Below are 72089 nucleotides of genomic sequence, written 5' to 3'. Positions count from 1 at the left end.
ATATGAAGGAACTAATTATATTCTCAACTATCATTAGGGGTCTCCAGTCTATAATTTTCTTGTAAATTATTCCAAGTATTGTCCACCTACTGGAGTTAGGATTCATACAGGAGATTTTCAAACTGTTATGGTATGAGCGGAGTTGGACCCGCGTGCAGGGAAGCAAGCAAAAACTGGGCAATGGGCAAAACTGATGATTTTTTATATTTTTTTAAAATAAATTACTGACATAAACTGGCGTACAAAAAACTGAAAACTTAAATACCAAAATCAAATATAACTAAAATAAAACCTAACTACAAGAAGGAATTGGGGGGGAGGGGGGGTCTTTGTGGGTCACGGGAGAACATGCAAACTCTTCACAGGAAGGTTGGAAACTGGGATTGAACCCTCGATCTCAGAACAACAAGGACAACGTGCTAACCACACTAAAGGAATAAATAATTCATTCATTCATCTCCCATACCGCCCATCCTCAAAAGGGTTGGGGGGGGGGGGGGGGCTGCAAGAGCCTAACCCAGCTGTCGTCAGGCAAAAGGCAGACTACACCTTAAACTGGTCGCCAATCAGTCGTAGGGCACACATAGAGACAAACAACCATCTGCAGTCCCAATCCTACAGTCACCAGCAGGAATCGAGCTTGTGCCAGCCTGCAACAAAGTCAGGCGAGTGAACCTCTACACCACGAGGTGGCTAAATGAGTAATTGTTCATCTGTAATCAGGTTACTATTTAAAAATAACTGTGGCAAAACAAAGGGCAGAAAGACAAAGGGCTACCTCGCTTCTGTTAGTCTGCCCCAGAGCAGCTGTGAATGCAATAGCAGTTTATTGCCACCTAGTGTGGAGTCAATTAATAACACAGAATAATCTGCCTTTCAGTGTCCTGAAATGTGCAAATAAACCCAATGCAGAGGTGGCCACGACCGGTCCTCAAGAGCCCTTATCCATCTGTTTTACATAGCTCCCTCCTCTATCACACCTGAATCCAATGATCAACTCATCAGCATGCTGTCCAGAAGCTTCATACCAATCCTGATTATTTGATTCAGGTGGGTTGGTGGCGGGAGACATGAAAAACAGACTGGATCGGTGGTCCCGAGACCGGACTTGGCCACCCATGTTCTAATGCATGAAATCCTCTCATTTCATTTTCTGTACTGCTTTATCCTCATTATGGTCGCGGGGGAGCCTATCCCAGCTGTCTCCGGGCCAGAGATGGGGGACACCCTGAATCGGTGGCCAGCCAATCGCAGGGCACAAGGAGATTGACAATCATGCACACTCACACCCATACCTAGGGCCAATCAGCCTACCATGCATGTCTGTAAAATGTGGGAGGAAATCGAATCAAATCCAGTGATATTACGCAAACTCCACACAGATGGACATCAGCCGAATATGAACCCAGGACCCCAGAGCTGTGAAGCCGGCACGCTAACCGCTCACACCACTGGTAGACCCTGATGCATTATAGTCACAATAATTATGATAGTTCTTCATCTTGTAAAATAGGCTCCTTGGAAATAAAAGTGAATTAAAGCTTTATATGTATGTATGTATGTGGAACACATCAGAGAGAGAGAGAGAGAGAGAGAGAGAGAGAGAGAGAGAAAGAGAGAGAGAGAGAGAGAGAGAGAGAGAGAGAGAGAGAGAGAGAGAGAGAGAGAGAGAGAGAGAGAGAGAGAGAGAGAGGGAGACAGTGAAGGAGAGAGAGAGCGAGGGAGACAGTGAAGGAGAGAGAGAGTTAGTGTGAGAGAGGAAGGGCAGAAGGAGTGCGTGAGAGGGAGGTAGACCGACCTTCAACAGATGCTCGAGTGTGGCGGTGCTGAATAGTAACAGGAAGATTGAAGAGGAGTATACATACTACGGTGATTCCTCTCCCTTATACCGACACACTTCTTCAAACGCATGTCAAGCTTTTTTTTTTCTTTTCTTTTTTAAATGAGTCGTTTGGTTAATTTGAAATTAGTTTTCGGCGAATGTCCACAGCAATTGTTCTTCTCTTCTGCCGGGTGTCATTTTTGAAGGTAACTCATACTTGTCTCATTCTTTCACATCTGGTTCATTTTCTATATCATATTTTTAAACATATCTTTTCAAAACTGCTTTGTCTCCAAGGTGCACAAAAGGGAAGGAGGTGGAGGAGAGAGTGGGGACCACCTTGCAGACAGGCACAATACTGCTTTTGAGGGACACTTATACGAGAATGAAGAGATTAAGGGCAGGTTTTATAGGTGTGATCTTAAAAGAATACACGTGGATCCACAGTGTTGGAATTTATGTGGAGCAAAAACAACTGCAAGCTTTTTTGGCAAAAGTTCAAACAGACCTTCTCTGACTGTAAGGATATTATCATCATTTACTTTTAGCTGTGCATTGAAAATGTACACAAGCATTTAAGCTCACCTGCATCAAACTTCTATAAGATGCGTGGATGAAGCGGATTCTTTAGAATTGTTACTCATTCATTCATTTTTCTGCACCGCTTATCCTTCTCAGGATTGCGCCGTGCTGCAGCCCTTCCCAGTAAACTTGGGGCAAAAGGCAGACTACACCCTAGATTGGTCGCCAGTCAGAAATAGGGCACTCAAAGAGACAGAAACCATACGCTCACTACGTAATTGATCCTACTCTGCCCTCACCGAACCATTGATAGACTCACTGCAACATTAGTTGGCTAGAGTTATAATATATGTGCATATATATGTATATGTATATACTACACACTATGTCTTTTACATGACTTATTAGGAACTCTTTGCGAACATGGAGAACATTTCTGACCCCGATGTCTTTGTGCCGCCGCTATGCGACAACTCCGTTGACTTTTACACTCTGTCCTCCGGCAACCGCACCAACCTGAACTGCACCCCCCCAGCCGAGTTCTACTTCTATGCTGATCTCTATGTCATCTTGCCCATCATCTACTCGGTCATCTGCGCCGTGGGTCTAACTGGCAATACAGCTGTCATTTATGTGATCCTCAAAGCACCCAAGATGAAGACGGTTACCAACATGTTCATCCTCAACTTGGCCATTGCTGATGATTTGTTCACGTTGGTTCTGCCCATCAGCATTGCAGAGCACCTGCTACACTACTGGCCTTTTGGAGAGGTGTTGTGCAAAATCATCCTCAGCATCGATCACTACAATATCTTCTCCAGTATTTATTTTCTGACAGTGATGAGCGTCGACCGCTACCTGGTAGTCCTGGCCACGGTTAAGTCCAAGCGCATGCCGTACCGCACTTACCGAGCAGCCAAGATCATTTCTCTGTGTGTTTGGGTCCTCGTCATCCTCATTGTAACGCCTTTCAGCATTTTTGCCGGCGTCTTCACCGAGGACGACAGAAAAACCTGTGTACTCAGCTTTCCTGCACCGGAGAGCTTATGGTTCAAAGCCAGCCGCATCTACACTCTTATATTGGGCTTTGCCATCCCAGTGTCCACCATTTGTATCTTGTACACCATGATGCTTTACAAGCTGAGGAACATGCGCCTCAATAGCAACGCCAAAGCGCTCGACAAAGCCAAGAAGAAAGTCACCATCATGGTCTTCATTGTCTTGGCTGTTTGCTTGTTCTGCTGGACACCGTTCCACCTTAGCACCATTGTGGCACTGACCAACGACCTGAGGACCACACCCCTGCTCATTGGGATCTCCTACTTCATCACCAGCCTCAGTTACGCCAACTCCTGCCTCAATCCATTTCTCTATGCCTTTCTCGATGACAGTTTTAGGAAGGCCTTCAAGAAGATGCTGGAATGTAGGCCTGCCTGAACCGGCATTGGTGGCTAAGCTAAAAGTGAACCCATTATGGGGCATTCATTTAACTCGCTGGCTGCCATTTCATTGAATGATGAGCATCCGTTTAGATACATTTGGCTTCTGTCCTCTCAGTAGCACTCGACAAGTTAAATATTACAGAAAACAAACTACAGAATGTACTTTTTGAATTGGTTCATTTGTTTGTTATGTCCATTGTACAAATTAATGAATGTGTTTTGCATACAAAATACATTAAAACAATATAGTAATGTTAAAGAATAAAAATGTAAATATATATTTGAGACTGGGCATCCAAATGTGTACATTGTGTCATGGAGGCCACACAAGAATCGTTAATGTTGTCCCCTACATGTCCACATATTGAGACGCCAGGTCTTCATGGTGTTGATTGTTATTCATTTATCATTCTCAAAAAGTCACTTGACCAATAAAGAGTTAAATTGTGTGCATTTGTTTAAGCAACATACTAAACATTTGGGGTAAAAAAAAGAAGAACAGAAGAAAACAAACAAACACTTAATTCATCAGAAATTAACCAAGAAGTGACATAAACAAAACTACGAGAATGTAAAAAATATGAACTCTGTTTTAAGAATTTGTTGTTGCACATGTACATGATTGATTACACATTGATACATTTTCTCAACACTAGTTGTAAAACTGAACAGTTCAGAATTAAACCAATTGCCGTTTACAATGTCAAAGGTTTTTTTCTTTTTTCTCTCTCAAAATGCTGTTACATTACTCACATTATAGCTGAATTTGGTCCATAGTAAGGCACATATATATATATATATATATATATATATATATATATATATATATATATATATATATATATATATATATATATATATATATATATATATATATATATATATATATATATATATATATATATATATATATATATATATATATATATATATATATATATATATATATATATATATATATATATATATATATATATATATATATATATATATATATATATATATATATATATATATATATATATATATATATATATATATATATATATATATATATATATATATATATATATATATATATATATATATATATATATATATATATATATATATATATATATATATATATATATATATTCAGAGAGAGAGCAAGAGAGAGAGAGAGAGAGAAAGAGAGAGAGAGAGATAAAGAGAGAGGGAGATACATATATCTGTCGGAGAAAGACAGATCACACACCAAAACATGAGCATTATTGTTCCATTTATTACATTTTCTTAAAAAAGAATAGTTTTCAAAATGTTTATTTAAAAAATGCTTTTAATGTCACTTCATAAAATGAGCAGATATATTCCTGAAGGTCATTAAAATCTTTACCATCACGTTAGTCCTGATGCTGACACTTTCTGACATGATGTATTGAATATATGTGAAGTTTAACATGTGTTTATTTTGGCCTGAAGTGATAACTCATTCTTTGGACAAGTGGATGTACGGATATGTTATACTTTGTCGCCCCCTGACAGTCATATAAGAGCTTTACAACCATTTTACCTTTCCTTACCTGCAAGCCAAAAACTTTTTTTTTGTTATGAATCACATATGAACAATAGGCAAAATTAGTGCTAACTCAAATAAATATTGCAGATTTTATCCATTAAAAACAATTTAATTATGATCATTTAACATTGTATTGTATGTGTAGTTGATTTCAATTTTAACTCAATATATGCTTTACAAAACAAAATAATGATCTGGAACCTTTTATGCATCATAACCAATTACAGTCTTTTTTTCCAAACATTTGGTTGTATGTTTTAATTTATTATGGATTTTGCACTTATCAACATATTGCTCTGCCCATTACTCACATTTTTTTTTCATTTTAGTGTGCTAATGTGAATTTTGAGCCAACAGACACACATAAACACATCAAATATTAATAGAGTTCTTAAAAAAAAGTCTTCTTTTTTTTGCTTAAGATTCTGACATTCGTACTGTTTTTTTAGCAGTTCTGAGCAAGTCAGATAAAAAAAGTAAATTTTATCATTTATGTCTTTTGTATGTTATTAACCTGTATTGTAAACATCAAATGTAGCCAATGGTGTATGTAAGATGCTTTTTAAGAACAATTAAATCTGCCTTTGGTGTCACTGATTAGAATGAAATTTAAAATGTTTGAAGTGAAACATCCTTAAGACTTTTTTCATGCATACTAAACAATGAAAAAAAAGGGTTGACTCTGTCTTATCAAGACAAGTCTTATTTTCTAATTTAGCTCAAATGTTGTGAAATTAATCAAGGCTATACTAAATGTTTATTGCCACTATGAAGCCAATTCTTGTCAAAAACTTTAAAGACGTTCAGCAGCTTTTTCTTGCCTATGAATGTAACCTTTCATTTTCTGTGAAGACAAGCTATCATGGGTTCATTGCATGTGACAGCTTCATCTGTTGATTCATAACAATAAAAGATAATGTCTTTAGTCCTGCTGTAAACATATTAATTCTATGTTACATTGACAGACAGCATTGGTTCAAAAACGTAATTACTTACGTCCCTGCTCATCATATGATGAAAAAAAAAAATGGCGAGGCCGTACGTGGCCCGGGTTGATGTTTGGATCATTTCCAAGGTCAAGTCCATCAGGGCTGAGCTGAACAATTTCAGAATGATTTTCCGGCATTCTGGCAAAAGGTCGCAGGTTCAATCTTATTGACTTTCTGCTCCTTCCCTGTGTTATGATTGAAGCAGATAGGGAAAAAAGTGCTTGTTCTTCATTTTGCTGATATGTAATTATACCACGTGTTTGTATTCTGCAGATGTTATTGACTTATAAGAATGGAATGTATGATTTAACAGATGAAAATACGAGCAAAGCTGGATGTACAAGCTAATGGTGGGAATCTGCTCAAGGGACGTGAGAAAAATTTCATCTGGAGCATCATTTCTGACCCCCACCATTTCCATGTAAACGCACAATATATTGCACTTTGTTTTTGCATTTTAATGTAAAAAAAATACAATAAAAAAGTTTAAAATTGCTGTAAATTCCTGAATAATACCAAAAAGAGCATAGAATAAAAGTTCTGGAAAAAATATTACATTTGCTTTGTCTGCCAGTAAGTGTACCCGGAATCCTAAATATCCAATTTCGTGTGTCAGTCTGTTACCTGTAAGTTAATGTCCGAAGCAACCCAAACATCTAATAAAGAGATTATATCAACCATAATGGAGATTTTAGTTAGATTTTTTTTTGTTTGTTTTCTGGAGAAATTGTACAACTGGCCAATTATCTTTGCACTTATAGACTGTTATTGATTCTAATGTTTGAAATAATATAAGTATTGTTTTCTGTGGAAAATAACATCTTATATATATATATATATATATATATATATATATATATATATATATATATATATATATATATATATATATATATATATATATATATATATATATATATATATATATATATATATATATATATATATATATATATATATATATATATATATATATATATATATATATATATATATATATATATATATATATATATATATATATATATATATATATATATATATATATATATATATATATATATATATATATATATATATATATATATATATATATATATATATATATATATATATATATATATATATATATATATATATATATATATATATATATATATATATATATATATATATATATATATATATATATATATATATATATATATATATATATATATATATATATATATATATATATATATATATATATATATATATATATATATATATATATATATATATATATATATATATATATATATATATATATATATATATATATATATATATATATATATATATATATATATATATATATATATATATATATATATATATATATATATATATATATATATATATATATATATATATATATATATATATATATATATATATATATATATATATATATATATATATATATATATATATATATATATATATATATATATATATATATATATATATATATATATATATATATATATATATATATATATATATATATATATATATATATATATATATATATATATATATATATATATATATATATATATATATATATATATATATATATATATATATATATATATATATATATATATATATATATATATATATATATATATATATATATATATATATATATATATATATATATATATATATATATATATATATATATATATATATATATATATATATATATATATATATATATATATATATATATATATATATATATATATATATATATATATATATATATATATATATATTATATATATATATATATATATATATATATATATATATATATATATATATATATATATATATATATATATATATATATATATATATATATATATATATATATATATATTATATATACTTTCACCACTGAGGGACGCCAATGATTCAGTCTACCTTTACAAAGGCTGCTTTCAGAAGGAATTATGGGAGGGCTCATTTGTTTCATTTGTTGAGGATATATTTTGAGTCACATAGACCACATTTGTTCAACAAATGGTAATAGAGCCTGTCTAAAAAGGCTCCTCCAAACAAGGTCAAAATGTAGTTGACCTGTACTTGTGTATACTTGTATTGCATGAACGTGCAGGTGTGTGTAATTGCACTACAAACACTTGAACTCCTGTTTATTTGTACTACATTACAAATACTTGAACTCCTGTTTACTTGTACTACATTATTAACAATTGCCCAATAAAGAGGTAAACAAGATAAGTCAGTTAAAATGTGTTCCAATGTAAAATATAAAGACGTGACAACAATTACAAATTTCATTGATGATAACGGAATGAATGCCAATTGGATTTTGCTAAGCAAAGAGATATATTTGCTGAGTTTGATAATGAAAAATGGTCCATCTTAGTGATATCGCTTTAATTTCAACTTTCCATCTTACTTTATGTAAACACACCATGGCGTGTGTTCTTGCTCGTAAAACTACAACACATTTTTATACAATATTTATGATTTGTGAGATAATTATGAAGGGATGTTTGAGCATTTGTATAAATGTTCCAACAACAATTCAGGGTGCAGTTACGTTTCTGTGCCCTCTCTGCAACAGAGCGTCTGTCTGCGAGATGGAGCGATTAAACCCTTATCAGGTAAATGAGTTTGAACCATGCTTTGTTGATCTGGCTGAGCCAAAATGGCGTCTGACTGTCTCGTCTGGGTTTCCTCCACCTCCTCTTTGACACAAGTGACTTTCACAAATGAAAATAAGTAGGCATTAAAGCAGATCTTGTTAATGCTTCCTGCCACTTTACATCAATGCATGCCAAGGTCACATGGAAAAATGTAAATAAGAAGCAAAATAATGGACAGATGGCCACTGTGGACCCATATGTGTAGAAATAAAGAAATATATTAATATATATATATATATATATATATATATATATATATATATATATATATATATATATATATATATATATATATATATATATATATATATATATATATATATATATATATATATATATATATATATATATATATATATATATATATATATATATATATATATATATATATATATATATATATATATATATATATATATATATATATATATATATATATATATATATATATATATATATATAAAAGTCCTATGCTGACTGTCAACTATCAGTTTTTTGAGTTCTACATTATATTTTTCACATGCTGAAAGGGAAGAGCATGATTGAATTATCTTTATTGGAGGATGTGCACAAGCAGATGCTACAGAGCCCTGTGAGCTAGACTAATAGTCCTATTCACCTCCAATAAACTATGTGCTAATGTTGGAAGTTTCCATGACTACACATGGCTATTCTTTACTTTACTCGCATATTAGCCGTGTTTGTTACTCAAAAGAATGATGACTGAATCGAGGGTACGACTTATATGCGCATAAAATACGACATACACAAAACTGCAAGGTGACAAAGACGCCATAACGGAAGACAATGCAGTCAAGATATCATTTATTTCCGAATAGAGAAAAGATAAACATAAACTTCATTTATTTTTATGTCTATAAATGAAATTCAAGAAAAAAACATATGTTGTACAAATCGTGAAATAACTCACTTGTGCCTGTCACTGCTCGCTCAGGGCGCCGCCATTTTTCCATAGTGCCAATTCGTGCCATAGTGCCCAACGTGCTCTGACTGGCCAGGTGCGAGTAGCCTAGATACATGTTTTCATATTGTCTACCATGTCAGCACATCCCAAGAGTTGCTGAGGCTGATCAAAGGTTTTGAGGTCGATCGTAAAATATCATCCATGATACTTGCGTAATGTGTATCCCATGTTATCATTGCACCCAGAGACTTGCTGAACACTATACCGCTATGGACACACTTCCAGGTTGTGCTTGCATTACTTCCTACCTACCCTTCCTTCTACCCTCTCAGTTTTCGGACACATAATGGAAATGATTGTACTTTTGTGATTGTAAAAAAAAAAAAAATCCACCTTGAATTTTTTTCTTGGTATATCTCATTTGAAAGTGACAACTATTGCAGTCACATTAATCATCGAAAAATTCGAGATATTTCGACATTAGAAGCAATCTGGTCACCACGACATCTAATTAGTTCCTGAGTTCAATAGATTACCAGACCTTGCCAAGGGATTATTGGAGGCATCTGAATGAATTTGCTCGTCATTGTAACAATCATTTCACTAAGCAGTGGCATAATCACAAGGTTTGCACATGGATTACGTGACTATGGGATTTTCTTGTGGCGATTTGAAAATTCATGAAATATTCTGTTTACAGACGGCGGCCCGTTGGGAAGTGGTTACCTTACATTTCCGAGATTGAGGGTTCGATCCCAGGTCCTTACTTTCCTACTCTCATTTTCTGAACCGCTTTATCCTCATTAGGGTCGTGGTCAATGTTCCCTCTATTTTTTTGTTGGTCTGGGCAGAAAGAAAACCTCCCTGAGCACACTGAGTACCAGTGTGAGCGACATCATCATTGCTCGCTATGGGCACACCAGTATTACACCTGCCATAAGCAGGTGCATGTCAATGTTCCCTCTATTTTTTTTATTATAAAACACGAAAAACATAAGAGTGGACAGAGCTACTGGCACTGACTGCCGCGTAAACGGCACAATCATGGGGAAAGGGGTTAATTTTTTTTTTTTTAGATTTTATTTACTGCGCTCCATATGATTGCTGCTGTGCAGAGAATATGAGAGTGGTGCGCAATTGCACACGCGCACATCTTAGAGGGAACATTGGTCGCGGTGGGTGCTGAAGCCTATCCCAGCTGACTCCGTACCAGAGTCGGGGGACACCCTGAATCAATCAGTCTATCATGCATGTTTTTGGAATGTGGGAGGGAACGAGAGTACCCGGAGGAAACCCACACAGGCCCGGGGAGAACATGCAAACACACAGATGGATATGACCTGGATTTGAACCCAGGACCCCAAAGAAGTGAGATTGACGTGGTAACCACTCGCGCCGCCGAGCTGCCCGGACTTTCCTGTGTAGAGTTTATATGCTCTTTCCAGGTTTATGTGGGTTTTCCCTGGGTACTCTGTTTTCCTCCGACATAAAAAACATGCATTCGAGGCTGGTTGAATACTTTAAATTTCCCATAGTTATGAATGTGACCGTTGTCTGTCCCTTTGTGGTGTGCAATTGGCTGGGATAGGTTCCAGCACCCCCGCAATCCTTGTGAGGATAAATGGGATATAAAATGAATGAATTATTTTTCTCTCCAAGCATACACTATTTTTGACCACTTGATACTAGGTATGGTATGGTTAGTAGCTGACTGGGCCAATCTGCTATCGAGGATCCTCCTTGTATTTGGTTGTGCAACTGTTTCTCAGCTAATACGATAGTTCCTATTTAATGCATTATGACAAAAATACTGATGGGGACAATATGGCTGAAAAGTTCCAAACAAGACAACACGTCACAACCTGCTCCAAATAATGTAACCTTGAGGTCTCTCATTGGGTAGCTTGTTATAAATTTACAGGTATCAACATTCAGACTTACAAGTCACTCAACTTTTTTCATTTTATACTGCACTTGTTAGCTTGTTCAAGGGCACCGATGGTGTTCAATGTTGAATTGTGGGTCAGTGTCCAGCCAGTTAGAGCATAATGTGTTCTGACAGGGGCAAAATTGAGTCTACTCCTGTTTTATTGCTCAATATTCCAAGCACTCATTCACCTACTAACAAAGAAACCGACAAGTGTGGTTTATATGTTTCAAAATGCAAATGTCGTGGTTACGTTTATCGTTACTGAGCGGAATTGTTGCAACCATTAAAATGCACGCCAACATAGGTCAAAATGCCCGTCAACACGAATTTTACTCATTGAATTGCAAAAGGTGTTCCAATTCAGGTCGGTCTACCTGTCTGGAGTTTGCATGTTCTCCGTGGGCCGGTTTCCTCCCACATTCCAAATAAATGCATGGTAGGCTGATTGGACACTCTAAATTGCCTCTAGGTATGGGTTTGAGTCTTAATGGTTGCTTGTCTCCTTGTGCCCTGCGATTGGCTGTCCACCAATTCAAGGTTTTCCCGGCCCCTGGCCCGAAGTCGGCTGGCATAGTTTCCAGAACCCCCCTGCTAGTGAGAATAAAGCAGTTCAGAAAATGAGATGAGATGAACTACAGCCCCCTTGCTCCTTCCATTAATTTCAATTTTTCAAATCATGTCACTTTTGATTGAAGTAGTGGGCGGCGGTAATGCCACTCTCAGAACCCATTTTAGAGTTGTGTTTGTTTGTGGTTGTGGGATTTTTTTGAGTTTCAACATGTATGACAACCTGATATTTGAAGCCGCCCGGCAAACAGAGATGAAAAGAGTTGAGCTGTGGCTTCTGCTATGGTATTGTGCTTGCTTCCAGACCCTCTTGGATGTGATGGGTATCCCTGCAGTCTGCAACAAAGAAGTAAAGGGGCTCGCCAGATTGACTGAATATAAATATAGTTTTTATATCAGTGTGCCTGTGGCAGACAATAATTAATTTTAGGAGTCTGATGTCATGATGAGTGGTCCTCCCGCACTCTCTTTGTGCAACATGAGCATACTTCACTGAGAGGGGTGCTGATGGTTCAAACAGTACTGCAGCTATCCTTAATGAAGCTGCTTGTTTGGCTAACCATTTAAAAATCTGATTAAAAACAAATAGACAAAACACTAACACTGGCAAAACAAGCTGTCATGAAAGCCTAATTTCATGCTTTTTTTTATTTTCATTAATTGAAATTTGTAAGGCTGATTAACTACTGTCTTTACTTTTGCCCAATCCAACAATTCATTCATTTTAATTTGAATGTACAGTACATTTAAGTTATTGTCTAACCAAACTTTAGAAATTAACCTATCTACAAGAACCATTTACCAATCCGATATGTCCATTTTCAGGGAGATAGTTGCTTAGTTACGTCTGCAGCTCATTTCTCTTTTTCCTGATTGATCATGTGGTTTCTAAGCTCAAAAGAATGTAGTTTTGCTACGTGTGGTCTATGAATATTTTAATTGGATTATTTTCAAAATCAAGCATGGGGAACTGCTCTCTTTCAGTGAGAAACACATCTAGCACTCAGGCACTATGACTTCAGTCACATTGACAAAGCGAGCCTATGCCACCTTGACAAATCATGATACGCACATTTGTACATTTGTTAATGTGAATTCTTCATATAGCATGAAAGAAACCTAAAATTGTACATCTGGATTTTAGATCCATGATTTCTCATTAGAATGTATAATGTCCCAAATTCTCTCATGAATAGTCTCTGTAAGGTTTTACTAAAACATTACACAGCAAACACACACCTGACATTTACTCAATGAATTGAAGCCATTACAAGGTGTCTGACTTGCTTTGCTAAATCAGGGCTCTTTTTGAAGCCAGTTTGGACATCAGTCCTTCTACATCTATGCTCACAAGACATTTTGTAGACAGCTATAGAATGTTATAGGGCAGTAGATTTATTTTTATATGGATCACAGTGGCTTGTGAAGATGGGAAAGGCAAGAAAAAAAATCAGTAGTGGCAAATGAAGAGGAAAATCATGAGAATGACTATTGGAAATGTGTGACAGGGTGAATGAAGCAGAGAGGGAGCAAGAGGAGAGCATGACTGAATGAGGTGGAAACGACAGTTGCAGCAAGAGGTGTGACGGGGATTGTTGGAGGAGGCTGTTTAAATTTAGGGTGAAAAACCGGATAAGAAAAAAAATCTCCAAATGAAGGCAAAGAGCGGATGCAAACGAATAGGTTTAGAGATGAGACCTGTGGGAAATAAATTGAAAAGACAGAGAAGGGGGGCTGGGAAGGGAAGGGCTTTAGTAGTAATAAGCTTTCCAAAATTCAAAGAATTAAAAAAAATATGGACGCAGTTAGGAACAATATTGATAATAAACAATATATGGCTGCCAGAAAGAGAGTCATATTACAAAATTGGAGAATAATATGCCAAGTTAAAATGTATCTAATGATAAAATCTGTATCATTAATCAACATTTTTGTAAACGTTATTATTTTATTGGATGGTTTGGGTGTGAACAGAGCAAGGTGTGTTTTTTTTTTTACCATGAACAGTATTTTAAATTCAACTCTCCATTTTTATGTGAGATAGTATAACACATGGCAGTAATGGTTCACACCTGTCAACAATGGAACTGCTTCCTTTTTAATTATTTATTTTATTATGTTTGGCAAAAATAGTCCATAGAGCTCCTGATGAGTTGAAAATCACAGTCGTTTTACACCCATTTGTGGCTGTAAAAACCTTTATAATAGTCAGTAAGTCCTTAAGAATAATGACAGAACGTTTAAATAAATAGGTGCAGAGATAAATTAAGCTGAGCATCTTGTCACACTGTGAAACATTACTGACATAATACAAAAAAAACTGTTATTGCACTAAATTAGAAGTATTTTCAGGAGGAAGAACAATAGACCCGTGAAAAAAAATCATCCAATACAGACAGGATTTCAAAGGAGTTTGGTCTTTGCTCTAATGAGACTGTGATAAAACAGGATCCAAGTTTGTGTGTGTGTGTCTTTTGTAGGGTTGGGAAAAGGCATTGTGCAGGAATAAGTAAAACAGTTAAATCAATAAATTAGAAAGAGGTTAGGAGGGCCACATCACACTTCTAAGATCAAAGGTTCAATTGCTTGTTGGATTCATGAAAGTGCCATTAAGTGTGGACCTACTGTGTTTCAATTTCTTCTTTTAGTACTTATTTTGTGTTGGTATTGCTGTTTTACTTTTATGCATCATTCTCCCACTTTCCCATAAAGGTTGTTTAGGCTCTTTATAAATTGTCATATGATCTTAACATGTTGTCAAAGACAAGCTTGTTTAAAATTACAACAGTCGGTTACGCTCGACAAAGTATTAATGCTCAACTCTCGTGTCATGCTTTATTAATCTCCCTGAATATTTTTACTTTCGTCTCTGTAGGCCGTGTTTAGAAAACAAATGTGAATTTGCATGCTGGCATCTTCTAATTGGGTCACCCTCTGGAGTGACAGCAGCATGGAGTGGATGAGGCTTTTCAGATAAACTAACACCGACAGTAAGGAAACTGATTCTAATCTGTGGATGACATCCAATCCACTGCATTATCGTTGAGAAAAAGAACAAGCACCCTTGTGCCATTCTTGCGGATTAATGTGACCTTAACTGCAGTGGGGAAACTTGATTTGGCATAAATGCCTCTTTGTCGCCTCTTATCATCCTCCAATGCTGAACTTAGCGCTTACTGTAGTATTCATTGAATTGATCTTCCATACAGCGCATCCTCGAAAGGGTTGCGGGGGTGCTGGATCCTATTACAGTTAACTTCAAGCGACAGGCAGATAACACCCAAGATTGGTCGCCAGTCAGCCATTGCGTACACAGAGGGACAAACGACCATACACACTCACAACAGCGGGAATCGAGCCCGCACCAAAATGTGTTGAGCGAACCTCTACATCACGAGACGGTCCCTTAATGTTGTGCTTAGTTCAAAATGTTCAATTCCAAATTATGATCTGAACTTGACAACTTTGAAAATTCCAGACAAAATTCTGAACTACTTTGGATAGAAAATGAACTTGACCAATTTAGATGAAGTCATGTTGATCATGATGTCTCCCTAGAAATGCACTAGTGGGATTTATTGGCTTGGCGCTGAGGCAGCCTTTAATTGGTTTATACAGCCCTTGTGATCCCTTTATCTTCGTGGATTAAATTCTCAATTGATGTACGCTTTACAGGGATGATTGGCACTGCATGCTGCACACAGGTTAACTAGTACTATTTTCTTATCTTGTCCTATCTTGTTACCTCTATCATAGTGATAGTAGTGTGCAGAGGAAATCAAACTTTTACCAAGAGTTGTTAATATTGTTTTCTAGTGATTTCAATGTTTTTTGTGTGTGTTTTATGTATTTATTTAGTTATATTTCCTACTTTTGAAAAATATGTTCCAGCAGGATAAGGGATTCATTGCTCCATACCTTTTCTCAGATAAGTGAGGCTGCTGCCTGGTTTTCAGCAATCGAAAGTATCATCATTCACATTTTAAGCAAGAAAAGAAAGAAAAAATATACAATAAACATAGGCCTACCTCCTCTGGTGTATATGTACAGTATGAGTGAGGTTTCACTTTTTTCAAGGAAAAAATATAATCACTCCAATCTGGTGAAATAGACTGGAATCACCCTGGAAAAATTAATTCCTAAAATAAACACCTGCATCAGAATTGAATTACCCATAAGTATATAATGGTTCAAAGGACATAATCACACTTTTGTGAGTTGTTGCAACAATCTGATTGAATTAATTTATAGCTGTATAATATGAGACATTAAAACTAATTAGAGGTTTCATTCATTGATGATAGGCCGCGTGTCCAGCAAAGCATCTGGTTAGATGGCTGCTAGATCATCAATAAATGCAACAATTTATATTTTGGACACATCTCTTAATCAATCAAGTGAAAAGACAGTTTGAAATGAAAAATTAATAATAATAAATACACATCATTGATCAAAACCTCATGTAATGGTGATGTCTTGACCTGAAAACTGTCCATTGGTGGATTCTTGTGAATAAATTTGCTTTACACAGATGTATTTTCACTGTTATGGCTAACTACAGGCTGTTGTTTATCATCCTGGAGCTGATTATTGCCATTCTGGTTAGTGTGCGCAACCCATTTAGGTGATTATTTTCCCTTTTTTTGCCACATCTCTAGTTGCGCTTTGTTTTAAGGCATTTATGTTCATTTTAGTTGAACAGCCTATAGCAGCGATGCCCAACTCTGGAAGGCCCCTATCCAGTCTGCTTTCCTGGTTTCCCTCCCCCAACACACCCAAATCAAATAATCAGGATCATTATCAGGCTTCTGTACAGCTTTTGATTCCAAGCGTGGTTGAGAAGGAAAGATATGGAAGTAGACTGTATAAGGAACCTCGAGAAAGGGAGTTGGGCATCCCTGGTCTTTAGTGTTTTGCACCTCTTTATGTTGTTTCCCTTTACAATAGACGCTTTAATTAAAGTATGATGTGCTTCTGAACAATGTGTTGAATGACCTATTTTTCTAAGGCTTTCAAGGAGTAAGGTATGTTTAAAAGATGTTTCAGTTGGCTTCATCCTTAAATAGGGGCCACCTGATTTAACACCTGCTTTTTAAATTTATCTATTTATTTGTCGGTTTTCTGAAAACCTGCTGCACATACTGCTAAATTGTTAAACGTGTAGTAATAAAAATAAATAAAAAATACAAATGTGGATATTTCTTGGACTGCAACTATTTTGAAAGCTACTGGATTTTGGGGATTTGGCCTACTACACCATTTTCCTTATGTAAATTCTTTTTGAAGTAACGAAGAACGTAATATTCTTTCACTTCCACCTCTCTGTGTAAATGTATGCAACTTCTGGATTTTACTGCTAATTTCCCTAAGAGCTGCTCTGTCACGTGACGGAACAGGCAGTAAATTGTCCTTCTGCGTCTTCCTGTTTTTTTTCTTCTATTTTTTATTTGCAGTATGTCAACCTGAATATTGTATGAGGGCAATTGAGAGTATACGCATACCGTGCGCGCATGCCCACACACACATACCCACCTAGAGACACACTAGTTGAATGACAAACAGCGAAGAGGTATGTGAGCTGCTCAGTAATTCATGTTGAGTGATGGGTAATCAGCTAATGATGCTGGGAAAGAAGTGCATTCATAGCGGGGGTTGACTGATGGATAAAAAGGACAAAAGGTGAACCTAAAAGTTAGAATTCTTCAAAGAGATTGGGTCTCAAAAGCACAAACAGTAAACAATTTGACACATGAATTCATTTATAACATAACTTATCCTTGTCAGGGTTGCATGTTTCTGGAGCAATGTGGTTATGACATCTTATCTCTCATCTCATTTTCTGAACCGCTTTACCCTCAGTAGGGTAGCCAAGGGGTGCTGGATGCTATCCCAGCTGACTCGAGGCGGATGACACACCCTGAATCGGTGGCCATTCAATCACAGGGCACAAGGAGACACACAACCATGCACACACACAACCATACTTAGGTGCAATTTACAGTGTCCAATCAGCCTACCATGCATGTGTTTGGAATGCGGATTACCCGGAGGAAACCCACGCAGGCCTGAGATAACAAGCAAACTCCACACAGGTGGACGATTTGAACCCAGGACCCCAGCCACGTGATTATGACATCACAACCAGAATTGATGATCATCTCGAGTTTTCTAGTTCTGCTCTAGCAAATCTACCCTTAGAGAGAATGACACTCACACAGCTAAAAAAGAAAAGAAAGCCATTGTTTGTCAAACAGTCACCGCAAACGCAAGCGGTGCAATACTTTTTCGTTTGAACATTAATTTATCCATTATCAGATGTCTAAGAAATATGTCATTTTCATATTTCTAATTCTATGGGCAAACCTATTTCATATCAATGTAATTTACACCAGCGCTTGTCTTTTCTTTTAACAAGAAGAAAAATATCTCAGCATTCATGTCCTCTTCTTGCTGAGTTACTCTATAATGGTAAATTTCTCCTTTTCTACCCTGTCCGCAACATTGTGTGTGATACATTTCTGCCTGGAAAGACAGAGTATTCACAGTCAGCTCTGACCTTTCCTGATGCTGAAAGAAGTGGCCACCAATCATTTCCTTCTGCTGTGGGCTTGATTCTTTCTCCTCTATAATTGTTCCTGAGTGCGTGCGGCAGGGAAGTAGAGTGGACTTCCACCCTTTCCGAATAATTTCCTCCGAGCAAACACATCAAATAATTTTTGAAGAGATGACAACACGATTTCAGAATAATTGTTATATGCCAAAGCCATAACTGAATCAATAATAACCCAAAACAAAACAGTGAGGAAGTTTTTAAAGTGTTGATCTGTCTTTTAAAGTGTCAGGATAAATTTAACTTGTAGTGTTACATTCAGCTACTAATACTCCATATTGTATTATATTGTTAGATATAGCTCTCGTTATGTGTGTTGTCATCTAACCACTATCCATGCATTTTGTTTTGGTTTCTGTTATTAGGTCTATGCGTCACTTTCGCAGACACTCTTTACTTTCGGAGTTGTGCCTTACTATTTATCTCCTTGTTCTTGACCGTAGTAAGTCTGGGGCGGGTGGCACTGGACGTGAACAGTAATGTTGTTGTTCTGAAAGGCTAGTAAGTCTGGCTGAAAAAATAAATATGTAAATTCATATGATCCAATTGCTCATTTAGCAGATCCTTTAGGGATGTTTTTATGAGGAATCAGTTGAACACTGAAAAAATATAATCAATCTTGCCCACCAATCTGTTCTAGAATCACATGTGTTGTCATTTATATGAGCATATAAGTGCACAGTTTGGATATTTTCATACTTTACAATCTCAACATAAAGTTTATGATTGTTTTCCATGTCCTCGCAGTGATTTTTTTTAATGGCTGTTAAATTTTTTTTAGATTTCTTTATAGGACTAGGTGTTAAATATCCCTAATGTTCAGCACATCAATTGACAGAGATTGGAGATAACGTCTTACATGGGGTGGGATTTGGCTAGGATCACGCGGTGCCACCTGCACGCCACATCATCAGTTGTTAGCCCCACACGTCATTGGGTGTTTCAGCCACTTATAACAAGACACCCTCTGCAGAGGTTGGCCCACCACAGGATGATCAGCCCCAGGTGTGTGGCGCAAGGTGGAACCACGCGGTCACACCCCAAATCCCTCCGAACCATAGCTCCCTTTCAGGCCTTCAAGATGGACAAGGTCTGTGTCGGTGGACTCATGTCCGTTGGTGGATCCGCGCTTGGTTGAGCTTCGTCTGGGGTTCTGATACCCTGTGGACTGTGGTGAGTGTCCCGCCACTGGGCTTCACTCGACTTATTTGTCCTACCTCTGAGGAAGTAGTGGTCAATGCGAGGCCCCTCGCTAAGCTCTTCCAGGCACTTTTTCCTGCCCTGGTGGATCTTGAGACCCCTCTCTGATGTAACCTTTTCCCGGCCACAGATGCAGCTTTGTATCTTGTGTCCTGCCAGTGCTGTTACTCCGTCAACTGTTGTGCTGATCATCTGATTCGTTGTCGTTTCCTTTGCAATGTTCGTTACCGTGTGGTCCGCTGATGAGTCATCTTCCGCCCCCGCTCTCGCAGACTCCAGGGGTGTTTTTCCTTTAGAAATCTTCAAAGCAATAATTGGGTGGATCCAAGACACTGTGTAGTGAAAGGCTCCTGCCAGCAAGGGTAGCTAACCCTTGCCAGCCCCGTTGGGGTCTATTCCCTCCTGCCAGCAGTCTCTTCAGGCCGTCACCAGGTCTTTCCCAGGTTGTCAGCTGCCCTTTCGCAGCGGCCACTGGTTTTGACACCAGACATCAGATTTCTTTATAGGACTAGGTGTTAAATATCCCTAATGTTCAGCACATCAATTGACAGAGATTGGAGATAACGTCTTACATGGGGTGGGATTTGGCTAGGATCACGCGGTGCCACCTGCACGCCACATCATCAGTTGTTAGCCCCACACGTCATTGGGTGTTTCAGCCACTTATAACAAGACACCCTCTGCAGAGGTTGGCCCACCACAGGATGATCAGCCCCAGGTGTGTGGCGCAAGGTGGAACCACGCGGTCACACCCCAAATCCCTCCGAACCATAGCTCCCTTTCAGGCCTTCAAGAAGAAAGTTAAATTGCATTCTTACACCAGCTTTCCTTGCTGAGTGGTTTCATTGTGATAATACTTGATTTTTAAAAGCTCACCTATCAGTCTGATTCAAGCTATTTCATCATTGGTTGGAATTAAAAGGAGAAAAAATGAAAGATTTAGAGCCCTGAATTTAGTATATGTAGTTCTTTTCAGCTGACTTGTAAGGCAAAATCCATCCATTCATATTCTGTCACTTAGAAACTGTTACAGGAGAATCTCAAGACATTCCGAGGTCAGCTGGGAGACATAGTCTCACCAGCTTTTTCTGCGTCGACCCTCGCACGTGCTCTTAATGGGACCTGCACCAGTACAGGACGTAATACGCCGAACCCATCCCAGATGACCGAGTTTCTCACCCTACTTCTGAGGGTGATCCCAGGCATCCTTAGAAAGAAACTCATTTTGTCCGCTTGTATTCGAGATCTTGGTCTTTAGGCTATGACTCGGAGCTCATGACAATAGGTGAGATAAGGAACGCAAATCTACCAGTAAAGAGAGAGCATCACCTTTTGGCTCAGCTCCTACTTTATCCAGATGGAGCGATATGGAGTGTGTATCACTGTAGATGCCGCACTAGTCAGCCTGCTGATCTACTCAATTATTACCTGTTAGGAGTAGCCTGTTATCGTTTTTCCCTTTGCCTTTTCTCTACTCTTGTTTGTCCCTGCAGCCTTGCTGTTGTGCTCACGCAGCTGCGGGTGATTCAAAACTAATCCCCGTTCTGTCTATTTAAACTCCATTGATTATAATGTCAATGTCGGATCGTCTGCGTAAATTCTCTTGTCATGTATCCACGTTACCTACCTCGTTCCTCGATTCCCTGTGTTTTCCCTGGTCCGGTTGGGTTATGAGTTTCGTTTCCTAAGTCTTTGTTATTTTGTAAGATCCCGCCTGAGTTATTAAAGTTTTGGTTATGAGCACTATTTTTCTCATCCTCACCTACTTCCCTGTAATTGGGTCCTAATTTCTTGTACCTCGCCTCAACGTTTCCCTGTGGACGTGACATTACCTTCCATTGGTGAGCACGATCCCAAGATACTTTAACTTCTCTACTTGAAGAGTGACCTCATCCCTGAACCAGAGAGGGCATTACACCTTTTTCTGACCAAGGCCTAAGATTTGGAGATGCTAATTTGAATTCTGACCCCTTGGCAGTGGATATCAACCCGCTCCATTGGGAGTCTAAGATCATAGATTGATGAAGCAAACAGAATCAAAAAGTAGAGATGCAATACTTAGGCTACCAAACAAATCACCCTTTGTCATAAAAATTGTGAACAGAATGAGTGAAAAAAGGGTTACACTTTTCTATCTCCTTTGAGTTACTCTACACATCTACTCTTTTGTCTTTCTAACAGAGATGTCAAGTTAGACAATAACCCCATGAAATGTGGGTTTTGTTTCTTTTTTGTTTGTTTTTGTTTGAGGTTTTCCTTTCCTCTGTCACACAATATTAACTCATAGGGAGTTCAGCTGGTTGTTTTCTCATTGGCTGTCCTTCATCGGTACACCTTCAATCTATTTTAGTTGGCATTGATCATTAATTGACAACCCTCCCCAACAAAAATGGATTTGACATTTGTAACCATCAATGGCAGTGAAACCTGATTATTATGAGCCAGATGTCCTAGTTGACTGATTGGCTGACTGGGATACACAACCCAAGTCTCCTCCAAAAATGAAAGGTCGTTTTTTTTCGTTCCTAATGACCACACATTGGCTTTGTGTATTACCACTTCAAATGCGAACACCATGGAAACGGATCAGCAATCTTTTCTACTTCTGCCACCGCTTTATCTCATACATTAACTAATTGGGTGCCAAAGATGGAGATGTAGACGCATGAATGATTTCTCACCAGTGGCTCTAAACCCTGATCATTTAATGCTAACCAGTCGAAACTAATTTGATGTCCTTTGTAGTGATTTAGTTACATGAATTTGACATGTTTTGCTGTCAATAGTTTTGAGGGGATTGTGTAAAGTATGCTAAGTTAACTTTGGTTGCAGATAAATTGAATTAACTTGGTTTGGTTTGTGCAGATTTATTGCATCTGGCCAACTACCCATTTATTAGACTTTGATTGTTAACTTCATTACTAGATTCAGTGTTTTTTTATGTCAGGGTTAAACAGAATTATTGTGATTTATTAATTGATATATTTTTTTCAAGTATTTTATACGTAGGGGTAAATAAGACTGAGTTGGGATGCTTTAATTTGCATTAAATATTTGATCCTCTTTCACAAGAATTTATTATCTTCTATTCATCATTTTAATTGAACATTGTACATACAAGAGGAGTTCTTATGTATTGTATGTATCTGATTATTTCTTTGCTACATTTGTATTTTGATCTTGAAACAGAATAGAACCATTTCATTGTTGTAATCCAACACAGAATCACTCTTGAATTGCTGATAATGAACAAAGCAAATAAACAATCAATTCAAAGTACCTATCTCTGTTTTTGTTGTGAAACAATTTTGCATTTATATTATTTAAAAACATTCCGAATTAGTTTTTTTAAATTAATAATTATTTCTCTGTTAACAAATTTAGTGTAAGAATACAACACTTAGAACTTGATTTAAAATCTTGGCCAGAGTGATATAAACAAATAGCCATGGTCCTCTAATTGAGTCCATTTTAATTATTAAAGCAATAATTACCTGCAATGCATATTCCCCAATCACATGAATGTTTTAGGCATCATTCTACGATAGTGCTACTCCAATGTAGGATTTATCAAGTGGTTATTAACAACTGTGTCAAAACATGATTAAACCTTGATGAGACTGCTATAGTTGATTTAAAAAATGAAAACTGACTTAGTGCTGGCTTTATTGCTCCTCATCTGCGCTAATGTTGGGTATCAGTTTTCTTTTCTTTTTCTCTCGTTTCCATACTAATGTGTTGTGTGCCTACATATTTTTTCCCCACAGTCATAAAATCAGCCTTTCCAGCCTGCTCATCTTTGTGTGATTAATCAATAATAATAACTAATACATTCCGTTTTCACAAAGCAAGTCACATATTTAGTTTGTTGACATATTTTCACAGCTGTATGTGAGAAAAGATGCCTGTTAGTGTTTAGGAACATATTGTCATCAATATCGAATTCATGGCATTTTATTTGCTTTTTATGTAGGAAGAAAAATACCAGTTTGTCCTGTTCTATTTTCTTTCATTGTGTACCCATTTGCAAAAAAATGGTAGCACTGCGATCGGAAAAACTAAAATGTCTGACACTTACAAACAGGCACAACAACAGGATGATGGTGTCTATCTCATGATTCATTTCAAAAACGCCACATTCTTTATCCGGGATGACGTGTAAGTTTACACTGACGCAAACAACACGACAAAAGAAAATGTCACAAAGTGTACTAAGTACTGCTGTCATTTGTCATCGCTTAGAATGAATGGCGCACCAGATGGTTTGTTTGAGAAATGCTTCTAGTGAAATTGTCAAACTCACTCTGGAGATTGTTTTATACTACTACCAATCATATTCCTTAAAGGTTTTGTAACCTAAAAAGGAAAAATAAATAACTTATTGGATTGGGTGAAAGTATAGATTGTGGTTAACAAACCTGGCAAACTTGAATGGATTAAAATAATTAGAAAGATTTTTTTTAAATGGCTTGTCCTGTCAGTTCCAGGATTTAGTAGACGTGTCACAGCTGCTAATGCATTCAGCAAGTACAAAAAAAATGTCATCTTAAATCCACTGCAGCAACTGTGACGACACCGTATGCTAGTGATGCAATAAAACAAAAGATCTCTTTTGTGAGAAATGAAGGAATTCTCAGGTAAGGTTATCATTTGTTGTTATATATTTTATTTGTGTAAAACTGTCTTTATGTTCCTATTACGCTGAAAACCGACAAGATAGTAAGTAGAAGTCTAGAAAATGTACCAGTTATGACCAAACTCTCATTATTTTACACCCCACTTCCAAGTGTGTGAAATGTTATGTAGTGCCCTCCAGTGAAAGGGACGACACAAGTGTGACAGGAGGATATAAAAGTGTCCAGTGCAGTTTTAAAATGAGTAATGTCTGACATTGTATCTGTTTCATAGTGAACTGAGAGACGGCCAATAAGCATTTGGAACAAACCTAGCATTGATGTTGGCAGACCAATCTAACCAACAAAACTACTTTCTTCCCTTAGCCAATTTATTTTGGATATTTTGAATGAAGCGGCCTGGTGGGGGAGTGGTTAGTGCATCGATCTCAGAGTTTCGATCCCAGGTTGGTCCTTAATGTATGGCATTTGCATGTTCTCCCTGTGCTTGTGTAGGCTTTCTCCGTCAACTTCGGTGTCCTTTGAGCCTTGTAAGGATAAACGTGGATGTTACAACTCCCCTTGGGGTATGATATACCAGGGAGTCGCAACTATCACAGCAGACAGGTTCAGTCAAAGATGAGTTCGGACAAACACTGCAAATAGCCTTAGTTATATTTTATTTACAATAAAGTCATTAAAACAGACTACGGGATAACATAGGGGAAGCACGAGATATTAAAGTGGCACCCTCAAATAAACACGGTAAAACCCCCTCCCAGACAGGTGTCCAAATGAACACTCACAAAATACAGGAAATAAGACCGATGGATGCCACTGTTAAACTGATGTAAAATAATCTAGACAGGGGAATAACTGTGTCTAAATGCACAAACTATATGTATACCCGGGGGTGTCTAAACTTATCTCAAGTCCCCCTATGCAACCCAAAAATCATTAACAACACATACAAAATATAACAGGGAGTAACGTACTCACAAGCCTGCAACTCAGCAAGGCATCAAGGCATCAAGGGCAAGGCAAGGGCAAAGGCGAACTGACAACTGAAAAGGGTTTAAATAAGGGCAGGAAGTGAATCTTGATTGAAGGAGTGATGATTGGGGAATTAATTACAGCTTTGTTGGCCTGGGCAGGGCTTTGTCACAGGGGTGGAGCCACAGATGCAGGTACCTGTAAAGAAAAGAAAGCACACACCTCCTACATAGTGTGTGTCCAGGCTGCCAGCCGTAACAGCGGATTAAAAAAAAAAAAAACTTAATGTTTTGTGAAAAAAATTACAGTAATACTACTGTCCCTCATTTCAGAATACATTCAAGATAATATGACCCTCTAGAGCAGACCTCGATAATGTATGGCTCACGGGGCAAATACACTTGGTGACCTAGGTTTTACTATCCCTCAAAAAGTTGCTTGGGATTAAGAAAACAGAAGCCAGAGTGCTTTAAAAATACATGATACATTTTGAGCAGCATCTTGGCTTTAACTGGTCCGTGAAAAATTGCTTATAATTTAGAAAATAAAACCGACTTTCAAAACTTTGCATAGTGTGAGGACCGAAACAGCAGTGCATTTATGTTTTAACCTATTTACAGTGAGCATGCATCATTTACAAACAGGTACTTGTACACCCATTTTTTGCCCATACAAAAAAATTAAAGGTGGTCATTAAATGCCATGATTTCACAAATAATATTTGTTATGTTAACATATTTTGAGGTTGTTTTGAACAGGTCGTCATGTTTAAGGTGTGCGGTCGGCATTACAAGACAGAGATGCAGAAAAATAGAGTGACTTGACTGAAGCTCTAGAGTGTAAACAACTAAAGATTTGCTCGTGAAGCAAGAAAAACAACAGGGCAATTTTAGCAGCAACCAGAACCAGCTTTGTAATATCCCACAAAATCAATAAGAACTCTCTCCTTGTACATGTAATGTAAATGATACACCCGTTGATGTTCAGCAGGAGGTCATTGACTTGAAATCGAAAACTATACTGGCAGTTTTCCATTTGTATAGGAGGAGGTTTTTCCAAGAACGCTAAGAAAAGGCTGGTTCTCTTTGTATCCATCTAAACATAAATAAACGCTCTTCCCTGTTAAGTTTTCCAAATTCAGGTACAAATCCTCTCTTACTACTGATTATCAGTTGTTGAAGCTGAACAGATTCGTAAAAAGTTTACTTAGAATTATTTGTTAATTGTTAAGCATTGGATATTCCTAATCTTCCTTCGCTTACCCGACGTCAGGTCACGGGGGCAGTAGCTTCAGCCTAGAAGCCCAGACTTCACTCTCCCCAGCCACTTCAAGCAGCTCTTCTGGGAGTATCCCGAGGCGTGTTAGCCAGAAGACTTAGTCTCTCCAGTGTGTCTTGTGTTGGCCACATTATTCCTGACATATTGTGGTATCCTAATAGAAAGTTCAAAACAAAAAAGCCAAGTGAAGTGCTACTCATCTCATCTCTCTCATCTCATTTTCTGAACCAATTTATCCTCACTAGGTTCACAAGGGGTGCTGGAGCATATCCCAGCTGACTTTGGGTCAGCCAATTGCTTGGCACAAGGAGACCAACAACCATTCACACTCACACTCATACCTATGGGCAATTTAGAGTGTCCAATCAGTCTACCATGCATGGCTTTGGAATGTGGGAGGAAACCAGAATACCCAGAAAAATTACACGCAGGCCCAGGGACAACATGCAAACTCCACACAGAAATGATTTGAACCCGGGTCCGTCCACTGTGAAGCTGACACGTTAACCACTCATCCGCTGGGCCACCCTATAGTGCTACTGCGACTGATTGTTGCAACCTTAGCTTTTTTACCTAATTTCACTGAAAAATAGTTTCTTTGTAATCAACCCTACTCTCTTATTGACTAAGATGACATATATGCTTCTGTAAACAATGTCATTTATTGCAACCTACAAATAAAATCAATAACTGCGACAGATTTTAAACTTTTGACAAACATTTTCAGCACTGAATCGAATAAAATTATACGCCAGAAATACGACAGGACAGGCTCGACTTTCAGCATTAGATTCGATGGCGACAGAAAAGAAAGGGGAAAGAAAGCAGGATAGATGTTGTGTACAGTTAAAAAGGATTTTTGGTGAGTAAAATATGGCTGTATTCCTCAATAATATTTCAGTTGTATGAGGATATGATTTTGTATGATTTTGTGTTTTAGTGCCATAAAATAGTTTTTGAGTGTTGGATTGATTCCGATAGCTGAAGGCGTCACTGGGAGATTCACGGAACGCCACCGCTTCATCCATATTCTCTTCATGTACATGAATGTAAAAAGAGAATATTTTAAGAGAAAGAAAAGTTCAGCGTGTTTAAAATTACAAATTGTGCCTTGCTAGAGTATTCAGTTTAAAATCGATTGAATTGGATTTGCAAATGATTATGAAAGCAAATGATTGCCAAAAGTTCTAAATATCAGACATCCTGTCCTAGCATTGCATTTCCACTCATCATGATTCAGAATCCAGCTGCATCCTTTGCACGCTGCAGCTTTTGCTCGTTCTTCTGATTGAAGCCGGGCTTCACAATCAGGCTGCTATTTGCGTGCCTCACCAGGCGTCTGCTTTGGGCTCCTTCAATTCTCGTCCACGCACATATATTCCAACCCATTTGGGTCTTTTTGGAGTTTTTTACAATTCAAAAGCCCCAGGATTAAAATAATCACAATCAATGACATCTGCTAATATGTGTGTATGGGTTCTCAAAAGCAAAGAAGGGGAGTCAAATTAGAGTGGAAGAGAAATCCACGTTATCCTAATTCTGTGAGTCTGCTGCATTAAAACTTGCTTTTGTTCATTTATACTAAAAAGCAACAATATGTTAATAAAAATCTAATGCTCGAGCCAAAAAATATATTTAAAAAAAATCTCTTTGTTCCCTCAATTTCCATAATTGATTCAGTGGTTTTGAGGAGGGCATATTTGATTGGGACTGGTTGCATTATTGGCAACATGCTAGCGACACATCCTTAAATGTGTATGAGGCCACCAAAGAGAGACATTGCCAATTGTTTGCCATTCTCATTGGGAGGCGGGTTTTGTATTGTGAATAGACAAAGTGCTTTCTATATCATTTTAATCATGCAAAATTACACATCTGTTAAACAAAATAGTCATACAATGCGTGCGAATAGCTCAGTTTAAGGTCTTTTTACCAAATGGTTCATTCAATTAAAGAGGGTCTTTGGATTTTATTGTACATTCCTGCTTGTCAATTGGAGAGCCTGAAGCAACAAGATGGCCCACTTTTCCACTAACAAGCTCACTTAATGTAATTTCTGTTCACATAAATGAAAATGGATGGCTAAGTGAAAGAGTGGTTAGCATGTCCGCTACGTAGTTCTGAGATCAAGGCTTCAATCCCGGGCTACGGCCTTCCTGTGTGGACTGCAAGTTCACCCAGTGACTGCGTGGGTTGTCCATGGGTTCTTCCCACATCCGAAAAACATGCTGATAGGTAGGCTGATTTGTATCTCAATTTTTCCCTGAAATTCACTGGAAACCAGTTTAGAGTTTACCACTCCTCTTGCCTGTGGGTAGATGGTCTAGTCTCCAGTTTCAGAAGATGAACAAATGATTGAATGGTAGAGTCTGCAACTGTACATTTTTTGGCCATGGTTCACTGTCATTCACCATTGGCCACACCACTGGGTGTGTGGCACACCTTGGTGGGGCAAGGAAGCTATCTGGGGGAATTTTTCTAGGTATCCACCGGGATGTATGTCGATCCAGTAGGCGTTGAGTGGGCGATACTTCATTAATTGAATAACCCATTTTAATCTTCTGCTAAGTGCCCTCGAGTAGCAGCGCTTCCCTAAGAAAGATATTGCAATAATCCATCAAGTACACCCGAGTGACTTCAGCTTAGTGCTCTTTCGTCATTTGATTTTTATGTAATGCAGCTCTAGTCACACTGTAACCTGGCTCCTTTCTTTAAAATAACATCTTGAGTGTGGAGTGTAGATTACATGTTTCAGGGAGATTTACAGCTGTCTTTATTTTCCCTGCTGTTTGGATGCCTTTGTAACCCATGGAGTTGTGTTGTGGTTGGACTTACTAAGAAAGTTAGTCAAAATTAACTTTCTTTATCGTATACCCGTAGTGTGCCGTCAGGGCCTTCAAGGCCTTCTCTGCTGGCCTAAGAAATATTTGAATCACAGACTGATGTTAATTATATTTTGTCCAAGAATACTTGATAAATAATTCCAAATTGTATCTTAGCTTCCTTTCATTGCTTTTCCCCATGATTGCACCGCTTCCAGATGTGCGTTTTCATTTTGAAGCATTTAACCAATCACATTTCAGCCATTATTTGTTGCCACCGTCAGAAATCTGCCTCAAGGCCTTCACAATCAGTTCTGCAGGCTCTGCTGCATTAAACAAGCATCAATATAACTGTTGCTCTAACCAATCAGATGTCGAGTTGGAGACGAACATCCATTCACGCTCATCACTAGAGAAAATTTGTGTGGGGTAGTGGGAGGAATAATGTTTAGTTTGATCTTATATTCGTTTTTATTTTTCTGAGCTCATAAGATGTGTGAGGAGACATGATCTTCATGGATCATATAGCAGATTTCGAATTGTTCAAGAGGAAAACTGACCATCAGTGATGTAGTGAGAAGAACAAACCCAATGAAAGATAAACTGCTGTAGAGTACCTAAGCAGACAAATTCAATGCATTTGCATATTTCTGACCTCCTCATCCGAGTTTCTGCATTTTCTACTTCATGGTATCAAAATGTAATCACCTCTTCTGTTTCTTATTACAAAAATCCAGCATATTTAATAACAATCCCTATTTTTTCCTGACTTTTTTTAACATAAACATTTAGATATACACAACCAAAAGCAGCCTTTTGCAGTTTTACCTATTGACTTGGGTACTAACATTTTTCATTAAACTCTTACAATTTGACATTATTATTTTCTTTTCAATGTCAAAATTTACGGGATAGACTCTAATCATAGTTGGCTGCAGTCACTTGCATTTAGTTGAGTCACAGAGAAGTGGATTTGATAGTGTTTCTTTTTCAGCAGATGTGTTTCCATGGTGAGCCAAGTCTCAGATGTAAAATTTTTGCTGCGTGGATATGTGGTGTAGAAACTGTTGCTTCCTCTCTGAGCGCTCATGTGCTTCTCAGTTTGTTGCACAGTGTATATTTGCGGTGAACATCCACTGACAAATCATTCCCCAGGTCTTCATGAGAGCTTTTTATTTATTTTTCTTTTATTTTTTAGGATTAGGACTTGGGACATCACTAATGATGTGGCAATTCATTCCCTCGACTTGTGTGCAGCTACCTGTGGACTAATGAGTGCGGGTTGAGTCACAATATGATGCGGGAGCCTTGAACAGACAAACAAAAACACTGTCAATCAGACACAAAAAGTGTAAACAACAGCAGGAGTGCTTCACATTTAGGAATACATTTAGATTTTAGGTGCCCAAGCCTACATTGTAATCAGCCTCATTAAAGGAGGACAGCAGGGATCATTAGCACAGGATGTATTTAGATGTACAATATGAGGAATGGTGTTTTGAGATTCCACTTAGTCTCTGAAATTGATTTTGTTTGTTTTTTACACACAAACTGAGACAGGTACTAAATGTAAGATCATACATGGACCTAATGAAATAGTTCATGTGTCAGATATCCCATAAACATGCAGCGTTTCCTGCTAATGTAGACTAGTTGTGATTTCAGGCGACGCCCACAGATTGCAGACAAATGACCATTAATTGCCTGATTTGGTGGAGAAGGTTTGTCATGAAATAGGCTTACTTTATTGTTATTCTATATTTATTTTTACAAATATTTTTCGAAATTCTTACTGTATTAGTACCTTCATGAATTATGGCATGCAAAACTCGTATCCTGTTATATGTATCCAAGTTGACTAAATGATCTGACACATTTTCAAACAATTTTGGTCAAATGTGGTCAATCTGTGTAAAACCATCTGTGTCAAGTTAGTAAAAAAAATAAAAATAAAATAGAACAATATGAAATGAGTGGTAAAGCTAAAACACTGTGTGTCGGCAGTTTCCTGCAAACTGCCATTGTCTCATGGGGTATGTTGCCATGGCAACAACCAAAGACAGTGTTCAGGGTTTGAGAGGTAATGGTAAGTCGCTTGAAACACCACAATTTGTGTTCTTCGTATTTGATTTTGTGGAGAAAGTTCAAATATTCATAAACTAATTGTCTGCCATTAATGTCAATCGATGTCTAATCTATTCTCACTTTGAGGTACTGGCAGCGATCATTCCCTGCCAGCTGTCAATGACTTGAATGACGAGTATTCACAGCCAGACAATCCAGACTAAATGGTCAGGATGCCCATCAATAACAGTGGCAGACAATGAGTTAAAGGACAAAAAATGCCTACAATTAAAAAAATACTGGGCCTTGGGAACATTCAACTTTTCAAATGATAATATGGATTTAATGACATGTTTATATACATTGGTGTGGACAAGAATGAGAAGTAGGTGTTTATCAGATGTGAGAAATTCCTGAAGGGGGAAGTTTTTATTTTACTAATCAGGAATATTCCATCATTCATTTTCCGAACCGCTTATCCTCACAAGGGTCGGGGGGCATGTTGGAGCCTATCCCAGCTAATTAGAGGACCAGGCGGGGGACACCCTGGATTGGTGGCAAGCCAAACACAGTGCACAAGGAGGAGACAGACAACCATTGACACTCACACTTATACCGAAGGGCACTTTAGAGTGTTCAAGCATGTTTTTGGGACGTGGGAAGAAAACCAGAGTACCTGGAGAAAACCCGGGGAACATTCAAACCCCACACAGTGAGGACACGCCTGGGATCCCTCGACCCAAAAATTAGGAGGCTGATGGAGTAACCACCCTACCACCAAACTGTCTTCATCAGGGGAAATTAAATATATGCATTTTCAAATTACTTCATATTCTCGAAAATGTAAAATTAGCTTTTATTGAACTGTGAAATTATGACTTTCCCTTCAGTCTTAGTGTCCTGCTTCCAATCGTACTTCTGTGTTACCATGGTGACGGACTGCAGGGTGACTCGTACTAAGGACAAACTGCAAATGGTTAACAAAGATTTGTATTCTTCACTTTAACCTTGACAGTGCTTGATAATGAGTTGAGGATTTTATGCCTTTTTATGGAGGAAAGCTTTTATATTTTTTCTCTAAACATTTTTTCAACGTAAATCAATTTGTTTTATGGAACACAATCTTTATGTTCACCATTTGCTGATACCTAGCACCGGCGTTGACAATGAATGTGTCACGTTATGTTGGGTATTTTGGTGAAGGTGTTTCCGTGTCTCCCTTGTTTGATTTATAATTATCCTTTGTGTGGTATATTGCGTCCTGGTATGTCTGATTGTTGGAGTATTGCTTGCGTTTGGTCATGTCACCTCCCTGTCAGTGTGTGTTAGGGTTATTAGTCTTACATTATTACATATTTGCTTTGCTCCTTAGTTAGACAGGAATAGGAAGGTCAAATCATCTTGGACAGCTTGAATGTCTAGAAGATCTTTCGGCACTACATTACCTTCATTTGTCTTGAAAACTAAACCTTCTATTGTAACTTGGGTCCTTGACTATTGACTTCTCAATCCTGTTTTCCCACCCCTCCCTTGAGAGCTGAGATGTCCATTGTAACTAGGGTCCTTGAAGCTAATAAACATGAAAAAGATGCATGTAACGCCAGAATAAACCTGGATGGAGATTAGTCGGTTCGATTCTCTCGTTCAAGATTTTCACAGATGATTGTCCTGTCTCTTTTATTTGTGCATGTATTTGGGAATGCCTATTAGTGAACCCAACAGTGTGCGTATGTGCTATCCCGGTTAGGTTTGTTTCTTTATTGATTTTAACTATTTCTGAGTTTGTATGGCTTTTTCTGTTAGTTCTTATTAAAGCATTTCGTTTTGTGCAGCAGGACTCCTGTCTCATCTACTCCCTGCATCTTTGCTGCGAATCCGAAGCCTATTCATGACAGAATGAAGGACAAAAGAATTGAACCATTCTTCTGTTTGAGTTCACAGCATATTATTATCATAATCAGTTTGTTAACAGACCTGTGTGATGTCCTTTACACAATAACCACGACATATCCATCCATCTATAGCTGAATGGGGACTTACAATCTGCTATTTCAATTGTTAGTGCATCCAGCATGAAAATGATTATAGAAATGGTGAGGGGGGTTAAATTATTTACTTATATTTTTTTCTAATATTGTGTTGATTGAGGGTGGTATGAGTGGTTAGCCTGTTGGCCTCACAGTTCTGGGGTCCTGGGTTAGGATCAAGATCAGTCTACCTGTGTGGAGTTTGCATGTTCTCTCTGGGCCTGTGTGGGTTTTCTCCAGGGACTCCAGTATCCACCCACATTCCAAAAACATTCTAAATTGGACAGTCTAAATTGCCCCTCGGTATGAATGTGTGCATGAATGGTTGTGCCTCTGCTCGTCCCCTGCGACTGGCTGGCCACCTACTCCTCGTGATCGAAGTCAGCTGTGATAGGCCCCAGCACCGCCTGCGACCCTAGTGAGGATAAAGCGGTTCAGAAAATTATTGTGTTGATTAAATTGTCGTTTTGGTTCATAATATGTCCTGCTTAAAGCACGATGTAGCTGATGCTCATAAGAAATACAAGATAATGAAAAAAACTTGATTTGATGACATTGAAGCAACAGTAGTCACAGACCTACCCTGACCCTACTGCGAAACATGGAGGAGGCTCTGCTGTGCTCAATGAGTGCTTTTGTTGCATCTGGCACATCTTGAATCAATGCAGGGTATAATGAAATTTCAAGATTATCGTGTGACAGAAAACGTGGCGTCAGTCCCTTGTAGGTTTTGCAAAATCGTAATAAACCATAAAGGTATATGTATATATATATATATATATATATATATATATATATATATATATATATATATATATATATATATATATATATATATATATATATATATATATATATATATATATATATATATATATATATATATATATATATATATATATATATATATATATATATATATATATTTATATTTATATATATATATATATATATATATATATATATATATATATATATATATATATTTATATATATATATTTATATATATATATATATATATATATATATATATATATATATATATATATATATATATATATATATATATATATATATATATATATATATATATATATATATATATATATATATATATATATATATATATATATATATATATATATATATATATATATATATATATATATATATATATATATATATATATATACTTTATTCAGTGCGTCTTAGTTTCTGAGCAGTGGAGATAGAGATGCTTAGCTTTCGTCGAATTGATCTGTCAGAAAGGATATGGGAAGAATGCCCCCACTCCCCTCCAAACACATACACACACACATACGCACGCACGATCTCACGCCACCGCCACCGCCAACATCACCGTTCTCCCTCCCCCTGACCGTTTGCTATACCCGGCTGATGCGGAATGCTCCGCGCGGAGATGCAAAGCCGTCCGTCCCTCCCCCTTCTTTTTCATCCGCACCGGATCGACTGCTGCTGGACCAACTAGTCTTTCTACTTCTCCTTCTTCTTCTCCTTCTTCTTCTTCTCCTCGGTGCAGGAGGCTACGGACTGAAACGGCAGTGTGAGAAATGTAGCAGGACTCTGCAGTCTGGAAACAACTAGTTACGCCGTAGCTGTGGTATCCAGAGAAGGTAAGTGACCCAGACTCGACTGAGCTTCACCAAATCTTCACCTAGCCTGCTGCAGCAGAACGTTTGAGGATGCGCAGGTCGTCGCGGGGAAGTGTTGAAGACATCTGCAGTAGGCTAGTGTCAACATGGGGTACAGATGACGCGTTCGATGTGGAAAAATGCGGTTGCGGTTTGGAGTTAAAGCTTGCACGTGAGGGGGAGACAGTGGCATTAGGTCCACATTTAGACATACACTTAGAAACACCTGTAAATGGCTGGCTGAGTGGATTTCTTCTGTTTGTTTCTGGGTAGAAGGTTGTTAAACTGATTATATGAGTCCAGATGTTCTGGTGACAGTTTTCCCACCACATCTGCATGGCAACTCATATTGCAAGAGAGCTTGCGAGCATCATCAAACAACATCATTTGACTGAAATGTGGAAATTGACTGACAGGACATGGTTGTTTGTAATCACAATTCCCAAAGTTAATGAGATAAACTCTCATCTCATCCCTCATCTTATTTTCTGAACTGCTTTATCCTTCGCGGTGGGGGGTTGTGGGGTGCTGGAGCCTATCCCAGCTGACTCCGGGCTAGAGACGGGGGACACCCTTGGTGACTAGCCGATCGCAGCGCACAAGGAGATGAACAACCATGCATACTCACACCCATACCTAGGGGCAATTTAGAGTGTCCAATCAGCCTACAAGTCAAACTCTCTATCTTTAAAATTCTAACAATATCTTTTTATTCCATTTACAAATAACTGTTCCATGTCATTTAGTGGTTGCTGGACAGTACTCTATTCATTGCTTCTTTTTTTCTAACAGTGGTTCTTAACCTTGTTGGAGCTACCGAACCCCACCAGTTTCATATGCGCATTCAACTAACCCTACTTTTGTGTAAAATAAAATGTGATTTTCTTTCAAATTCGAGATTTATAAATTCGTTGCAGCACGGATTGGCCAAGCAATGTCACATGATCATCGGCAGCCAGTGATGGTCAAGCGTGCCATGTTATTGTGAATAGAAAGGATGAGTCGATGTGTCTTGACCTCCGTGGCTGAGGCTCCACCTAACCCTTGAGATCGGCTCGATTGAACTCAGGTTAAGAACCACTGTTCCAAAATGTTTGTGACCAAAATTATGTAAATCTGCATGTTTTGCTTTAATGCTTTCATATATTTGTAGGGATATGTAAATGAAACTTTCAGGTAGTATAGGTGATTACTTATGCTTTTATGTTCATGTATCATTGGGAAAAAGAATGACTTGTACTTTTTTGTACTTTATTACCCACCGAAAGCCAAATGTTAGCATTGTATTTTTGTTTTGTTTCTGTTTTCTTCCCATTATTTTAAATCAAAATGATTTCATTAATCAAAACCATCCTAAATGACATGCTCGGGAATGAAGTGTTGAGAGGGTAGTAGTGGGGTATATTTATTTATTTTGAACATAACACACAACATTTAATTGATTAGCTAGATAATGTATTGAAATTGTATCATAGCCTTCATAATTTTTAATGGGAATACCTCCATGTTTTTGTAATCGCCTCTAAAAAGGATAGTTAAGACCTTTTGAAAAAGATCTTTAAAAAAAATATTTGCCTCTTATACCAGTTACCATTGGATCATTTCAATACTGATATTACACAGTACCTCTGGTGGTTGAGTTATGGCAACTGTGACAAGCAACCTTGGTCTCCCTTACTTCATTGTGACTATATCAGCTCCCAACCAAGCGCTTTGGGTTGCTTCAAAAACAATATTCCTACTGCTTTATTGCGGTCAACTTTACACAGTTTATAAATGACATACAACACTTTATGTGAAGCCTGAAGAAAAATCAAATGCATACATGTATTTGTTGGTAAGATGGGTCAAGCAAATTGGTGACTACTTCATGAATATTTAGCTTTAAGTTTCCTAATTTGGACATCCCAACTGAGCTTGATGACTACAACACTGGCCAGATGGCTCAAACTGAAATGGCAAAATGTGGCAAGCAATAAACATGCTGATTCACCACAAAACTAGGTTTTTACCCTTAAACGTTACCTCTGCGTGATACTCTAAAGACTAACCTAAAAAATATGTATGACTACTGCCTAAAATAATTTAGTATTTAGTTTGGCGCTGTAATGTTAGGCATAAAAATGGCCCACCCAAAATGAAATCTTCACATACTCTATGTGAATGCCAAGTTTTATTGCTAGAAGCTTTTTATTATTTAGTCATTAGTGATCCTACTCCTACCGATGTTGGTTCGTGAGGGCAGCAGCTTTAGCAGTGAAGCTCAGACTTGCTTCTCCCTAGCCACTTTCTCCACCTCCAGGCAGTCCCAGGCCAGTGAGGAGACAGTCTTCCAAACATGTCCTGGACCAAACTGAAGGCCTTCTTTCAGTGGGACATGCCCGGAACACTACAATTATTTTTCTATTTATTATTTTCTATTTATTTATTTTTTTAAATCGCAGGGTACATACAGAGAAACAACAATTTATATTCCCGCATACCTTCAATCACCATACCACACACATTTTAGAGATTAAGGAAGAAACTGGAGTCCATAAAAAAAAAAAAAACATAAAGTGATAGGGAGAATAAGCAAAGGCCACACAGGAAGGTGGGAGTCAGGACTAAACCCTCGATCTGATAACTTTAAGGTACACAACCTAATCACTATGTCACTATTCTATTGTTGTATTCTTCTTATTATTTTTTCATGGTATTTAACTCTCTGCCTGCCATTGACAACAACAGTAGTCCAATTAGACCAATGGGAAGAGAACTGGATTTGAATCCTCATGTTTCAGCGCTATTGACAGTGCATAATGGCTTTCACTCCATTTTGATTGGTCGAGTCAATATTGGATGCTCCATCAATAGCAAACACTGTGTCAAATGAGTGATGTCACCACAAAAATAAAAAGCCTAAGAATAACTGTGTAGCGTCAAGGAACTAAAGGGCAAGGAACACGAGTGGTTCCAGCTTAAGCGAAAGAAGGAATAAGGCCAGTAAGATGAGGAGTGTAAGATAGCGCAGATGGAAAAGCTCGGTGAAGAGGAAACCTCTTTTAATGAGATTTGTCCTCGTAAGAAAAAAAAAAAAAACTTCCACGAGTAAATAAAAATCAGATGAAAATGCAAGTTCCAGAAGTTATAAATGCTGCTGAATAATAGTGGACAGTGGAACCCTTAAAACCCAAAACCACTTTATTTAAAATCCTTTGAAAAAAATAACACGAATTTTAGCAATGTGATATTTTTCCCCTGATGAAAACTAACATCTCATGTAAATATAATACCGTTTTATGACAAATTACATTTGAAATAGTGCAGACTTGTTTTCATACCGAGGAACCATTAATTCTTTAAAGACCAATAATTGACATCAAATCAAAATGCTTTCAACTCTGAGCCTTAATGGTCCATTAAGCCTATATTATTACTGTTTCATGATATTTATTATCTTATTGCTTGCCATTTACTATGACCAATGTCCAATTACTTTAAACTGGAGGGATGACTGATTGCCTTTAATAGTCCATTAAAAGCTCTGAGTTTTAAAATTTTCAATTTGCTGTCAATTATTTAGTTGTTGGGGCTTTAAAGTGTTTCTGGTCTATCTTACTTATATAATCACATCAGCTTTTATTAGGGACAATCATGTATCAAATATAACGCATTTGGCAATATAGGGTTAATGGGTTCAAACTAATCTTGTTTGATGCAACCTTAACCATACAGTTGGCCAAAATAGTGCTCTTTATTGTTCGTGTTACCCTGCTACGTATTATGTAAATGTTCTTCTTATATGCCCACCATATAAAATTATGAACATAATTTTATTACAAGCTGAAGGCCTACCAATCCATCCTCATTATTATTCTTGTGTACTCTAATTTTGAAGTACTACTATTCTGTCATTTGAGAACCAATCAGCCTGAGATATGGTAGCTGTGTAACATGGGCCGGTATCCATCGTTATCCGGAGCCCGATTTGTTTTTCTTTGAGCCAGGACTGATTATATAATTCTTGAATTATAGTTAAGAGTTTGGGTGGCACAGATTTCAATAAGTTATGAATTTTCTAGTGCACAGGTGTCAAAGTGGCGGCCTGGGGGCCAAATCTGGCCCGCCGCATCATTTTGTGTGGCCCAGGAAAGTAAATCATGAATGCCGACTTTCTGTGTTATGATCAAATTCAAATGAAGAGTATAGATGTATATTAATTTTCCTGATTATCCTCCTTTTAAATCAATAATTGCAAATTTTTAAGCATTTTTTTCTGGTTTTAGTTCAAAAATCATTTGTAAAATCTAAAAATATATTTTAAAAAAGCTCAAATAAACATTGTTTTAGATCTATAAAAAACTGAATATTCAGGGCTTTTAATCCAGTTGTTTTCATCCATTTATTTAAAAAGAAAATCTAAATATTATATCTAAAATGATCCGGCCCACGTGAAATCGAGTTGACGTTAAAGCGGCCTGCAAATGAACCCGAGTTTGACACCCTTGTTCTAGTGGGAGATGTGAGCATACATTTCATGGAATTATACAGTGCTTTTGTTGCCAACAGGTGACAAATTTGCCAGTAGAGTGAATGCGTGCATGAAAAGAAATCCAAAATGTAAAGTAGAATATGGACACTACATCAGTGTAATAGTTTATTTTACTCCTTGTTCTAAAATAGGATTTACTGTAAGCAAAAAAGATCTACTATAAGGATTAGTGGAAACAGAAGTGTGGTTGCATTTGCGTATGTGTGTGTCATTTATCATCAGTGTCATTGCACCCAGTTAGTTAGCTACTTATGTAACCAAAACTATTTGGAATGGTTCTAAAAACAAAAAAGATCTTCTATTCACTCTGAAGCATGTTTACGTTAGGACAACCTGTTTACACTTTGTCATGTACGTGTAATTATGAACAATTATAATCATAAATGTGCACTCTGCATTTCTTAGGACATAGTTGTTGTTTTTTTTTCAGATTTAATGACGCATCAAGTGCATCTGATTATATCCAATTGTCTCTTTATCCACATAGTCGTTGTCATAGAAGAGAAGGAATCCTTACATGGAAACACTTTGGACTGTGAATTGAATGTGTATTCATCAAACCAGAAACCCCCACGCCACACACACACACACACACACACACACACACACACACACACACACACACACACACACACACTGAACCTGGAAAACAAAACAGAGTCAGACAGATTTATTGACGCGCTGAGCATGTGCTGTATTTATCAGACAGATGCAGACAGCCTTTCATGGGTGCATATTCATTTAGGGAAGGTCGACTGGTTTGATGAAATATTTTTTTAGGCTGTTGGCTGAAAATGTTCTTTGAAATTGTGTAATATAAAAAACGAAATGATATTTTGTGCACAAAAGTCTGTATGAAGTTCAAAAAAGAAGATACTACATGGTACTGAACCTTATATTCTCAGTAAATATAGAGCGAATACAGATTACAGGAAACAAAAAAGGAAATAGGTGATTGTTCCAATATTTTATAATACATTTATTTCCCAGCTTCAGCACGTGAAAAAAATGCTTGTTTCTTTCGTAAACATAAACAATGCGGTCAATAAAGACTAACTCGGTTTGTCCTGATGACGTATTTTGTACGTGGCCGAGCGACCAGATTTTGAGATTCTGCAGGTACCTGCAGGTACCTTGGCTAGACAATGTATCAAGGAGAACATATGCATACAGTACCAGTATTTTCGAAAACATCATCAATTGAAGTAAATTATATTCAAGGCATCTTTCTGAGCCTAACATTATAGCTTTCCATTATCTTGCAACTGAAAAAAACTAATTCTTAAATTAATAAAAAATGCAAATTGTTTGTTGTTGTTTTGTTATTCTTACAGTTTTTAATCATCCTCCACACAACCAGTTATAGTAATTGGGAAAATAGCTGTAAGTAATCTTTTAACCACTGCATTCTAATTTTGTACGTTTGGGTCGCTACATTTTACATTCCAATCACTGTCATTAACATGAAATCAAGTAAACTTTTAATTGTAGAAAGTCAAGACGTTTGTTTAGTCAGATTCCTAAGTGTGAAAACACTTTATTCTTTGAACTTTGAGACAACACTCTATTTATATGCACAACACAAATTAGAAATTTTAAAGGCACTTTAGCACTCAGCTGTTATTACTCAAATCCATAGCCACGGCATAAGACATTTGTTTATTCTGTCAACCAGGATCGTGTCCTCCAACACCAATGCCGAGGAACATTTTCCAAACAAAAGCTTTGGTTTCCACAAACCGAAGGTTCTATAGCTCATATTGAATGGGATGCAGGTGTTTCCTTCACTATTTTATAATAAATGTATATCCCCATAAAATAATCCAACACAGGAATATTGATTCCTATTAAGGCAGGAAAACTTAAAGCACCATTAAGTGGTGTCATGATTGGCATCTACCATGGTACTTTTGGTCTGGTTATTAAAGGAGATAAAACCTTGTTGCTTAGGGCTCATTTTTCCGAATCATAACCATTGGCAGTGCCTATAGGTGGGATTTATTACCAGTAATCATGCAGTATTAATAGATGTGGCCTATACCACTAACTGTTCTGTATTCACATTGTATAATATAATGCATTCCTTACCTACTGAAGTGTTACAAATTGTAGCAGTCCATTGTGAGTAAAACCAGATTACTTGACATTTTCAGTAAATAAATCTATTGATACATATCACAAAAGTTTACCAGTTGGTTCTGTAGTAAGCAGCAAGACCCATTATTGAATTATATTTAAGGCTATTGAATTAGGCGATTTGTTGGGTTAGCAAAAAAAAAAAGGGGTAGAATTAAATAAGTGAGGTCATCAATTTTGTGAAAAACAGGTGTTAATCAGGTGTGCCCTAGTTAAGGATGAAGCCACCTGAAACACCTGTTAATCATGCATTTTCTCCTTAAAGTCGTGGGAATAATTGGTCATTCAACATATTTTTCATTGATTACAGGGTTAATTGTAGAGGAGAAAGCCTTAAAACAGTGGGAAAAAATATATAAATGATCTCTAAAGCCTGAAAAATGGAACGCAATCCAGAAATGTGGCAGAAAATTGAATACACTTATCAAAATGGATTGGAAAATAACTAGAATGGCAAAGGTTCAGCCAATAATGTTATCAAAATACAACAGCTTTTTTGAGGTAGAGGGACAAGAATAGTATATATTTACACACATTGTACAACTCACATATATTATTAATTAAAGTACTATGTAAATCGATTTACATATACATTACATATACAATCACTCTCACTTTGCGACTCCTCTGGTGAAGGTGCTGAGAGTATAGCTTGGGTGCTCTCTTTGGGGAAAGACATGGTGATGTGTCGCTGTCTTTGTTTTTTATTTTCCTGTAAAATTGCCCTTTACAAGGGCATAACCCTGTTAACGTGATTGCTAAATTTGACAGCTGAAATCATTCAGGCCCTAGTGGCATGTGACAAAAGAGCAACCTCTGCCCTCGTGTATCATGTCCAAAAGTTTCACTTTAACCAACACAGAAATAAATGTGAGACAGTCAACAGCGTCAAAAGGGGAATGGGTGTGGCTTACCTCAGATTTGAATTTGTTTAACCATCGTCAGCATTTTGTTTTCAGTGTGACATTGAAAAGGAATGATCAAAAGTTGTCAGATTTATTAATTCATTTATACATTGTCTGTACCGCTTATCTGCACAAGGGGCACTGAAATCAGGTAGTTAGCTGGGATTGGCTCCAGCAACCCCTCAGACCTTATCAATATAAGTGAAACAGATAATGAATGGCGAATTTAGGTGCCTCATAGTGTCGTGTCACTTTAATCGAACCACAGAATGACCGACTTCCTCGACATTTACTCTACAACTGAACTGTATATATTTGCACACTCCTTTTCAACTCTCCAGCGCATACTCTGTAGTATCCCTCCCTCGTTTACTCCATTATATAAAAATCTCATATACATGTATACTGCACAAAGCTAGAGCCAATGAGAATATTTATATCATCAGCTTTGTGCGTTCAGCTGGTCTATCGGACTTATTTAAATGACCTTTGGGTCTTTAAAAATTTGGTAATTAATGTAAACATCCACTAATACCAAACAATAAGATCATACAGTGATTTATTTATTTATTTCTGGTTAAATTACAAAGCCAGATAGAGCACAAGCGTATGTTTTAAAAAAGAAGGACCGTCAAGACAGTGAGAAATGACAGACCTATGTTCTCGCTGCCTTGTGAAATAGTCAACGTTGGAACCCTAACCCTAACAAAAGATTTCCACCAAGTAAATGTATAATCCAAACACTCAATTCAGGTAGAATATAATTGATGACAAGGGTGTCAGACTCAGGTTGGTTCGCGGGCCGCTTTAACGTCAACAAGATTTCATGTGGGCCGGACCATTTTAGATATAATATTTTGATTTATTTTTTATAAATGGATTAAAAGAACTGGATTTTAAGATCTGAATGTTCCATTTTTATAGATCTAAAACAATGTTTATTTTAGATGGTACAAAATGATTTTTGCACTAAAAACAGAAAAAAATTACAATTATTGATTTAAAAGGGGGAAAATCAGGAAATTTAATATACATCTATAGTCGTCATTTGAATTTGATCTTAAAACAGAAAGTCGGCACTCATGATTGACTTTCCCGGGCCACACAAAATGATACGGCGGGCCAGATTCGGCCCCCGGGATGCCACTTTAACACCCGTGGACAAGGAAGAAGAGAGCAAAGAGCAATTTCTGATTGAGGAAAAAGTCAAATCCCTAAACATGCCTCTTTCTAAATAGTAGCTTTAGATGCTGAAGCCGGGGCAAGAGATCTGGTGCTTATGGAAAAAAATAAAAAATAAAAAAAAGCTCCACTATATCCGCCTTTGGCTGCAATTATGCTGATTGGTGCTTTCATTGGTCAGCCTTGCCTCAGGAATCAATCACACCCATTGTATGAGAGCTCATGGATATGTAAAAAGCCCCAGAGTAATGTTTGCCATGCTGCAAAACACGCATACATTTTCATTTTTATTTTTCACGATGCACTGAATTTCCAAAAAGTGAACTGCGAAGTAGCGAAGATCACTATTTCAAAAAATTAATTATTGGAATCAAAAATATTCACCCAAAAATGATACATCTACATAAAGCAATTAAAAAAAATAGAGAAATGTGAGATCCATAGGCATATGATAATATTTTCTTGTCTTTATAAAGAATGTGGACTGGTATTGGGCCCTTAATAAATTGAAGCCATGTCATTTTACGTATAGTCATGGAACATTGGACTTAATAAAACATCAAAAAAGGCAGACAGGATTATTTTAAAGTGCAAGACTTCAGAAAAATGTGTTCCCTTCTTTGCTCACATGAGCTCCTGAACAGTGCCAGATTTCCTTGGATAAACAATATATCCTTGAGTAATTTGTTTACCTTCACAAAAGTGGCAGCTGTTTTGTTGTTGTTGTTGTTTTTTCTTCTTTTTTAATCCGATTTGATTATATGGAGCTTCCACACGCTCAGCACCTTGACCATTGACCTGTATTCATTCACTTTCTGAACCATTCATCCTCACCAGGATCACGGAGGGTGCTGAGACTATCCCAGTTGGACGAAACCCTGAATTGATGGTCAGCCAATCGCATGGGCACAAGGAGACGGATAATCATTCACACTCACACTCATTACTTAAGAGCAATGTAGAGTGTTCAACCAGCCTATCCATCATGGTTTTTTTTTATAATGTGGGAAGGGTTTACCTGGAGTACCAGTAGAAAAAACACACAAGTCTGAGGATAACAAGCAGAGTCCACACAGGAAGGCGGGAGTCAAGAGTGAACCCTCGACCTCCTGAAACTCCACACGGTGGGAACCTACCTGGAATTGAACCCGCAACAGCAAAACTGGGAGGCAGACGCACTAACCACTGGGTTCAAGGTGCGGCCTCACTGACCTGTAAAGAATCATTAATTTATTATAACGCCAATCATCCCTATATTTTGTTAAACACTAGTGACTAAGAATTACATAGAAAACAATTTGTATAAGAAACGATTGGGCTTTAGTTTCCATGGAAGCAGGTTATTTCTTTGCTACAGATAATAAAAAGCATAACGGACAAGTTAAAACCCATGGAAACAAATATGTTTGCAAGGCCAGTAGTTAGAAAACATTACACTAATAGACCATTTCCTGTTGAATAATTTTAATATTGCAAAGGAAATTCTAAGCTGCCCGGTGGCAAGAGTGGTTAGCGTGTCGGTCTCACAGCTCTGGAGTCCTGGGTTCAAGTCCAGGTGTGTCAACTTGTGTGGAGTTTGCATGTTCTCCTCGGGCCTGAGTGGGTTTCCTGCTGATACTCCGGTTTCTTCCCATATTCCATAAATCTGCATGGTAGGCTGCTGATTGAACACTAAATTGCACCTAGGTATGAGTGTGAGTGTGCATGGTTGTCTGTCTCCTTGTGTCCTACGATTGGCTGGCCACTGGTTTCAGGGTGTCCCCCGCCTCTGGCCTGAAGACAGCTTGGATGGGCTCCAGCACCCCCCGCGACCCTATGAGGAAAAAGCGGTTCCGAAAATGAGATGAGATTAGTGTGATGAAATTATATAGCAAGCATTAGAAAGCTAAAAGATGTAATCAATTCTGGTCTGCTGTCAAAACCAGAATTGCTGAGAAAAGTGGCAATTCTTTGATGCTTTGAAAAAAATACAGCCAAGCACGTGCCAATTTCATTTCTTACTTCATTTTTTGAAACATGGACTAGTTTAAAATATGACACCTTCTGTTCGACAAAAGAGGCATGACTATAAGGAGCACCTATTGTTGACGTTGCAATGCACTGCTCCATCAAGTTCTTCTGCACTATAGTGTCTTTTTGTAGGGGAGTATCAGAATGGTATAATGCAGGAATGAAGGGTCTTGGTACTGTGAAATTATTGCCCAAAATGTATTGAGGGCTTGCGGTAACCGCCGACATGCTGCAGCTGCAGTTACTGTTTATGAATATTCATGTTTGACGAGAGCGCAGAACTCAGTGGAAGCAATATGAGGTGTTGCTGCAGCAGCTGATGCAAGAGAGCAACTACAGTATTAAAAAAGGGTTATTTTTTTCACAACTAATTGAAAAATGTTAATCATTTAGAAAATGCAATCATTTAAATAAGATAGCAAAAGCAGAAGGTTATATGCTAACCCCCAATCTACCTTGACCTCCAAATGGAGGATTGTTTGTGTTTCATGCTTCACTATTTTCTGCTTTTAATGGCAACATGCAACAACATTGGTCTACCTAATGCATTTATTTTTGTAACTTATACCCATGTGGTTGTCAAAACCATGTAATCCAGGTCATAGAAATCCTGGGTTAAATGAAAGACAACTAGACTACATCTTGTGCTTCCAGTTGTTGTTCAAATGATTTTTTAATAGTATTCATAAATCTCACTTTCTCACTTTCACATCAATCTATCTTTGACTAAACATACAGTGCTTATTTCCATTTATTCACATATAAACACACATCGTATTTACTAATTACAGTTCCAATACGTTCAACCATGTTATGCACAAAAGGTGAAAGATGTGAACTTTATTCATTATCCTGAACACAGGACATAGAAATGTATTGTTTTCTTTCTACTTTTCCATAGTTAGAGATTCCATTGATACCTGGTTCCATGATTTATTTATTTTTTTGTGTTATTATTTTCTGAGTCACTTCACGATTGAGTTTCATTATCTTCTTCATTTACATCCACTTTATTCCCCTTCAACTGTAATGGTGAATAGGAAAAATCCATACGATAAGTCCTCCACAAAAAAAGTGAATGTTAATGAGTACTAATGAAATAACCGTTTCTTTTCCTATGACTTCTTAGTCACTATTATTTGGAGATCAGTAGTAGACAAGCAAATGTCAAACGAAATGTAGGTTTATTCCACTTTAGTTGACAAAAAAGGGCTACTTTTGTCAAAAACAAACACAATTTTCTGGGAACTGAGCAAGAAATATATATAGAGAGGAAGACTTTAATGTAATGTGTGTCTTTTGCAGGTCATACCGATTAATTAGCAGGCGTCACCTTGCACATGTGACCTCGCCAAGACATGGACTTCCCTGACGAGCTCCTGCTGGCCGAGCTGAGTCACCTACACCTCTACAATGGCTCACTCTTTCAGAACAACTTCAGCGACGCCTACAATGAGACCGAACCTCTGCTGCCCACTGGTGTGAGGATCACCATTGTGGTGGTCTATATGATCGTTTGTGTCATCGGCCTAGTGGGGAACTTCCTGGTCATGTATGTTATCATAAGGTAAGAAGATTGTTTTGTTAAAGACTGTCGTCATGGTCAAAAGTTGTGAGGCTGAAAAATATCTGCTGTGCAGTGATGGTATAAATTAAACACATTCTGAAATGCTAAGATCACTGTTGCTATAGTGATGGCGAGTGGTGAGTGGCCTGTTTTAAACAAGACATTGGTCTCATGTGAAACAAACCTACTTTCAAGTGGTTAAATAAGATTTCCTGCTGCAGTCACAATGCAGCTAGGTTATGAAGCGTCACTTTCCTATCCGATTGTTACATTTTCAGATGATTTTTTTTAAACGCATTCTCTGTGTATTCATTTATTCGTTGACATTTTATAGTGTAACCTTTTTATAAATTGGAATATTTATATAGGAGGAACAGAATGAAAAATCTTAGCAAAAGCAGGAGACTTCCGGTGACCTTTATCGGCGTGAATGGATTTCTATGTCTATTGCAATGTATGAACTAATGTTCAGTTGAATTTTTCTTTCAATTCCCCACTTTCAGTCCGATCACTTCAAAGTTTATTTTACTCTTACCTCGTACTCCCAAATATTCATTGGCGACACAATAAAAATCAATAAATAAATATTTCTTTTGACATGTTCTTCCTGGGCCTGCGTGGGTTTTCTCCAGGTACTCTAGTTTCCTCCCACATTCAAAAAACATGCTTGGTAGGCTGATTGGACACTCTAAATTGCCGCTAGGTATGGGTGTCCGTGTCCTTGTGCCTTGCGATTGGCTGGCCACCGATTCAGGGTGTCCCCCGCCTCTAGCCCGAAGTCAGCTGGGATAGGCTCCAGCACCCCCCACGATCCTAGTGAGGACAAAGTGTTTCAGAAAATGAATGGGTGAATGAAAATGTCTTTTGAAATCTGCAGTATCCACTTTTACACGTTTCCAATAATGTGGGGAATATATCTGTGAGCAAAAAAAAATTTAGCATCAGAGCTCATCTTATTTTTTAACTAAAAATATACTGTTCCTCTTTTGATTCGTTCACATAAAGCCGGCGTAGATTCACAAAAGACTACTGTGATGTTCAAGAGCATGCGGGATGTGATGGAGCCCAAACATGTTCTGGAACTTTTTATTCAAAAAATCGCAAACAAAAGACAGTCTCCTCTTACTAATGACCTTAGTGTATCTCTTATATTCACAGCATGATATGTAGGAGATGGCAGCCAAAAAACACTTGGAGGGGTGTTATGATGACTGTGTTGTGACAGAGGGAGGCGGCAATAGTGGGAGGCAGAAAAAAAAGTGAAAGCGTGATGATTCATTTGGAAGGCCCAGAGAGGGATTTGTGCTCCAACACAAATGAAGTCATTCTTGATATATCTAAGACATTTATGATTTCTGTAGAGAGATGCCTTCAGTACCCCGATGGTGCAGTGGTTATTCCACTTTACTTTAGTGAGGGTATTCTGGTTTTGTTTCCCACTCATAGCAGTGTGATAGTGAGCATGAGTGCTTTTTTTATTGTTTCATTGTGACCTGCGATTGGCTGGCAACCCATTCAGGCTCTCCCCTGCCTGCTGCCCATGGTTGGCTGGGATAGGCTCCCGTGAACCTTGTGATGACAATTTATTGGACACTGAAACACACTTTAGATTCCCAAGCAGTGAAAATACCCGTTTTAGATTATTCTTAAAGCTAATTTCTTTTTAGTTACCCAGATTGCAGAAAAGCAACCAATTAGTAAATTCCGATTGTCGCCAGCTCAGATGTTTTTACAATTCTCAAAAGGTGAGATACATTTTGAATATCGCAAAGTTCTTTCTGCTCAGAGTAAAGCAAGCTGTGTTTACTTAAGGATAATAGTATGGGGTGAATACAAAAAATCATGTTGAATGTTTTTAAAACCCACAACAAGAAAAATAAGGACTGCTACTGCTCCCTCTTTGTTCTCTCAGACCCTTCACAAAAGAATGCGCACCTTAGAGGGGAAAATAATCATAATGAAGTGAGTTGTGAGCAGGCCTGAGGCTCAAGCACAAGCCAAAACCTCACTTTGAAGAAAGCCTTCAATGACTCTTTCCTGTTTCCATAACAACCCCCACACACACAATATTTGCCCTCGCCATTGGTTTAAAAGTATATTCTGAGGCAAGCGTGATATGCTAGCGGTACCTCGGGCATACGAGTAAGCCGACATACGAGAAATTCGAGATACGAGCAAAATTTCGGGTAAATATTTATCTTGAGATACGAGACAAATTTTGATATACGAGCAGACAGCAGACGCGAAATGCTGCTCATAAGAACATAATGGCCACTGTCGCTTTCCCCACAACTCCCTTGTGTTATGTCTCTCTGGTCCCAACTCCCTCTTTGTAATGTCTCTGCGAGCACTGGGCGGAGCGTTTGTACCTTTTTTTCTCGCTTAATAAGGGAAATTGCAATCATTAAAAAGTGGAGAAATTGGCCAATGTTGACAGATATGCATCAAATGCCTCTTGGCTTGGTAGAGTTGTATTCACATTAGATATTATTCCAATTTCAGTACTAAAAAATACAAGTTCTCTTGCCCGTGTTTCCATGGGTGAGGAAATGAATGCTTGATCAGATTCAGTTATGAATGATTGACAGCAATACGATACATAACATGCATCTCTTTAACTTGATGAGTTCAATTTTCCAGAGATCATAAATTAGTCTCACTTTCAGGTGCTTGTTGGCACACCAGAAGGAAAGAAATGAGAAGTTGAATGGTGCTGTAAAGTGCTTCTTGTTTTTCCTTCCATCTCTTATCATCTGATTTGACTCTTTCATCCTTACGGCTCTCTTCATCTTGTAGTAGCTGTTAATGTCGGGTAATGATTGCTATAGACAGGCAGCACCAAGCTGCACTCAGTTGCATTAGGAAACTTATCATCCATGCTCAACTCATTTGCATGCTTCATAATGGTTATAAAAAAAAAACCTGGTCCAGAAAACAAGGTGTGACAAATGAGATTCCATATTGCCAACTGGAAATGATGGCCTTTATCAGCGTGGCATGAAAACCTTTTATCCATATTTTGTAGTATACTGTTTTCTCTCACTTGTATAATGAATATGAATGTGAAAAGAAAGACAGATGGACAATGACACAAACAATTATGATAAAAGAGCTCATTTCAATGTCACAGTGACACAATAAACGTGTCTGAGGAACTAAACAGGCTGGTGACCAATCCAATCTCAACCATATTAGTCATGCAAATGAAAAAAAGGGGGGCTCATATCTATAAATATCTGCATGGATTAAGTGTCATGAAGGGAATATCAAATATACTGTATTTTCTGTATTTTCTCATCAATAAATACATCATGACTGGCAGCGTGGGATCGATTCTCACTCAAGTGGCAGCGATGGTGAGTGCGAATGCTTGTGTGTGCTCTACAAATGATTGCCGAGCAGTTTAAGGTGTACTCTGTCTTTCGCTCAAAGCTTACTGCTATAGACCCTAGTGCCCCATGACTCTGACAGCGATAAGCAGCGTCTGGAATTCGATGGCTGGATGTAAAAAAAAAAAAAAAAACATGCAACGCACTGAACAATTAGTTGCATTTTGTGGAAAATGGTATGTTTCTCAGATAGCCATATGCATTTACTGGTATTAGGCTACAAAATAATTGAATAGTTAGTTGTCTTACATGGCAAAATAAACTTAAATAAAGGAAAATCCGACCAACTGTCCCAGTAGCTTAGCTGTAGTAGATTCACATTCGACAAGTTAGGTCTATGCTTCAGCTACTAGTTCTCAGGGATCAACTTACCTCCAAACTAATATTTGTGCGTCGTCCTTTACATACTCATATTTGCATTATCTCTGCCATTTCAGACATTTCAGAATTCTGTAGCTACTCCAGAAAACTACATCTAAAAGGTTGGAAAAACAAGTCAAGGTCTTCAAAAGCTTTTTATTGTAAAAATGTTGTTTTTTTATTGTAGAACATTTCTAGGAGTGCATAGCAACCCCATTCCCACCCAAAAGACATATTTTTGTGTACGGACCACGCCATTTATTCATCAGGAGGAAATATTGGATGTGGTTGGGCACTCTTATGTGCACTCTTAGGGTGATATCTCAAATGTGCGCACTCAAGTCTTTTGATTTCGAGAGCTTTTTTCTCAAATGAGAAACCCAAGTGACAAAAAAATAAATAAAAAAGATGTCCTTCAAGTTACTGTGGCAAGAAAGTAGTAGAAAGGAGATTGCTGCTGCTTGCTTCTATATGTTCAAATTTCCCAAATCGCCCCATTAAACAAAATACTATTGAATAGGCATCTGCGATATTAAGTATCGTGTTAAAAAGAGGCATATGCTGTTGGTTCTTTATGTTGTGGTTGGTTTGTGTGCAATCTTCAGCTCTTGAATATGCAAAAAATAAGTAGAACAGTTTTTCTCATTTGTGTATTTTAAGTATGGTCCTTAAATTGAGAACAGTCATACATTTAGTTTCCTCAATAGTTGTATTCATGTGGTTGTCATGGACTTTTTTTTTTGACATTGGACTTTGTCTCGAGGGGCTTAAGGTTGGGTCTCCTAAACTTACAAGTTTTATGATCATGTCACACTTGGCCAAGGGCAACTTACCTCTTACTTTTCTGTCATTTGTTTTTGGATCACTTGTTAGCCCTGTACACATTCTGGCCCCTGGTCTTAGCTCCTTGGTCCACCAGCTTTACGTCTTTTCTTATTTTCGGTGATAAATCTACTTCATTGTGTTTCTTCCGTCTGCAACCTCCTGAACCTCCGAATTTGCTCCTCTGAAATATGGCGAATTCACTTACCTTTTGCTGCTCCTGCCGAAATGGCCACAAACACTCAATAGTGACGATATACAAGGAGTGGGTTACTGCATGGCAAAACTCCATACAGCTACTGTTAGTTTAACAGACTTATCTCGCTTTGAAGGCAGCAATCTTGTGACAAAAAGGTCACGTGTTCAATCATATCTTATTCTTTCCCCCTTGACATGACCGTGAACCACTTGGGTTTGTCGGCCAAATTAACAAAAGACAGGGGCTCTGCTACCTGTTGATGGATGACAGGGGGCTTGATTCTAACCTTAACAGAAGCCAAAAGCTATTTCGATTGAAGTAAGTGTGAGATGTGGGCGAGACTTCAGCCCTTCAGTGTCATTGGGCCATTGTCCATCGTGTTTTCACATAATTATGTTGTCATATTCATGTATTATACATATTTGGTCATTGCTGTTCTTCTGTTCGTGATAACCTGACAGGAATTTATTGTTTACTTTTCACCACCGACGAGTCCTTTTCCATTGTGTGCTATTTCTTTCCTCACCCTAAGAGCTTGGGTTGAACTCGCTCATTTGCATAATAATCATTGCGATGTTGGCTTGGGCAACGTTTAGGACTGGCTCATGAAGAGAAGCTTTTCTTTTTTGTTCTTCCTCAGGGACCTGAGCCTTTGGAGTGGGCAATTGGGCTTTTCAAGACCTTTGTTTATATTCTCCTTTGTACATCATTCCACTTTTTTTTTTTAGTCGTGCGACTTTGTTATTTATTGCTATTGGGATTGTATGCCGTCATCTTCTGTTCAGTTAAGAGAGTTTAAAAAACTGTAAAAAGAAAGAGTCCACACTGGCAATTTTTCGTTCGACCTTTTTCTTTTCATTTGCTCTTTGAGCATTGCTGAAATCTTTTACATGATAAAACATTATAATACCTGCACATGCATATATCCTTTTAGCGTAAAATTCAGACTATTGGGGGCATCCAAATATACAGTGAAACAAGAAAATGGGAACTTTTTAACAATTTTATTCAACCAAGAGCGATGTAAGAAACACTATTTCATAGTAAATGAAACCTTGCCATTTCAGAAACAATGACAGAATTTTTCTTTGTTTAAAAATACGTCCGATGGCGTCTTCCTCTGCGAATACATTCCTAAAATCTGCCGCTGAGATTCTTCATTGACCACTGCAACATTTAACCCGGAATACTATGAATTTCTTCCTAAATTTAATGATGGTTGTTAAAATGAGTACTTATTTCCTCAACATCTCTTTCTTGCAATGCTATCACTTGCTCATGTCTGCCAACATGCGCACTCCAAAAAAAATGTTTTAGGGTCACCCTGTATATGATGCACCGACTGAATATTAAAAACTTAGCATCCTGATAAGCAGCTTCCCCCATCACACCCAAAAAGTGATGAACCAAATTTGTTGCATTCACAACAAGTTTGAAATCAAATAAGCCATCAACTTTAACAACAAGCTGCAGTAGGAATGAGTAAAAAAAATATAATCCAATTTACTCTGACTTATTGGCTTGGAGCTGATTGAGCCCTTTCCGGCAATAAAATCCCCTTGCTTGATGAACTCCTCCAAAGTGTCTTTGTCAGATCTAGAAGCATCGCAAATTTTATGAGCAGCTTTAATGGAGCCTTGTATTCTGGTGAAAATGAAACCAAATGCTCACACTGAATTAAAATGCTCCCTGTAAACTACTAAATCGAAATTAACAAGCCGAAGCTGAATTGAATTTTGAAATAATAATACAATCTGCTCCAAAATGGAGCTGATGGTCGAAATGCGATACAGTGAAAGTGTATTTTCTTGCACTTTTTCGATCTCGATGTTTGCCTTTTTTTAGTTTTTTTTTTCTTAAATTTTGTTTTTTAAAAATGTGTGCTCCACACTCAAATTCAGTGATTGGCGATTATGTAAGAATAAGCTAGGGCTATCCCAAACTATTAGTTTTCTCCCTACTAATCTCTTGACTCTTTACGATTAGTCTGGTGATGTTTTTTTTCCCTGATCTATCGATTGGTTTTGGCTAAAGATTATTAATTTACAAAATCATTTTGTAACACTAATTCAAAATATTTTCTCCCCAGAATTCTTTTGAAGTTGAATGAACAATTTAATCTCTTTTAAACAAGCACGTGTGAATGAGACAGAAGTATTTCTCTATCTTCGCATTGAAGTAAAAGAATGTGTGAACGCAACCCAAGTTGAATATTTAGCAAGAAAAATAACAAAAAAATAGCTTCTAATTAAACAAAAGTTTAATAAGGTTACTTAAACCAGCAGCATTAACCCCAGTGGAGAGATATATGTTACTGTTTGTAGGTACTTCATAATGCATTGAGTAGTAACCAATAAGTTGACTACAATCCCTAACGCAATTAAACTGAAGTCAAATAGCTTGGTTAATGTACACATGCAAAGAGCTGAAATATGAAATATGTAACTTTAACCAGAGTACACAAAGAAAACCCATGCAGGCACGGGGAGACCAATCAAATTCTACATAAGAAAGACCTATTAAACACTTGATTCCAGAACTATAAGGCGGACATGATAAACACTTAGCACTGTGCTGCTCTATTTATCTGTAATATCGTCATATCGATTGGAAACATTACGTTTTTTCGCATGGACATAAATATGTCATTTTTACTGTGCTTAATGCTCAGTGCTCCCCAAAGTAATGTTTAGTCTGGAGCCCTGCATGTCATTTAATTTGTTGTGTATTTGTAAAAAAAAAAAAAAAAATGCCAATCATATTTTTATATTGTGGATTTGTAGAGACAATGGCCCACTAAATACAACCATAAATCTCTTGTGACCCATAATAATTACATACATTCTGCTCACACAAATCCCATCTTAGAAGATAGGTATAGAGTTCAGTTATACTTGTGGGGTTGAGTACTCGCAGGAATGTTAAGAAATCTTGTGCAAAATAAAGTAGCTTGTTACTGCATTAATGTGCACTGGTTTAATTGGCGTGGATCATGTTTTTGTGATGAAAAGCCTGTTATGTGTGTCTCTGTGCCTGTGTGCATTTCACTAATGGTTTGGACTAATATGCTGAGGACAGTCATCAGAGGTGCCAGCCGTTTTATCAGAGATCAGAATCCCAGTGTCATGTTCAAGGACATTTGAAGATGGTGACTATTGTGCACCTTTGCACCTTCTTTGTAATTTCTTCTCCTGAGATAATTCAGTTGTTTTTCTTTTACTGAATTTTCCTGCTTACTCAACAACAGCCTTTCTAGCTCTCTTAATAGAGCAAACCTTATCTTGTATGTGTGTGGATTTCAGGATTGAGGTGGTGAAAATACATCTGAATAAAACAAATCCATTAAATTGATTTGAAGTGAAAAAGGTATGAGCATATAAATTTGTATTCTTTGCAGAGTGTGGCTGTAAACAATGGTGACCGTAACAAAATAATTCAATTGGATTCTATTTGATATAAAAAAATAAACTTGTATTCTGTTAGTATTTGAATACTGATAAATGGATTTTTTATTATCTTTAATGAACTGCATTGTTGCATTGTATCAGAATTCTTGTTAATTTATTGCTTGTATAAATTGTCTTATGTAGTGCCAATTATCAAATATGTCACATTAGGGTTGAACCTAGACATCTAGGGCCACCTTATAGCATTGTTGCAATGGTCTTCTTGACTGAGCCAATGGATGCAGTGTTAGACTTTAAGCTATTTGACATCATTGAAATCAGCCATTGTTAGTATAAACCCTCCATCTTTGAAGAGATTGTCGCCCTGTGAATAGCTTTATTGAAGAAAGATGTGTTGACATCATTAAGGAGGATTGTAATAACTTTGCACGTTAGACTGTCATCAATGAAACATGGCTTGAAAGGCTCATGGTGTACCGCTAAAGAATCTGGAGGAGCTTTGCGGTAAAAGTATATTAAGGGTGCATTTGCCGCTACAAAAAAAGAGCAACATGAAATAATTTATTGTAAAAGATAAACAAGAAGCAAACGGTTTTTTTATCACCTTCTTTCATATGTGCCTCATTTCATGTCTCACTATCCAATTATAGGGGCTGCATGCTCACATTTCTGTAGGCCTGCTAGAAGGCCTTGGTGTTGCCAACTCAAATTCTGATTGTGGTTTGGTGTTTTACAGCCCTTCTATCTTTTATTAATTACATTTTAATATTTCTTAATACATTCCTTTTGACTTTATTTTGTACTTTATTATTTTTACTTTAATGTCTTAACAACTTTCTTTGTTCTGTTAGCCTGGCTTCTTTCTGTAAAATGGCCTCAGTTTTGAGAAATTATGCAACTGCAAACTCCTGGTGTTAATTTTTATTCCTGCCAGTTGGGAATAAACTAAAGAATGCACCTTTGCATTATTTTAATTAGCAACTGCCATTAATAAATTGGGCAAAACTATGTTTGCAAAAAAATTCAACTCTACTCTATTAAATCAATTCTGTATATCCTCACTAGGATTGTGCTGTATGTTTAAGTAAATCATGAATTCATTACCAATCCTCTCCAGGGGAAAACTAGACAATCATTAATGTTAATGTTTATACTTACAGACAATTTAGAGTCTTCAATTATCCTCTTAAATGTTTTTGGCATGTGGGAGACCATAATTGTGCAGCAGACCTGATACCCGGCTACCCACCATACCACCAGAAAATACTGAGAAAATCTTTAATTATATATTATAATGACATTTTTCTGAAACGCTTTATCCTCATTAGGGTCGCGGGGGGTGCTTGACCCCATCTCAGCTGACTCCGGGCCGGAGGCGGGGGACACCCTGAATCGGTGGCCAGCCGATCGCGGGGCAAAAGGGGACGGACAACCATGCACACTGACACCCATACCTAGGGGTAATGTTTTTGGAATGTGGGAGGGAACCGGAGTACCCAAAGGAAACCCATAATAGCCCAGGGAAAACTTTCAAACTCTACGCAGGTGGATCGACATATATATATATATATATATATATATATATATATATATATATATATATATATATATATATATATATATATATATATATATATATATATATATATATATATATATATATATATATATATATATATATATATATATATATATATATATATATATATATATATATATATATATATATATATATATATATATATATATATACACATATAGTTTACATAACTTCTGCCAGTATATTTTCCATTCTTGCTATCAAGAGCCAACACAGTGCTGACTGTGGTGTGTGAATAATTTAAAGTGATGATTAATATTTGAAAGCGAACAGCACGCTGGATGAAAGAGTCATCAGATTGCTGATTCCTTTCATCCTTTTCCCTCCCTCCATCTTTAATGGAGAGAGGAAGAAACATAGAGGACGAATAGACTCGGAAAGGTGCAATATGGGAACTAGCAATTGGAGAAATTTTTATATAATATTTATGAGTTGGAGAAGGTGCCATCCACTTTCAAGTGCAGAATCCACTGGAAAGAAAGTAAAAGAAATAATGTTATCTGCTTTTTGTGATGGTGTGATTGTGTTGTATAATATTGAGTCCTCTAATGAAGTTCGAATAGAAATAATTTTTCAAATTAATAATTTCTTCCCGAAATCAGCAAAATCACCATTCATAAAGCCAGGTTAGCAATAAGCCGCAGCTGCATGCCAGCTCAACAACTGTACCCTATTGTTCCCTAACGATCTTGAGTCTCCACTGGAAGCAATATCGAATAATCCCCATAACACTCATATGAGATGATGATTAAACAATAAATCATGAATGACTGCTGCCAGACATTCGCAGTCTAAATGTATTGGTTGTCTATTACCATCAATGGCAACCACACATTAATTTACAATATAATGTTAAAGCGGTTACAAAAATACAAAGGTTGTTGTTTCATTCGTTCTAGCTTTGTATAAATGATATGATGAACAAGTTACTCTGTCATTGATCAAAGTTAAAAAAAAACAGAAGACCAGAAGAAAAGTGGAAAATTTCACTGGCTTTGTTGTTATTCTTGCTTAGGACACTAAAATGGCTGCTCCATCACTCGCTATTCTGCGAGATTAGAAGGAAATTTGACAGGTATACAGACGTATGTCTACTTACGAATGGCTCTAGGTATAAAATTTTCAGGTTCCGAAACCCTTTGGTATATGCAAATGACCATCCCAACATAAAAAAAAAAACAAGATCCAAGTCACAGAATCCCCTAAAACACAAATGGTAATCCTGTATCTGTTATTTTATTTTGAAATCGTCCCGGTAAAATTGCGGCCTGCTCTACTTCCTCTTGGAGCCGCCGACAACAACAATTCTCTTTTGATGTTTATCGTCACAGAGTTCTTTATTTTAAGTGCAAATGAAATGACTAGGCAAGCCCTGTTCTTAATCACAAAACAAAATATAAGAATGTGGCGTGAGGTTGCCTGATATTGTAAAACAAACCCACCTACTACTAGCATCACTAGGCTGAAGGAAGCTTTAAAAGCGATGACTCCTTATAATAATCGGACATAGGCTTTGTTAGTCCTTCTTTTTAATGCTAAATTGCTTTGAAATTTTAATTTAAACATTAGCTCCCTCCTTACTACACTGCACGAATAGAACAAATAGATGTTTTTACATCCTTGTTATTATTTTTAATATAGTAATCCCCAATGAATACATTTCTTATCATTTTCTGTCATCTGTCTGTTTCTCACGTCTTTTATACAAAAGTGGGACACTGATCATTTTTAGAGGGATAAGTTGTTATTTTTGGGACAACCGTGCAACAAATTACAGAATTTACATATACAGTACTGCTCTACTAGTGAAAAATCTGAGGTATGAAAATAGTTCTGCAAATTAATTTTGTAAATTAAGATAAAACTTTATTCTAATATTGGGATATATTCCTCTTCAGAGCTCTATATTTAATTTTTTGTCCATTCATTTATTTCCCATAACGCTTATCCTCACAAACGTTGTGGGGCCTGCAAGAGCTTAACCCAGTTAAATACTGGACGTATTGTTGCCTGTAAAATCCAAGTTATCTAGGAGTTGGCATCCACAATCCATACATGTCTATGTAGAGGAAAAATTCTTTGCAAAACATGAAATGTGTAATTTATGCCCTAAAAGAGGTCCGAAACAGCTATTTTACCTTATCTAACCACCCATCCTAATTTTCATGCCAATCATCAATATGCAGATATGAATTGTTATGAATTTCAACAGATCTGGGATGAAGCATATTTGTGCTAATGAAACCTTAATACTTCCAATTCTGTTTAATGATACCAGTATCAGTCTGTTCAAATGGAGACTTTAAATGAATCCCAATGCTGCAATGTCTGATAAACACTGCCGCACCCATCAGCCTCTCTAACCTCCTCACTTCAAACAGCAAAGTGCCTTTGTGCGTATTAATAGAGCACCACCACCACGCTCCTATTTGTTATGCAGATAAAATGAAACAGTATCTGTATGTCTTTATGTTTGTCTATAGATACACTAAAATGAAGACAGCCACCAACATCTACATCTTCAATCTGGCTCTGGCTGACTCCCTAATCCTTGCCACATTGCCATTTCAGGTCAGCACTATATTGATTCTTTGTTTGCGTGTGTGTGTATCTAAAACAGCATCAAGATGTTTGTCAACAAAAAAAGACTCATAAAAACATTTAAATTGTCTGACACTTTTACGAGACAATCCAAAGGTATGAAGTATTTAAAATGTATTTTTCATTAGTATGATACTACTAATAATTCATAACAGATGATCACTTCAGTCCAATAATGTGAAATGAAAAAGTCCTGATGACTATTTAAACTTGAACTAGTCATCAGGACTTTTTCATTTCACATTAAAAAATTTTGACATAATGAGCATCGATTCATTGTGGTAAATATAGGCATCCAACGAACAATGGAAATATAGCACAACATAATGACGAGTAGCTTAGAGTTGGTGGCGTTAAGTAAGCACAAAGAGTGAAATAACATAACTAACAATAACCAAAGATTCTCTATCCTCTGCAAGAAACGACATTTCTTACTTTGTCTTACTGTGACTTATTGACAGTCACTAAAAGTATATCCATGTTTATTTTACTACATCTACATGTGGGAAAGACAGAAAACAGCAGTAATTTCCATTGAATTGACAAAACATTATGAAAATGAAAAATGAAATGAAAATCAGACATAGGCATTGTCGTCATCATTGACTTGACAAAAAGCCTAGTAGTCATCATACCCTCAGCAGCGTATGGTATTTATTGTTTGATTCTTTCTATTATGTTAAAATAATTTTCATGTGAACAATCCATTAACATGTTTACACTTGATATACTGATTTAACAGGCTGTTTGTGCAATCTCACTAACAACTGACAAACATTCAAGTGACCTCAATCTTTAGCTTCACAAAAGTCATGAAGGCCCAATTATTATTTACACTTTTAATTAATGTGCAAAGGAAGTCTAATCTGAGTAAGGATCATTTAACAGCTCCAGACAAAGGTGAATGGGTTTCACGCTCCACTGAATTATGATCTCTCGCTGAAAGTACTAGATTGTAAATGGGACCTCCATTAGCCTAATGTTTTACTTGGTAATGTTTCCAGGGAACAGATGTGTTCCTGGGATTTTGGCCTTTTGGTAATAGCCTGTGCAAGGCAGCAGTGTCCATCGACTACTATAACATGTTCACCAGTATCTTCACACTGACAGTGTTGAGCATAGACAGGTATGTGGCTGTCTGCCACCCTGTCAAAGCTCTGGACATGAGGACACCTCACAAGGCAAAGGTACAACATCCACTAAACATATGAACGTATGAATGCATGGATGCAAAAGACAAATCATTATTCATCTCAGAGTAATGCCAGACGTTTTTTTCACAGCACTTTTTTTTTTTAATACATACGACTCAGTTTAGATTTGGATGTGTATATTCCATACAGGCTCACAGATGAACTGGAGTGAATCTTACTTAACAAATGACATTCAATGTGAATGTGCGCTATCTGTTAGCACTGACTTACTTGACAAAACAAATATTATAACTACATATGAGATGAAAATCAGTTCGACAAGTGGAGTATTGTTAGCAAACTCCTCATTCCAAACAAAATCTGCTAGTAATACAGAGATAGTCGAGTTGTACACTGACTAAAGTGAGGCTAGGATGCCATCATTCATATCTGACACTTCACAAAGACTCAAACCCTCTGAATGGTCACATAAATAAGCTCCAACTTTAAAATACAAGCAGCACCAATTAACTTCTTCCATTTTTACGCTTGAGTTATTATTCTCCAATGTTAAAGCAGGCCAGCCTATTTCTGAAATTGTGAAAGCAGTGCACTTGACTTGTTTTCAAATATGTACACGTGTGGCATCAATATTCAATATAGTCATTGTTTTCCAGAAAATACATCACCAGACTATTCAAAATTTACTCAACTTCAAATATTATTATTGTTACCTACCTGTTCAATGCTCTACTCTGTAAACATGATCAAATGTTGTACTTTTTTTTACTTGTCTTGTTTAAGATTAAGACCACATTTTTGCTCATTTGTTACCCTATTCCTCTCCCCCACTGTCAACACACTAGGCTTATTTTTCCGACAATGGTTTAAGGCCTGTGGAAGAAAATGATTGGTCGGAATTATCACTCCTGTCTTCTGACTTTGAAGTGAGAGTTCTGATTCTTAACATCAGAATTAAAGATTGAAAAGTCAGAATTCTCACTATAAAGTCAGAGTTCTGACTTAAACCTAAGAATCTCGACCAATCTGCTTTTTGTTTCCTTCACTGTCCATAATCATTTTGTATCATATTTAGAATAATATTAAGATATGTATTTCTGTGTTAATTCATTCATTTTCTGACCACCCTCGAAAATGGATCCCAACAAAATTATATATTATAGAAACAGCAATAAATTGGAGAACAAATAGCAAAATAGGGGACTTTGAATATAACATTTCAACAAATAAATGGGCCTAAACTGCACAATAGGGAAATTGTTCACAACGCTTTCGATCTCATTCCAATCACTACCAATTCCATTTAAGTATATCTAAGTTATCTTTGGAATAAGTATCACTTCTGAACTTTTGAGGTAGAGGACATACAGAGAGCACCCATTGACCGTAGAATCATGAATAAGCCCATCTAAAAGTGCGCTTTACAGTCTAGAAAATACATTAAGTTCTTGTCACTTTTTTCAGGTGGTGAATATCTGTGTGTGGGTATTGGCTTCGGCCTTTGGCGTTCCAGCCATGGTGGTGGGGAATGTCGAGGTGGATCATAACAGTAAGTGAAAAGAGCATTGTATTTTCATGAATGCTGTATTTTCCACCAGCACTATAAATGTGTGCGAGTATATAGCTATCTCTGACTATTATACAAAACAATACAAAAATGTTATAATAGTGCCACAAAGCATTTTTTTTTCATTATCCATTACTGAAGAAGGTACAAAAAGGCTCAAACCTATCGTTCTGCAGGACCTGCGGAGCTGCGTTATGAATCAACTTGTTTCCAAATGTGCTTGCTCTGGGTTTTTATAGCTTTTATGGTTCACCATTTCAGTAATGGGTTTGAGACAGATGATTTATGTGTCAATCACATTATTTGCAGACAAAGTTACTCGTTATGGTCCATGTTATGAATTCTCACACTGTGGCATATGGCAGAAAGAGACCTGTTTTATCATCTGCAAAACTTGCTAATACCTCATATTTCAAATTGGGGCGCATAATTAGGCATTGGATATGATTTACTTACTCACCTGCACTGTGTACTTTTTAGTTTGAAATACAGTGTTTATTTGAAAGAAACCTTTTTACTATTGGATCCTCAAAAAGTGTCTCCCACTGTACATGAGCAGCTAAATGTTTTACAAGGTATTATACTGTGTAGCTTAATAATGAAGTTGCCTTGATCTATTATTTAGCAAATGTTTGCATCACATGGTTTATTAAAATGTATGTTGATGCATTATACCATTCTCAATTATATACAATACATTTTGAAAGATCTATTTTTCATAGTGACCATGGATACTTTACATTAGTAAACAATAGCCACACATATTAGAAATCCTGTACATATGAAAATGGGCAGAATGTAACTTGACCACTGTTTGAGTGAAAATCACCCTTAATTGGTTGCCAGCCAATTTCAGAGCACAATCAACACATGATTCCTTGACTGGGTGCAATCTTGTCACAAAATCCAATACTCCGAAAATAGCTGTATCAGGTCTCAATAGAGATACTGAGTATTGGACACTTATATGTATTAATAGTATTACAGTCTACGGAGGCAGAAGTCTGTTTGGACCCCAAAACAGATGACTTGAACCAAGGGAGAATTTTACAACATTTATTGAAATCAAAATACATGCAAAACATGGACGCAAAAAGGAAGTAACAAAAGGTCAATGGGGATCTCATAAAAGCCCGAGGGAAACAAAGGCAATGAGCAATCCCCACCTACACAAGACAGAGGACACTATATTGTATAACAATAACTAAATAAAAAAACAAGACAAACATCTAGCGAAGAATAAGAAGAACCAAGGGACGAGATGAAACTGGCGATGGCAACTAGCAATGCAATATGTCAGCCACCATCACATGGTTGGCCTGAGTTTAAACGCTGCGCTGACGAGATGGAACACAGGAAGCCAAAAACTCTGCAATGAAAAAATGCATGCAAGCCAGCAGCAGAACATGACAAACAGCACGCTAATGCAGACATAAAAAGTTTGACCAGGCTCTTGGTCATGGAAATACTATTGACATATTAGGCTCCGCTCATTTTCTCTACAATAAGAAAACTGGGTACTCTCCAGCTCATCCAAGGCTCTTTTTTTCATTTTTCTTATGACTGTGGTGCCAACGCACACTTCCATATCTGCCGACCTTCCTTCCTCTCCATTCTTTCCTGATGTTCTTGTTGCAATAATTCTCATTTGGGAGCCTTGAAAGTTCAGATTGCAGTCAGTATCTGAAAATTGTGGCCCACATTCCATTTTAGACCATATACGAAAGTGACCTAGATCAGATTTGAAATTTTCCACCCGTCAAGAAGATTCCTAACTCAATCGGAACTGGGTCACATCAGCCTTGTGAATGTAGCTAAAGGTACTACACCAACAATGAAAATGATGACCAAACACTGTGTACTCTTTAAGAAATATTCAAGGTAAAAACACTCAGATGAGCAACAGAGATGAGTCATAATTTTGCCATGTAAAAACTCATGTAATACCTTTCCAATCGTGACACTTTAATCTAGAGTCAGTTTATCTGCTTTTTGATTGCTTCTAAAAGAGGTTGTACAGTTCAATCATGTCACCCGCAACGGTTTTAGTGCTGCACCTCTCTTGATGTGCTTGTGAACTCCATTTCATTTAATGGGATGTCTATTAGCCCACTGTGCAATCACTTCATTTCATTCTAACATTGCTGCAGCTGCCGATCCTCTACCGTGCCCACACTGTGTCACTCAAAGCATGATCAGTGTGAACATATCTTAAAAAAAACTAAGGACCCTGTTGTACTCATTTTGACAAGTGGTTCGCATTTATAAAAGATTCAATTTTTGTGTCCATTGGGTCTATAAACACATATTCAGTTATTTTCTGTACCGCTTATTTTCAAAAGGGTTGTTGGGGGCGCTAGAGCCTATCCTAGCCAGGCAGCCGACACCCCGAATATGTGGCCAGCCAATTGCAGGTAACAGAGAGACAGACAACTATTCACGGCCACACCTGTAGCCGAGATAAATTTTGAGTGTTTATTCATGTTTGTGGGATGTGAGAGGAAAACCGGAGTACCCGGAGAAAACCCACGCAGGCCCCGAGAAGAACATGCAAACTTCACACTGTGAGGCTGATGCGCTAAAACTGGCAAAAATAATAAATACTAGGTAAAATGATGCTCTGGTTGCAAAAATTTAACCATTGCAAAGAAAAAACAGCACAAAATTTCTTGCCAAATTTATTATGGACTACCATAGAAATAATTACATTTGAACAGTTATTTTGTCAGTTTAGCCCAGTCTACTTTCCTGCTGGTATGTTCTTGTAGATCCTCAATGAGTAAGGTTTTCCAAACCTTCCTACACAACATCTTCAGTGGGTCTACAGTAGCTCGGCTAAACTGAAGGTCTGGGTTTAAATCACAGTTAAAAATGGGAGAAATTGAGAGATAAGTAAAGTTTTTTTTTTAACCATGATTTTAAATTTTGGCAAAAAGCCACAGAAATTTTAGACGGTGTAGTTTTTTTGTGTATTTTGTAGTTTTCACTTTTTTAACCACATTTTTCTTTATGTGACTATAAATTATAACTTTTTTTGTTTTTGCTGCATTTACACAAACACACAGACAATTTCTAGCAATGCCAAGGCTAGCTGAGTCCAGGAGTGCGTTTCCAAGTTAAGGGAACAAAACCTGTAATCAAAAGTGATAGGTTGTATTCCCTCTGCTTTGAAATGTTTAAGAGGCTTCCAATAATGGTTGAATAGAACACGTGTGCATGTAGGCATGTGTGGCCTTGTCTGTGTCACTGTGGTGCTCTGCTTCCGCGAAGAAGGTCATGTTTTGCTCGCTGGCCCACTGTCAAATTGACGGGGTGCCTGTAATCCCGTTGTCACCCCACCTGCCGAGTTGTTTTGTCTTACTCGATGAATCATTCCACCAAAAGCCACAAATGAAACATGCGGTTTTATCTTCTAAATTGGCAGCATTTCTCATTTTCTTTGCAAATACAAGATCTTTTTTTTTATAGACTACAATTCTAGGAGTGATGTATACACTATAGTTTTCTTTCTCTAGCCGGCAATGGTTGTTACTATGGCAACAACCTTTCAGCTAACTTCAGAAAGTATGCTGCCAATGTTTAAAAGGAAGAAGAAAAGAATAGTGTCACGAGTATACACGAGACACCCAATTTGGTCTTTAAATCAATCATGTTTACTTCCTTGGCCGAAGCCATTTAATTTTGGTATGTGTTTTAATTTTACTGTGCCAACTTGGCTTACCAGTTTATCTTTTGGCAGAACTTTGCAAATAGCCACTTTAGCTAAAAAGGTTGTCGCTTGATACACAATTCAAATTCCAGTGTTTTATCATTGTTATTGTGAATAAAAACTAACACCCACCTTTCTGTTTGCTTGTCCTTCTGATCTCAATCTACAAACTGAAAAATTCTTACAATATTGATCTCTTCTTCACCCGCGATTATTGCGTAAAACAATGAGTTGTTCTCATGTTTAATGGCTCTTTTGACCAAAATTGTGAAAATATTGAAGTCAAAATAAATATAAAAACAGTGTGACATCCAGTGAATCATATCGTAATATTTGACAGGACCTGATATGAAGTAATTGGGGTGTCCTTGTGCCAACTGAAGATAAGTTGGAAGGATGGAAAGTATTTAACGTCATATCTAAACCACAGACATCGTAACGGCTTAAATTGTAAACTGACTAAATCAGGGGTAATAAACTCATTATTTTCTGATAGTTGTTAGATCTTTTACCATAATTGTAATTTGTCGAAATCATCTTTTTGACCTTTTAATAGCAAATAATATAATTGACTTTTTATAATTTATTTCCTTTTTTAATAAAATAAAGTGTCAACATAAAATATTTCATTTATTACCTTTTATTATTTTTTTATTTAATGAACAGATGTTGTTTAAATGCTGTTTATCAGCATTTTAACAACTTGAATGTTTGATTTGAGTATTTCAAGCTGCCAATGCATTGCTGCAATGACGGTGCTGCAATTTAACTCAGCAATTGGAATAAATAAAAGAGAAAAAGTGGACTATTAACCTTTTGAGACGACGACAAGCTATCGAGATTTCGACCTTTTCTTCTGCCAGTATTCAACCTCCTGAATTGGATTTTTCTGCCATTAGGCTCAAAAGTGACTCTGACTGAAAACAAAAATCAATAAAGGGATGTGCAAATGCTGTGTGAAGCATCCCATGAAAATAGAAGAAATTATATAATTGTATTGTGTAAATCTATTTCTTATGGACTTGAACATGTATCCTATGTACTGGTGTTGCACACTGTAGAAGCCCATGTATCGACCACCTGTCATACAGAGTATTGGGATTTTAATCCCAAATGATAGCTCCACATATTGACAAATGTCTAAAATGTCATAAAAGGAAAGAATATGAGACAGGGGGTAATTATAGAAGGATGACGTGATCACTTCAGCATGAAATGTCAAAAAAGATTCTTGCTTTTATCTATTTTCAATAATTTTTCTTCACGAAATGAACCACTCATGGATCGTACTACGATTGTTGCGTTTCTTAGCTGTAAAAAACTTAGATGCAAGGTACCTGTTTATTGATTTCACAGGTGTTAAATGCCTCGACGAAGGTCTGCTCTGTCTGTGTTTCACTCACTTTTTTGCCTATTTCTCCTTATCAGTCAGTCGGTAGCCTCAGACACATTAGTTGCAGACTGGAGCTTCTAATTATCAGCAATAAAGCGGCTGTCTCATCTTCTGTCACGGTCCCTCGACGACCACGTCGTCTTTTTGTCCTTTTGCCATCATGTCCCATTACCCATGCATATATTCCGCTCCTTTTCTTTTTGCCCGTCTCTTAATATTAGTATCGTTTGCTAATCTTCAACCTTATTTGCATTTTCCATGTGCTACTAATGTATGCAAATATCACCCACATTGTCTGCGTTACAAAGAGAGCTATGATTAAATTTAGGGGCCAACATTTAACACATGATCAGTGCAGTCGTTGTACACACATCATCTTCAACCTCTCATAAACGTCCTCAAACACGCTGTAAGGCCAAATTGTGTCATTTTAAAAGTCACAGGTGCCATGAAGAATTTGGTGATATTTATTGTGAGGCAATGTCATTCTTCTAGTACTGGTACATTGTACTATTTTTCATGCTTTCTGGCACCTAGACTTACAAGATGAACATTGGTCCAACAATCGCTCCAACTAAAAATGGATCAGATGTCAAACTCCGTCTATGGCACTGAAACATCAGCATTAAAAGCCAGTCTTCCCAGTCCAAATGAAATAAAAGGCTATGATTATTAATGGTAGCGAGTGCATTCAATAATAAAATTATTAAAAATTAAAATCCACTCTAGAATATTACTGGGGTCCAAAAACAAAGTGTGTTGTTTCTGTTTTATTAAATTAGCTTGTATCATCCTTATGGAAAAATCTGATCTCGAATTGGAAGTTTGACAAATAAAGTCCACTGATATATATATATATATATATATATATATATATATATATATATATATATATATATATATATATATATATATATATATATATATATATATATATATATATATATATATATATATATATATATATATATATATATATATATATATATATATATATATATATATATATATATATATATATATATATATATATATATATATATATATAATAACTGTTGGAGAAAACTGTTGATTTTCACTAAAATTATTTTATTTTTGACTGTAGGCATCGAGTGCGTTGTGGTCCTACCAGGTCCTGAAGGTGACTGGGATCCCGTCTTTGGTACCTGCGTCTTCCTCTTCTCCTTCCTCATCCCAGTGGCCATAATCAGCATTTGCTACAGCCTAATGGTCAAGCGTCTACGTAGTGTTCGTATTCTGTCTGGCTCAAAGGAGAAGGATCGCAACCTACGGCGTATCACCCGGATGGTTCTGGTAGTGGTGGCAGTGTTTGTGGTGTGCTGGACCCCAATCCAGATTATGGTCCTGGCCCAATCACTTGGCTTTAACTTGACCAGCGTGTCCACGCAGGTCCTGATGCATTTCTGCATCGCTCTGGGCTACGTTAACAGTAGCCTCAACCCGGTTCTTTACGCCTTCCTAGATGAGAACTTCAAGCGTTGCTTCCGGGAGTTTTGCCAACCATCCCCGTTCCGTCTCGACACTCAGCAGTCGGGTCGGATGAGGAGCATCGCCCGAGAAGTGGCGGCCGCGTACAGCTGCAAGGGTGATGGCGGTGGGGCTGGTGGAGGGACTCCCAATCCCGCGTGACTAGGCGTGGAGCTGCCCCTAGTGGGGGTTGACCACCCACAGAGGGGTGAGACTCCAGGGACGGGGAACTCCAACACAGAACTAACTCAGATTACAGCTCTCTAGCGCCACGAGCCCCCCCACCCCCCAACTATACGACTCGCGTGGGGTGGGGGGGAGTCTGATGAGGACGATGAAGCGGAAAGCAAAAGAATTTAAGACAGACTATATGACTGGAAAACGGGGCAAGTTCATCCAGTTCAACAAGAAACTAAATTGGAAGTACATACAGTGACCATTTTCAGTGCAAATGGTGCTACATTTGAATGTGGTTCCATCCTGATTCTTTGAATGTTCCCCAATTTAAAAAAAAAAAAGACTACCGAATGTGTCAGGAGACAAACGTGGTAGTTTTCAATTTCCTTATTAACATGACCCATTGATTGCATGTCGAGTCACAGGGACAATGACTTTCAATCCACTAATATGGTGCTTTAAGAAGATTGTATAATGACAGTTGCTGAAAAAGGACAACAGATAATTTTTCTGTTGGTTTGTGTAAGTAAGAATGGCTTCTTCTTATACCTCTTTATAATCCTTACTGTAGGGTTTCTCCCACAAATCCTGCAAAGCCTGGTGGTAGAAAAGCCTGTATTTTGGGAAAAATTCATAAATAGATTATATATATATATATATATATATATATATATATATATATATATATATATATATATATATATATATATATATATATATATATATATATATATATATATATATATATATATATATATATATATATATATATATATATATATATATATATACCCTGATAATGGGTGAAATGACTAGCCTCAGATTAAAAAAAAAAATTAAGATGGTTGTGAATGAAAGTATGTACAGTATACACAGTCATGCCTAAAAATAATCGTTCCTCAGTATTATTGATAATTTAGGGCTTGATTATATATCAGAGGTCTCAAACTCAACTTTGTTTTGGGTTGGTTGTTTGCTACTCGAATGTTTCTCTGCTATTTTAAATATTCATCAACATGTCTTGTTGAGTATCGTGTTTTATTGTAAATCTCAAGCACTGCAACTGTTTATGTACATACTTCAGAGCTCGCCTGTACAAAACAGACAAATATTTTGTCAAGGTGACAAAACAACCAGGTGACCACCGAATAGTCTCCCAGACTTCAGTTGGCCCCCAGGCCACAAGTTTAAGACCTCTGATATACACAAAATAAGATTTAGCATGTTGAGACCTGTAATGGGTCATATGATTCTGACTTTGGAATCATTTAAGAATTGGAAATAAATTGAAGCAATTATGCTGCATTTCAGAAAACTGAAAATTTGAAGGTCTTAGACTTCTTTCTGCGTGAGTGTGTAATGAGTGACAATAAAAAGGAAAAGTGGGAGAATTTTTAGATATTCTGTATTTTGCCATCCCACAGTGCAAATGTAAATGTAAAATTGACGTTGTTGGCTTCTGGTTGATAATGTTATTAATAGCAAAATGCTTTGCATGGAATTTGTTTTTCAGATATAATGCTACATTCTTTTTGCATGCTGTCCTCCATTCAAATATAGTTACTATAATTGTAAATTTACATACACAAAAGAAATATTTAACAAAGTTCTCTCAGTTTTGTTTTACTTAACTGAAAATGTATGGACGCTTTGAATCTCTCAAGATCCTTCCGTCATGTTTTCTGGAATGCAACATAAAACTATACAAAATGACTAATTACTGGATGTTGTTCATAATTTATCTCCGTCACTGTAAGCGGCATAGGAGGCCAGCATTTTTGCTGATGCTCTGCGAATGCTGCATGGAGTTGTTGTAATGTACCTCAAGGCTCAATTAGGACCCTTCTGGTAACAGATCTCGTTGGACTGCGACACAGGAGAAGGGTGTTGCTGAGTTAGGAGCACAGTCTAAGGGAAAAAGTGGCTTTCTCCTTCTCTGTTTTATTCTCTTAAAGGTGATATTAACCCTGAAACAGAAAACACATGCAGTCCTCATTATGCTGCAAATTGTCAATTCATTCTGCCTCTTTTTCATACTGCATGTATTGTTTAGGGCTTTAGTGTGAAACATCGTTTATGTGTAATCACATTTTTTAATCAGGCAATTATCCACATTAGCTCATGTGCTTGGCATTGATTGACATATGT

The 72089-nt window shown here is 37.0% G+C and overlaps 2 protein-coding genes across 2 annotated transcripts; both read left to right on the top strand.

Annotated features, from left to right (window-relative positions):
• Window positions 1–1789: 1789 nt before the first annotated feature.
• LOC144199806 (neuropeptides B/W receptor type 2-like) lies at window positions 1790–4529 on the top strand. Its single transcript, XM_077721675.1, has 2 exons — window positions 1790–2028; window positions 2120–4529. Exon 2 carries the CDS (start codon window positions 2768–2770, stop codon window positions 3779–3781), a length of 1014 nt encoding a protein of 337 aa, XP_077577801.1. The 5' UTR covers window positions 1790–2028; window positions 2120–2767; the 3' UTR covers window positions 3782–4529.
• Window positions 4530–35326: 30797 nt separating this feature from the next.
• On the top strand, window positions 35327–70571 carry LOC144205312 (delta-type opioid receptor-like). Its single transcript, XM_077729608.1, has 6 exons — window positions 35327–35723; window positions 47814–48075; window positions 60336–60423; window positions 61458–61640; window positions 63072–63156; window positions 69382–70571. The coding sequence occupies exons 2-6, from the start codon at window positions 47867–47869 to the stop codon at window positions 69924–69926; spliced, it is 1110 nt and encodes a 369-aa protein (XP_077585734.1). The 5' UTR covers window positions 35327–35723; window positions 47814–47866; the 3' UTR covers window positions 69927–70571.
• Window positions 70572–72089: the final 1518 nt, after the last annotated feature.

This window comes from Stigmatopora nigra, chromosome 1 (assembly GCF_051989575.1).
Source record: "Stigmatopora nigra isolate UIUO_SnigA chromosome 1, RoL_Snig_1.1, whole genome shotgun sequence".
Taxonomy (NCBI): Eukaryota; Metazoa; Chordata; class Actinopteri; order Syngnathiformes; family Syngnathidae; genus Stigmatopora; species Stigmatopora nigra.
Note: the sequence above shows the minus strand (reverse complement) of the source record. Positions and strands in the feature narration are given on the sequence as shown.

Excerpts from the sequence above, each read along its gene's own strand:
- LOC144199806 (XM_077721675.1), top strand. The coding sequence starts at position 2,768 with ATGGAGAACATTTCTGACCCCGATGTCTTTGTGCCGCCGCTATGCGAC.
- LOC144205312 (XM_077729608.1), top strand. The coding sequence starts at position 47,867 with ATGGACTTCCCTGACGAGCTCCTGCTGGCCGAGCTGAGTCACCTACAC. Across the intron at positions 60,424-61,457 it reads TTGCCACATTGCCATTTCAG|GGAACAGATGTGTTCCTGGG; the intron begins GTCAGCACTATA and ends TAATGTTTCCAG. Across the intron at positions 63,157-69,381 it reads TGTCGAGGTGGATCATAACA|GCATCGAGTGCGTTGTGGTC; the intron begins GTAAGTGAAAAG and ends TTTTGACTGTAG.